This window comes from Styela clava, chromosome 14 (genome assembly GCF_964204865.1).
Source record: "Styela clava chromosome 14, kaStyClav1.hap1.2, whole genome shotgun sequence".
NCBI lineage: Eukaryota > Metazoa > Chordata > Ascidiacea > Stolidobranchia > Styelidae > Styela > Styela clava.
In genome coordinates, this window is record NC_135263.1 from 264,726 (window position 1) to 336,814 (window position 72,089).

Consider the following 72,089-nt stretch of genomic DNA (forward strand, 5'->3'; position numbering starts at 1 on the left):
TATATGTTTTCAGGGCCTACAGATGTACTGGTACTGTAATTTTGTATTCTTTCATTGTACTAATGGAAATGTGACAAATTAATCGATGTGCTTTAGAATTTCGAGAAATGCAGAAATATTGCAACTTTCATTTTTCTTCAAAAATGCCACCTTCTTCATGTACTTTGCGTTTCATTTAATCCCTGAAGTCTTTTTTTTTCAAGTATTCTCTTGCTAGCTTAGGTGTATCCATAATTGGGTCAAATTGAAAACAAAAATATTTCAATTTTTTAAAACTACTTTCAGTAAATCGTTGTTTTCTGTGTGAATATTCAATTTCACTTTGAAAGGTTTGAAAATGTATCACATTTAGATACAAAAAAAATTACAAATATTGTTAAGCGTTCGAGGGCCGCATTGGAAGTTCTCTGAGGCCGCCCAAGGGCCGTGAGTTTGACACCCCTGATCTAGGCCATAATTATTTTAAATAACAAAATCTGAAAATTTATATATACCTATTCTGCTATCATTGCATGGAACTGAGTCTCCGCTATAAACACCGATCTGTCAGTAGGCAGGTAAAACTGCAAATATAGATAAGAACATTAACCTGAGAAGTTAAACTTTGGAACTATATTATGATATCTTCTCAGATTAATGTAAGTTAATCTTAACATCGAGTACGAATAAACAATTTTTAGTACTGCTTCACTGGCAGGCTGGAGTCAGATTTGCAGATAGTGGAACATTTATGAAAGGAAGAGTGGCTGCGGATATGATGGGGATGGACCTGAATATACTGCTGAAGACCTCACAGAACTGGAAGTCAGTAGCCCTGAAAAAGAGCTGTACCATGAACGTCTCAGCAACACAGATTAATGAATTTACTCCAATTGATATCTACGGTACTATGATTAGTCTCCCGGTAATGGTCTGACAAAGTGCCTCCTATACAGCAGTTGAATACAACTTGAATAAAGTGTCTCAATAAAGCAGAATTCCATTTTTATCCTTACAATGTTAGTGCACTTGTTTTTCAGGTGTTCTTGTTCACACTGTTGTGAACAACCCAGCATCATGTATTTGGTGTCATTAAAAACCCCAGCAGTCAAAGGAGTTTCGGAACGTTTGTCTGTACCGCATGGATACAGGAGTTTGATAAATTGTTCATCATCCTGAATTTGAGCAAATATGCCTTAATGTTTTTGTCCTTGAAGCAACTTGCCAAAGATCTGAGGTAAAATCAGTACAGGTCCAAATGAGTAAGTTTACGTTACGGATTCGTTTATCTGTAAATTTTTTGGCTTATTTTAATGCGTTTTTCATACGTAACCGGTACACTTCTACGGATCATTTGTGGAGTTGTGCTGTGGCAGGGTGGCAGAAAAGATTTCAACTACCACCCTGTGTAGTTTCTAAGTTAAGAGAAAGTTTGAATCCCCTCATACATAAGATTTCAACCTCCACCACCTTAGAAAAAGTCCTCTTTTAGGGCCAACCCAGTATTCATAACAAGAGGTATCGAAAAATTGGAGATTTTAGATGAAAATTTATTGGCATGACTGAATTAACAGAAAATCGGTACTCACTTCTTGAAACATAGACCAAGGAGGGACAAACAGATGAATTGTATTTAATGAACTATGTCAGGTATAGTTGTTCTGGACTGTGGAGCCGGAATTTGACATATTTTTTGGTCTTTGAGACGGAATTTCACACTTCAAATTGCAGAGAAAAAAAGGTCTCGATTTCAACGTTTTAACAGTGATAAACCCCACATTTAAATTTCCTATAACTACAAATGAGTTTGCATATGCCAAATTTCGTTTACTGGAATGTCAAGTTTGACATTTTTCGCTCCACAGATCTAGTTGTCATGCCCAACTATGAAAACAAATCCTGCATGGCGAGCTTCTTACCTGGCTTTTCACACCCAGAGTTGGCGGCGGTGGTAGTAAAGACAGATCACTCTGTCAACCAAAAAATGCAATGACCTTCGATTGAAATCAATTAATAAAGATCGATCAGATGACAATCCGACTAGTTCTTCCTCTCCGCGTCCTGAAAAGACAGTTTTTGCAGCAAAAGGTCTTGATTCAAATCAACATTATCATTAGAAAATCTTCGTAAATTGTTTGTAAAGTAATTCCAAATGTTGTTGAATGCCAGAAAAGCCAATAACGTATTAATGAAGATTCTTGTAGCAATGTACTCGCATAGAACTGGAAACATCATTTATTCTAGTTTTCCATACGTCGAGTTTCTTTATGAAGGCTGTTATTTTGTTTTCAATACGTAAAATATTGGCGTCTCATCCCTGAAGTGACTACATCTTCTTTTACGCAATAAAAGTCTGAATCGATACTTATTACGTTAAATACTGGTAGTCTAACGGCAATTTGATCAAATCACGATCGGTGCAGTAATCACGGACCACAGTTTGGGAATATTCTATTCTGGAAAAAAACAAAATGGTTCAATAGGGAAAGAAACCTTTCCTATTAAAATGTTTGATACAATAATGGGAGATTACAAATGTCATTTTTAGACTTAAAGTTTTCGAAAACACTCTCCAATCCATCATACGCTCTTTGATATATATAAAAAAAAGTGACGTATAAAAAACATCCTAAATCACTGGAAGCATTACTAGCCTTTCTACAAGATTGCGATTCCTTAAAAAAAAACTCTCAATAATTTACTGCGTGAAAAAATAAATATCTTCCTTTTTGCTCATCGCTATCTGATAGAGCAGGGATGGCAAACCATTGACTCGCGGGTCACAAAGTGACCCACCGCGTTTTATTCGTGACCCGCCAAAGCACGAAAAATGTAACATATCAGTGATAAAAATTGATAAACCCGGCCTTAAATTAATTTAACAATAGCTAAACTATTATAATGTACCATCAGTTGGGCAGTCAGGACTGCAATCGCTCATATTCAAATTGTTGATTTTCGGGCCGGTACGGTGATTTTCAAAACCCCCAATCTGGGACTCATGTTGAAACCGCTGTGTATTGCTATACCTACCCCGAAAATAAGGTCTAGCCTAAATTTTAAAAATAATTTTAATATAAGCCCCCCCCCCCCCCCCCTTAAAATAAGACTTAGTCAATAACGCGAATGTTTTTTTACCTAGTCGATAACAAAAAATCTCTCCTACACGTTTTAAATGATTAATAATCTATGTTTTGCAGTTACTTTGAGAATAAAGTCCATGCTTCCGAAAACAAACAATACAGTAAAAACTAATCCCATACCCGACTTGGAATGGTAACCGGACGAGAGGCCGTGGTTCGCCATATGGATAAGCTGTCTTATCGGCTTTCCTCTCCCCCGGGATAAATATGTAAATCCTATCCTAAAAACGTGTTATTTATAAGTAAATGGATATCAGTTTTCTTATTTCCCATATTTGGAAATCTCGTAATTCTCTAATTTGTAATTTTGTTCTTGATAAATAAAAATATAAGACATCCCCCGAAAATAAGCCCCAGTGTCATTTTTTGGAAGAAAATTGAAATAAGACCCAGGCTTATTTTTGGGGAAACACGGTACTACGTTGACGAATTCTCAGTAGCCTTCTACGTCATCATACTAATCCACGTTTGATTTTTATCGAACTTTTGAAAATTCAAGTTAAGTTCATGTAAACAAAAAACCTCAAAAATTCGAGAACACTATGTGAAATCAAAATCTTTTGAATATTTGGACGGGATTCTCCGTTTTCTTTCTCTTGAGTGAATACGGAAAAATTACATTTTCCGATTATGTGAAAATATTGACTCCGTGCATCACTATCAATCTATCACTGTGTTCTTTCGACTTTGATGTTTTAGCGGTAACTTGATGGCATATAAGAGTAGGGATTAACTTTATTTAATTGTATTATTGAATTGGATTCATGGGTAAATGTATCTGGAATATTTAATATTTGTCATTATTTATCTTCATACTGATACACTTTATACCGGGAGCATGGTACCGGTACCGGGTCTCATGTAGTTTCGTACCGGTACCGGTACGGTACCTAACGTACTTCTAGTAAGCGTAGCATAACAATTTTTCACTTGTCAATCCTAACCCCCACCTGACCACACTATCCAAAAATTACGTCACAGTAACGTAATAGAGCCCTTCAAACTATACGAACTGTCATTCAAGACGCGCATACGAGAACCCGCAATAGAACAGCCATCTCTCTCGTTTTCTTGTCGTAACGATCCTGATAGGAGAAAGATCGCTGACGTTAGTCAGTTCTTTATCGTCGGCGCCGATGCCATTTTGGGCGATCGTACGAGTATTTGGCAAGCTCTATGACGTGATTGTGACGTCGAAGTGACGTAATTTTTGGATGGGGTAGTCAGGTGAGGGTTAGGATTGGCATGTAAAAAAATTGTTATGCTACGCCTACTAGAAGTACGTTAGGTACGAAACTACATGAGACCCCCGGTACCTACCTACCCTAAATTACCCGGAAAATTGGGATTCACCCAACAAATTGAGATAATTTAGACTAGTCTATTTGGATAAACCAAAAATATCATATGCATGAATCCGAATTGGCAATGGATTCAAATTTGGCAAAAAATAAGCGCTAACATAAAGTACTGAAAATTGCAATCTAATAACGTCATCATTGAGTTCCTCTGAAAAAAATATTCTAATTTACCAAAGAAAAATTTTTTTTTTTACCTTGGCATGCAATAAGCGCTAACATAAAGTACTGAAAATTGCAATCTAATAACGTCATCATTGAGTTCCTCTGAAAAAAATATTCTAATTTACCAAAGAAAAATTTTTTTTTTTACCTTGGCATGCGGGAGTATTTAGTAGAAAACGGCAATTTTGGTCACGTGACTGCCGTGATTAATTTAGATTATTATTGAGACAAGCATGGCGTGATAGGACGCATCTGACGTGGTGCCAGATGGCCCTCGTTTGTGAGTCACATGCCAGTCTGGATTTCATGGCCTTTTTGAACGAGAAATCGGGCGTGCAATCAGAAATTCCCGCGTGCAAATAAGAATCCCTGGCGTGCAATTATCAGAGCCATTATATAATGGCTCTGCAATTATAGCTCACGGCGTGCAAAACAACTGCGCCCGCGTGCAACTGACTTTGACATTAGATACCTCTCAATACATCATCGTCCGGTATTGGATTAAAAATACGTTGAATCAGATCAAAAATGGATGTTTGACCTTTAACCCCAAACATTTTTTCTACAGTTTGTCGCTAATTTTGAGAGCGTTTGTGCGATATTGGATACCGGTACTGTTCAGTACATCTGCGTAAAATTATTGAATAAAAAATACGTTGAACCAGAGAAAAATGGACATACTTTGTCATTAATTTTGGGAGTGTTTTTACGTAGAATTAAGAAAAATACATTAAATTAGAGCAAAATTGGACGTTTGACCATTGACCCCAAACAGTATTTTTATACTCCGTCACTAATTTTGAGAGTGTTTGTTTGACTTTAAATACCGGTACTGTTCAGTACATTCGTGTAAAATTATTGTATGAAAAATACGCTAAATCAGAGCCGTACCTGGCCAGCGTTGGTTCGGAGGCGATCTTTTCGTCCATAACTATTCTCACGGGATTCCTATCACGATATGGTCTTTTTTGCTTCGCATTTTTCGATCAGACCAAATTTTGCAAGCTAGTATTAGTCGACAATTGTGGAGTTATAATATTTTGGCATATTTATATTACTGGATTATTGATTTTAACACAATTTAAACCGATTTACATTGGTGAGCAATTGCAAATTTTCGGCGTGCAAAATTGAATTCGCTCGCGTGCATTTTTGCGCAGCGCTAGCGCCCTCGGGCGTGCACCCGCCATGGAATCCAGTCTGGGTCACATGGAGTGTTTGTTTTATTGAACCAAATGGAGGGAAATTCTTGGAATTTGGATAGTGTGCTGTACTGAGATATACCTACGATGAGTACCTGATCCCGGAATGGCATCAGCGCCGGCGATGAGAAACTGGACTAATGTCATCGATCTCTCTCATATTAAGATCGTCGCAGCGAAAAAATAGCTTTCCGATTTCGGATGCTTTCCTGCATGTCTTGGATGCCAGTTCGTATAGTTTGAAGGGCTCTATTACGTCACTGTGGTCTGTGACGCAATTTTTGGATGGCGTAGTCAGGTGGGGGTTAGGATAGACACATGGAAAATTTGTTATTCTATGCCCACTAGAGGTATGTTAGGTACGAAACTACATGCTGACATGAGACCCGTCAGGAAGTACCGTACCTTATTTCAGATAGCTATGCATTGCAGCATTGGCGTCTCGTGTAGTTTCATACCTGGAGTACTTCTAGTGGTCGTAGCATTACGATTTTTGTACAGGACAATCCTAATTCCACACGACTACTCCATCCAAAAATTAGAACGAGAGAAATAGCTTGCTCGAATTCGGGTGATCATCTTAAATGACAGTGGTATAGTATGAAGGGCCTTATTACGTCACTGTGACGCCTTAGTGGCATAATTTTTGGATGAAGCAATCAGGTGGGGGTTACTGGGTTAGGATTGACATATGCCAAATTGGTTTGCTCCGCCCACTAAAAGTACTTGAGGTAAGAAACTACACAAGACCCATGCATTGATTGGACCTTATTTGCTGTATGGTATTACCGTACCACCAGACTGGATTTCATGGCAGGTGCACGCCCGAGGACGCTAGCGCTCCGCAAGTATGCATGCGAGCGAATTCAATTATGCACGCCGAAAATTTGCAATTGCTCACCAATGTAAAATCGGTTTAAATGCTTTTCAAATAAATAATCCAGTAATATAAAGATGCCAAAAAGTTCCACTCCACAATTGTCGACTAATACTAGCTTGCAAGATTTGGCCTGATCGAAAAATGTGAAGCAAAAAAGACCATATCGTGTTGAGTGATAGGAATTCCGTGAGAATAGTTATGGGCGAAAAGATCGCATCCTTACTGACGCTGGCCAGTTACGGCTCTGACTCGGCGTGTTTTTTTATACAATAATTTTATACAGATGTACTGAAAAGTACCGGTGTCTAAAGTCGCACAAACACTCTCAAAATTAGTGACAAAATATAGAAATAATGTTTGGGGTCAAAGGTCAAACTTCCTTTTTTGCAATGATTTGATGTATTTTTTATCCATTAATACGTAAAAACACTCCTAAAATGAATGCCAAAGTATGTCCATTCTGTTCTGATTCATTGTATTTTTTATCCAATAATATTACGTGGATGTACTGAACAGCAGCGATATCCAAAGTCGCACAAATACTCTCAAAATTAGCGACTGTAGAAATAATGTATGGGGGTCAAAGGTCAAGCGTCTATTTTTGCTATGATTCAACGTATCGTATTTTTATCCGATACCATTAATTTTTCGCAGATACTAATGTCGAAGTCAGTTGCACGCGGCGCAGTTGTTTTGCACGCCGTGAGCTTAAATTGCACCCCAGGAATTCTCATTTGCACGCCGGAATTTCTGATTGCACGCCCGATTTCTAGTTCAAAAGGCCATGAAATCCAGACTGGTCCGTACCATATGATTTTTCTTATACTGATTATATTTTATATGAATAACTGATCTAGCTTCGTGAAGGTACCGGTACCAGATTATGAAGTGAATTTACTCGGCGGTGTGTTGCATCGCGCTAAGCATTGGGGATACGCTGGCCACCACATCTCCGATTACCTTGTGTGGGTTCGCAGGTTCGAATCGCATTCAGCGATGATTATGTCAGTATGTGTGAGAAGATTGCTGTACTCCTCGCTGCCATAGGGTGGTTCACATAACCGCTGGTCGGTCGAGTCTTCCCCGGGATAAATATGTACCGTATTTATTCGATTATAACGCGCAAAATTTTGAACCAAATTTTAGGCAAAAATCAATGCTGCGCGTTATACACGAGGTCTGAGAAATGCGGTATTGAAAATATGGTTTTGAACATCTGAAACGTGCGTGCGCTCGCGCATGCACATTCCAATGCAGGACGATTTCGTGCAAGCACACGCACATGCGATAGCTCAGCATGCGTTAGACATTCCCGCTGCCGACGACAAAGAAGTTGACTGCTGGAGGAAATCTTGAGAAGCCTGGTTTATGTCTTGTTACATCCTGGGTTAAGGCGTCATGGGAGGACATCCCAAAAGAAATGGTCATCAAAAGTTTTTTAAAGACGGGCATTAGCAATAGTATGGATGGTACGGAAGACGACTTGTTGTGGGATTCAAAATCAGGGTCAGAAGAAGAGGTTGAAAGTGATGTTCCCACCGATTGGGACACTGATTTAAACATAACCCAAACAGAAATCGAACAGTTGTTTGGTGAATCAGAGACTGAATCCGATTTTGAAGAGTTTTGAATTACTGTGTGCTTTTAATAAATTTTTGTTCATGCTGTGAGTTGTTACCTTATGTGCTTACCAGTAGTTAGTAGAGAAAAAATAAAAAAAAGAATTTTATACCAATTTTCATTCAAAATTTAAAGGTGCGCGTTATACACGAGTGCGCGTTATAATTGAATAAATACGGTAAATCCTGTTGGACATAACATAAAAACAAAACTTTAAAAACCAGGCTTTCAATGTTTCTGTTCGTACTTTATTATTTATATTTGTCCAATGTGAAATATGTACAATCGCTTCTGTTGGATGGTCGGACAGTCTCGTTCGAAACTCTTCTATTTATCCCTGTAAAATATTGTGTTATTAGTTATTCACATAAACTGCAATCTCCATAGACATTTGGATTGAAAAAGGTTCATCTTTGTCACAGGGCTAAATCTAGTTCTTAGTGTGCTATATATATTATTTCAGTTGAGAACTCGGGACCTTTATTTAAACAGATTTGTATAAAAAGTACAAAATACCAATTTATTAATGATTGCTATTATGTTGAAATACAGTTTGCATTCAAATATAAAGCAATGAAAACTATCCAATATGAAATGGCTGTCCGTGCTGTTATCTCCAAGACAATATTGAAAAGTGCAGAGCGGCATGATTGGTATTTTGATAGGACACATATTCACTCGTTTTACTCTGCCTCGTTAAAAGCAGCTAAAATGTAAGTGGCTACTGTTTTGAAATTTTCCTGTTAGTCGTTGCTCACCCAATTTATCATTTTCTAGGCAAGGGATTTGAATCCAAGAGATGTTACCTGCATTTTCAATTTCATGTTTGATGTAAAATTTGCGACATAGATTGTTTGATTAAAATTTAAAAGTGGATTTCTTACCATATGTATCTCATAATGTATTCCATCGTTCACTGTCATTTAAATTTTTGTATTCTCGTCTTTTCCTGATATACCATAGTATGCCACCTACTGGTAGCAAAAGCCCAATTGTCACCAGAATTCCTGTGGCCACCGATCCACCAGATGGAGTTGCATCACCGAAAATATCACTCACTGTAAAAGAGTGGAATTGTAGGTTATTTTTTCGTGGTTGTTATTAATTTTTACTTTTGCCATTTGAACTTGTGGTTGTGGGGAATGTGTTTAACATTAGGAAACTGTCAGATTAGAATACAAAAAATTGGGGCAATTCATACGGATTCCACACTGAAATCTCTATACAAAAATTCCATTTGGCATTGAAATTTATTTGGCAAAAAGAGTGTTTGTTGCAGAATCAATTTGTACAAGCAGGAAGTTTCCAATGCTCTATGTCAGTTTCTATGATTCCCATACTATGATTGGATAACATTTATAGTTTGTTGTCTATTTTTTATCGTTCTGACTTCTTATTGCCAGTTATTGAAGCATATACTGTCAGTCAGAATGCCCTTTTCCTCGTCGTTTGTTGGTTCTATAAGTGAAAAAGTGAGTCCTTGCATACATACATAGGGCTATCCCAGGTAGAGTAAAACAAGAGGTTTGTCATGCAAATAAGCTGTCTTCTTTTAGTTTGCTCTTTAGGTTGATCAAAATCCTTACTGTGATGTTACTGCCCCACCACTGATTTTCTGATAGATTTTGTTCGGTTCAGCGGTGTAGCGCATCATGCTAAGCATTAGGAATACGCTCGCCACCGCACCTCATGTTTGAATCCCATGCGCGTATAGTTATGTGCGGGATGATTGCTGGACTTATCGCCGCCTTAGGGTGGTTCACGTAATCACTGGTCGTTACGGCTTCCTCCACCATCAAGCCCAAATAAATAACTAGCTAATCCCATACCCGACATGGACTGATAAACGGACTAGAGGCCGTGGATCGCCACATGAACAAATGCAATTAAAGAAACTAGATCAGATTACTTATCGGGCTATATCACTTTCCACTTTTCCAACCTAACATAAACAGAAAATATTATTTGTCATAGTAATAAATGGATGAAACAAAGTATTGCAATTAGAAAAAGTTACAAATTCTATTGGAAAAAAGTATTGGTGTGACTCAACAGCTACAAATCGATTCTATTTATAGAACTGGCGTTTTTGCTGGCTCAAAATTTGCCTTTTTTCCCTCGTGTTCTCTCAAAAACGTCACCTTTAAATAATTGTTACCGATAACTTTTCATTTATGACTAGGGATGTCCGTATCCGAATACTAAACTATTCTAGAATGCTTCTGAAAAAACATTTCGAATATCGTTTAAACTAAATTACTAGAACCAAAATAATACTTCACAAGTGTTTCAGTAACTTTATTTCCCAACATAAGTGGGTGATATGAACATGTGACATAGTCTGTCAAACTAAACTGATGCGAATCACTGGAGCATTTTCTGAGAAAGTTATTTCTCTGAATTAAAGAAAACATACTGTTGCCATCACAAGCTTCTAATCAGGGCTGGGAAGCTGATTCTTAATCACAGTGGCTTTGGCTACAGCTCCAGGGACCACAGTTCCTTTTTAGAGCTCCTGAAGTATGTGCATGGCTCACAACCTGAACCCTAAACTGGTACACATAATAATGTTCATGTTGTGCGGCACAGTGCCGTATGACTGTACTAGTACCGTAGCCTACTGGCACAGATAAACTCCGATTCCATTAGGCTACCGGTACGGTACTGCTGCACTGCTATTCAAGCAAACGACACCGTACCCATCTTTACCTTTAAAACTTCCACCGTGCGTTATGCAGTTATGATAAACTCGCAATAGAAAACTAATCACTTCCATAACAGAGATACCGGTTGCCTGCACCGTCAACATCAGATTGTCGGCAATAATCGCACAAGTCTGGACATGCCCGTTTCGTCACGCTTGATAGAAAGCAGAGGTCACTATGGTTCACGCGACGGTCGATTCAGCACTTACTAACGTACTTTGAAAAAAAAATACCGAAAAAGATCGTGCGCGACGTCGCAAGTTTTATACATGTTAAATTACGATTAACCGAAATTGGAAAAAACTATTCGAATACAGCTCTAAACGAAAACGAAACGGAAACGATAAGGACATCCCTATTTATGACCATGCATGAAATGAATAATTACATGTCACCGGGCAATAGGAGAGACCTTTTTACAGCAAAGAAAGCCATAGAAACATGTTTTTGCTTGCCCGGTGAAAAACGCGGTGCAAAGGTGTTAGTAAGGCGCATTATGTAGCAAATTTTAGCGATTCATAAATTGGCCGAAAAACGCTTCGAATAATTTGCGATTGATTCGATTTCGAATATTCGGTTCGCTTGGACAGCCCTAATAATAATACTTTCAATATGCCTGAAACTATATCTCACATCCAGGATATGTCAGTGCGAATGTTTTCAGTGATTTTCCTTCCTTGTTTTCTGCCGTGCAACGAAACGTTCCGTAGTCTGAGTCCAGTGTTGAGTTGAAGAATAGTGAACCGTTCTGCAGCTGCCATATGTGGGGAGGGGGATCCACCTAAGCGAAATGTGAAGCATAATCGTACTTTGCAAATATGAGGCTTACTGTAGTTACTCAATTGAAAAGTATTGTGACATCTTTTAATTGCTGCGTCACATAATCTCCACATTCTGAAATAATATTTTAGAACAGTGGTCTTTAGGTTTTTATGTACTGTTGCCCTTAACAGCACGCTGTGCATCATTTTTGACATTTACAATTGCCACATGACGCTTATACAGACGGCCTCCTGGTTTTGACCCCCCTTCCTATAGAAGACAATTTGATCTGTTTGGGTGCATACGAATATCTGGACACCCCTGCCTGTTAGTGCCATTAACAGATCAAGATGGTGAAATGAATGCTAATTAGTGATTCTCCATCTAATTAACACCTTTTCATTTTATCAGCTCAACTACTATGGATAACTTCATAGTCTGACGCGTTTGTTCTTAGGAGAAGCCAAGCATATATTATATTTTGAATGTTTGAGATCAGAATCATTGTTTATGGAAAGTTGCAAATCAGAGTGATTGGTTTTTCAGACTTCAGAACTGAATTTTTGGTTCAGCTTAGGATACATTGTTAAATTGAACTTTTCTTACCGTATATCCTCGCATATGAGCTGACCCCCGAAAACGCTGAATTTATATAAAAAAAAAATATGCCAACCCTACAAATCAGACACTCTTATCATGAGAACTTAGCATGGCTTGAGTTGAAGCTGTTGGATTAAAGTTAGCATAATGTCATTTTGTGTGATCAGAGTTATGCGCGCTTTGAACTCAGCTTATTTGCAAGGATATACGGTAATCAAAGATTTGGATTATCGAAAAAAATTGATTATGAAATGACTAAAATATTCGATTTATTTTAGACATCCTCGGGTCATGTTTTTCTTACCTTGCCTATCTCATCATACTTTGTCAACATGGTCCCATGTCCGTCAGTCCAAGTGATTGTTGGATCTGGCGACCCTTGCCCAGGCTTGCAATCTAATGTCAAGTAATTACCAACAGATACTGATACAGTGACATTGTGCTCTTTGAACCTTTAGTGTTAGATAGATGGACTGTTATTCTTTTTTAAAGTTTTTATACTCATGTCCTCGCATTTTAGGATGAAACAATTTCTCAAATTGAGTTTGTGAATCGGGACTGTAAGACCGTGGAAATGCCTCGTATGTACACAAACAAGTATTCTATTATTCCGAATACATTCTGAAGCAATAGTTTGTAATATGGGATACCGAATAAAATCTAAATTCCGTCATGTTCAACAATTTTTTTTTAATTTTATAAAAAGAGATTTGTTATCAATCATATTTATTCATAAACAAACTAATCTTATACTCGACATGAACTGCTAATTGGACAAGAGGCCATGGTTTGGCATAGGTCCAAGCCGCCATTTCAGTCTTCCTCTCTCTTGTGATAAATCTATAGGTCCTATCCCTAGGGCAAAAACATTCGCCGCCGAACATTCCGTTTCCAAATATTGGTTTCATTTTGCCTAAACTTGTCATATTTGTGCAGAATCTCACTTTGATTCCTACTACAATCAAGAATTTGCAATATTGTATAAAACTATTTTTTAATTTATTTGCATACTCAATTTATTCTGTTCACCCCATAGAGATCAAATGTTGCACTAACCTTGGTGGTTTACACACAAAATATTTCTGTTCAATGGCTGATATCTGTATTCCTGCATGAGTGTGTGGTGAAGCGCATTCTCCAATGAGTTGGTGTTCTTTCATATTGACCAACTATTGTATGAGAAATATTTGATCCATTCAAAAACGACTGTGACCCCCGACGAAAATCTGGCACGCCAACTGCTACTTAAACTATATTGAATTATGGGTACTGCCGTAGTATGTGTACCAGGTTAGGGTTAGGTCATGATTTTATTCCGATTTCCCTTATTTTAGTTCTATTACTAACTAGTTCGTGGACTGTCTGTGTTAGGCAAATGGACATCCCCCCTGCCCATAGGTTTCCGTCCCTTTACACAACTTGATGTAAAGTAGGCGAACAAAATTGGTTAACCTCCATATTGGTACACATACTTCTGAAGCGCCGAATTATGTTCATCGAACATATTAAAAATTACCTGCCATAGCTTGAGCCAGGAGAGGTCGCAGTCACAAATCATTGAATTGTTGCTCACATCCACTAGATGGAGCTGTTGATTATTTTCGAACGTTATTGGCCCAAGCATTGTGAGATGATTGTGTGAAATGTTCAATGTCTCAAGTTCGAAAAGCTATAAAACAAAATGTAGTTAAACTAGGGCAGGGTTTGGCAGCATCTTCCCAACTAGACTTTCTTAATTAACCATAATTGTCTCATGAGGGAGAAAAGCCAACAAGACAGCTTAATCATATCCATCCAACTCATACCATATCCATCCAACTTTATGATTGCAGCAAATACAAGTATTCAATTCCGATAATTTGGCATTTTTGTCTGTATTGGTTGATTGAAGTTTTGATATTAATCCTCAGTTACGTATCAACTAAATACTTTTATGATTCAAATGAATAGTGTTTACTTAGGTTTACAGACTTATGTACCATGGACTTTTCTGATATCAAGGCGATTTCAGTTCTGATTTTGTTTTAGTTGTTTAAAAATAGTAACATGTATATACGTAAGATTTATAGTGTGATTTAGAGTTTTCAAAGTGAAAGTATTGTATGGTATAGAAACATCTGTGAACCTTTACTTACACTGAATACTGTATGCGCAGGAAAAGCTGAGAGTTCGTTTTGCGACAAATCGAGCGTATTCAGATGATCGTTGGAGTGAAATGGCGATTCTTGTAGATTATGAAGCCCGATATTAACGAGAGAGAGTTCCCGCAGGTTGGCGAGTCCGAAAAAATCATTTCGATGTAGTCTGAGTAAAAAATGAGAGTGATTTAATAATACTGTGTGACTAAGTAGGCCTACATAAAATAGATCATCTTTTTATGAGCAAACATTACTATGTAATGAGAAAAAAACCTTAGCTTATTTGCAAGCTCCTATTTTTTGACTCTTTTAGAGCGTGCGAGATTCGAGTAAAATAGGTTAAAAATGAAGCTTCGGACTGGAGCCACAGTTGAAATATGCTGTGGAACTGGAGCCATTGTGATTTCAAACCAGCTTTATCCCTTTTCAAAACTTCTCCATTGGCTTATATACCAACATTTTGATCCCGGTGTTGTCATCCATTGTAAGTTTCCTCAGTTTCCTCAACTGAGCCAAAGCACTGGACGGAATCTCTTGCAAACTGGTTGATTTGATCATCAGTTCTGTCAGGTTGGTCAAAGGCTTGAAAGTATCTGCAGCTGCGTATAAAGTGTGTGTTCATTAGTGCTTTCAGCATATCGTTATTATACACTGGTATCAGCCAAACCACGGGTGGCTCAGTAGTTGGTGCATAACGTTAGGAATACTCTTCAAATAATTAACATAGACTATTTTATAAAATAATATTTTCAAATATGAAACATTGGATATAATAGATTAACTGAAGAATCTCCACCTCCCCCCCTCCTCCGAACCCGTCTGGGGTGGAGATTCTTCAGTTGATCCCGTTTTCCAACTGAAGAATATCCCCCGACCCCAACCCACCTAGGCCGATAATACCTGTTGATCCTACATTTGACCTGGACTAAATATTTGGTAGGGGGGTGGAGATTCTACAGTTGGGTACCTTAGGGGGGGGGGATACTTCAGTTGATCTGATATAATCTCTAGTCTAGGTCATGCATGTCATGTTCTATATAGATATGAAGTTTTATAAAGCCTTGGGAACCTGTTGTTATGTCTTATGAGAAATATAGCCCTTGGTATTGGTGTTACAACCAAGACTGCAAAGTCTAGAAAATTTGCTCTTGGTCACATGGCTTAAAGCCATTAAAAATAAGAACTCCATGTCAAAGTGAATTAGCTCCGAACTCCAGGAAAGCGAAATTTTTACTTCAAAAACGTTGAAGTATGCAAGCTACTTTAATTATCTGTTAAGAAAGTTCAGTCAACCCAATACTTTATTTTCCGTTATTAATTCAGACTCTGAGTAGTATGACCCCAATATCAATGAAATCGTGCCAAACACTGATCCCGCAAACTTAGTTATAACCGTGAATCAGTCCTTACCAATTCTTTGTAGATTTTTCCACTTTTCAATGCAGAGTCGTTCAAGCGTGTCCAGCTTTGGAAACGAGGCTGGTGTAAGACTATTCAGCGATAAATCTTCCAATACCAAGTGATTGAGTGAGTGAAGCGTTGACATTGCTTTCCTTGGAATATAACGCAGTCGATCGCTTCCCCCTAAATCAAAAGCAAAATAACATTTTATCACCTGTAATAATTGCTTACCACAGTATTGGATATGTGCTTGAGGTAATGATTAAAAATTTTATTCGTTATTTCAAATTCTAGATTTGGAATGGTTTCATTTAATTTTTGAAAGTACGAAACCGATACTCCCGTAGTGCGTGTACCAGGTCAGGGCATAATTTTATTCCGATCTTTCTTACTTTAGTTCTATTACGAGTCGGGGACTGTCTGTGTTGACCAAGTGAATATACCCCCTGCCCATAGGTTTCAGTCCCTTTACACAATTTGATGTAAAGTAGGCGAACAAAGTTACCTCTTTATTGGTACACACACTTTTGGAGCACCACAAAACCAATGTATCATTGTCTATCTGTAACTTTTGTGCATTAACAAATCGTAGCCCATTGAATGTCGATTAATCCCTCGATGTGATGACTGTGACCTGCAACATTTTTGTTGCAATGCATTGTACAAGTTTTGAAAGTGGAAAAGGGAGTAAGTAGTTCCGAGCGACCATTAAGTTTGTCAGGAGATAGTGGTGAGAGCCTGAAAATATGAGTTTACCTAAAAATAATTCCTCCAAACTTTCCAATCCATTGAAAGCACTTGCTGATATTTGGGTCAGTTCCTTGTTTTCTTTTAAATTCAGCATCTTCAGTGAATTGAGATCCTGGAACGGCGATTCGAGAAGATTCTTGAGTTTCGTAGATGAAAGATCGAGATTCTGTAGGCTTTCGAGACCTGGATGGGAAACCAGCTGATTGTGGTTCTTGTGTAGTTTCATATCTAAAGTACTTCTAGTAGGCGTAGCATAACGATTTTTGCACATGTCAATCCTAACCTCCATATTTTACACCCTGACTACGCCATCCAAACATTACGTGACTACGACATCACAATCACGTCATGGAGCTTGTCAAAGTATACCTACGATCGCCTGAGATGGCATTTGCGCCGACTATAAAGAACTCTCTAACGGCAGCGATCTCTCCCTTATCGGGATTGTTACGACGAGAAAACGAGAGAAATAGCTTGCTCGATTTTGGGAGATTGTCTGCGCGTCTTGCATGACGGTTCGTATAGTTTAAAGGGCCTTATTATGTCACCGTGACATTGTAGTGCTGTAATTTTTGGATGACGCAGTCAGGTGGGGGTTGATAATAAGATTATGCAAAAATTGTTATGCCACGCTCACTACAAGTACTTGAGGTGCGAAACTACACTAGAACGCAGATTGTGTCAGTGGCTGAGATGTTTGAAATTATTGGCTTTTTCATTAAAACAAATTTTCGGACCAAAATCGGTTTTGTTCAGTTACTAGTGTTGGGTAGAAGGCAGTAGACTCAGAGTCAAGCCTAGTCAGAGGTCATTCAAGTGTACTCCTGTAGTATGTGAACCAAGATGGCGGACACTGGAACGTATTATGTATACCTGGTTAGGGTTAGGCCATAATTTTATTTCAACTTTCCTTAATTTAGTTTTATTACGAGTTCGGGCACTAGCCAAGCGACTCCCGTAGTATATATGTACCTGAAATTATGACCTAACCTGGTACACATACTACGTTCCTGTGTCCGCCATCTTGGTTCACACACTACGGGAGTACTCATTCAAGTGAGTCAGAGGTCAAGCGCTGAGTTGAGTCTGACTGGCGGTCAGTTGAGTACGAGTCCGACTCATTTCATATAGATGATTCAAATCACTCTGGGTTTTTATTAATGGTGACACACATTCAACCCAAGCCGATGTCTCCAGTCCAGTTATAACACTGGAAGTTACTTACCAGAAAATGCACCGTTATCTACTGATTTGAGATTAGTTTTTGACAAATCAAGCGTGACAAGGTTTTTCATATTGCTAAATGTTCCTGCAGCGATTTTCTCAAGTTCTCCCCCACTCAGATCCAGTTGTTGCAGGGATTCTGCCAGACCTTGGAAATCTTCCTGAGAAATTGTTTTAATTCTGTTCTGTGGAAGTGAGAGGAATGCAGTGGTGGTTGGCAGACCTGATTAAAATAATAATGCAGTAATTAAATTTCACTTTGAGAAAAATTGCCTAAAGCAAGGGCACAGGCACTCACTCTCAAGTAGAGGAAACTCATCTTCGGAATGAAGTTACGCAAGACCACAAAAATGCGAAGAGATTTGATCCTTATACATAACTTTAAAAATCAGTAACTTTGAGGGATAAACAAATTATAGAAGTTGTTATACATGAGAATGAAGAAATTAAAGGTTAAGTAAGAGTGAAATGTTTAGCACCAAACTCCTCAAATATCTATAACATGCTGCCCCTATGTCCCTCTCCCCCCATTCACACGCACCTATGTGTATGTCTAGTGCCGACATTGGCAAACTACAGCCTGCGGGCCAATCCGACTCGTTAGGTAATTCAATGTGGCCTACCTGATGCCGCGACAAACCAAACTAAAACCAATATTTGATGTTTTAGCTAAAAAATAGCTCAAGGAATTTGTTGAGATTGCGATTAAATTTAGTTCTGGCACGTGGCTATTGTTTTCCACTTTAGCTTTTGCAACACTGTAAATATTGTTTATGAAATGTAACTTTGTATGTTACACTCACATGGCCCGCCAGTCTAGATGTGCAAACCTTTTGCCCCTGGTCCAAATACCTCGCCCACCCCTGGTCTGGTGCATTGTTTCTCTGGTCTGGTGCATTGTTTAGAAAATAAATTTTGAATTAGAATCTGACATCTAGCAAGCTCACATGAAAAATTTAATCTCAGATGTTGTGTGGAATTTGACGTAAACCTTGTCAAATGAACTAAATCTGATAGATTGGTAAGAAATTTATTGATACTCACCCATTGGAATGAGATCCACATTCTCACAGATGACGAAACTTTCCTCACATGAACATACTGCTGGGCAACTCTCTGATGAAACAATACCTATTGTTTGAGTGATTATGACACAATAGATAAACAAGGGAAGCATGTCTTCTGCAGTGTTATTTGTCTCTGCGACTGCTTTATTAAATTGTTTATAAATTTTGATGTCTGTATTTTTATTGCATGTAAATGAAAGGCTGAATTAGGTGGCTTTCCTCGTTCACTTTTTACACAAGTGGCTCCTTGAAGGAAAAATCATTCTCAAATATCCAGAAATGAAATGAATCGAGTATAAATAATTAGGTACATCATACTTCCTAAATACTTTTTTTAAGAAGATTCATACTGTTTTTTTTTTTGGAAATTTATTATTTTGAATAATTGAAGTCTCGAAAATTATCCAAAAGCCCACATAAAATTTCTAAAAACTATAAAAAGCAGAAAACGTCTGTCCTACATCTCTAGATTTAAACTCATCCAATATACCTTAACTTTTATGATTTGAACTATTGCAAGGCAACCAGTTCGAATTCCGTTCTATGAATCTCACACCATCATTTACATTAGTCATCTGATCGATTTATTAAATTAATAAGTGTTGTCAAAATTATTTGAAGAGTGCTTGAAACTATGTAGTTGATATACAATGTAATTAGGTTTGTTTTGAAGTGGGCGGGATAAAGTGAGGATATGGTGACTGGTAAAATGATAATTTTTTCATGCTTTTGACTGAGATGTGTATCTTCGATGTCATCGTGGTTCTTGTCCAGCGCACCAACTACAAAGTCAAACATTTATGCCACAAGCAATGTTAGTATTTTGGCATTCGACCCTTCACCCTAGTATTTCATGTTAGATTTTTCACTTTTATATGACCTAATGATAGGACATTTCATAGGTCTCGCTGCTCGATAAGCAATACTGGTTTATCGCATCCCCTTTCACCTGGAATGCATCTTTTTTTTTGTTGTGTATGTAAAAATGTGTATTTTCAAGATAGTGGTAAAATGATTACTGATCAACGTCCCCCACCCTTAAGTTGAAGTGAATTAATAAATATTTATTCTGTGAAGAAAATGAATTACTATTTTGTTCTGTTAGTCATGTTGTCCATCTATTATAAAAACAGCATTTCCAGAAATTTTGCCAATGAATTTGCATTTAGATAACTTTTGCTGGTTCAATGCGTTCCTCATCAATCGGTCCTAGTCATAGACATTGTAAATTGATGAAATAAGCAATGCAGGATTTAGATTAGATGTTTGACGATGTTTGTTTTTCAAATTACAGGCACTTAGAAGTAAACTAGGTTAAGAATCATGTTGTAGGTGACCCACCAATGTGATGAATTCACCATGCCTTGCTGTGCCGAGACGTTTGCAAAGTTCATTCACTAAAGCACAGTTGAAGACGTACTGTGACAAACTCGGTGTCCCATTGCAGGCTTCTGAAGCGAAAATAAAACAAGCATATTATAAAAAAAGTTTATTGCATCATCCTGATCGTAACCAAGGCAACAAACAATCTGTGAAACTATTTGCTGAAATCAATGAAGCGTATCAAGCGTTGCTAAGTGATCGAAGAGATTCAAACGAATCGCAGGATTTTTCGAATCGTTGGAAATTTAAATCAAATACTGAGTTCCGGACATGGCAAGGTCGTAGAACTGAAACTAAAAGGTTTGTGCTGATAATAATTGCATGTCTTAAGCCTATGTTATATATGATACCCATTTACCTCATTTGCTCTGAAGAAGGCCCTGTACAAGCATTCACTGATGTCTAGCGATATGAATAAAGCTAATATTTTGAAAGGACCAGAATGGGATCTTTTTGATTCGCACCCTAGTTGGGGATTGGATGCCTGTAATGCTAGCATAGGTAAATCTGGGAATGGTGCCTCAAACTTCATTCCTGCCAAATAAATTTACAAAATTTTATATCACAAGTACTTTTTTCACTAGAAAATAAGAATATTTTTAAATTTACTGTTTCGCTTTTTGTGAGGGGTTTGGGCTCTCTGTCCCTTCAAAATAACAATGTTATACAAATTTGTCCAATATTTTGTAATTATCACAAGCATCTTGTCAGTGCAGAGTTTTAAATTCTCAATGATATGAGCAGAAATATTTTTCCACTCATAACTCATCTTTTTTTGGGGTCAAGGTTCATCATGGCAGAATGTTGTTGCTTGTCCATGCCTGAATCAATCAAACGATAGATTTCATAAACACTTTAGGTAGCAAGACTTCTGATTTGTTTCCATTATCACAAATGTGATATATAAGTACTTTTTCTACTAGAAGTTGAGAAAATTTTTAAGTTTAGTTTTTCGCTCTTTGCAAGCAGTTCGAGCTCTTTGTTGCGTCCAAATAACTTTCTGCTTTAAATATCTCAGAAAATTTTATACAATTGCTCTCGAATTTATTTAAAGTTATTATCACAGGACTTTTGGCAGTGCAGAGTTTTGAATTCTCGAAGATATCATCAGAAAGATTTTTCTTTTTTATTCTGGTAACTCTTTTTTGCAGGGGTCAAGGTTCGTCATGGCAGAATGTTCATCCAGACGACGATCAACAATCACGTGACAACTACATGGAAACGTCTAACGATACACGGTCTGGTTGGTACGGACGATTCTATGCACAAAGTGTTGCTCGAGACTTTGCAATTCACCGAGCAGAGAGAGCGAAAAGAACTAGCCAGCCGGAACCAAAACCAAATAATGAATCTTGTGTGGTCATGTAGCAGTGGTTGTTGGAATATTTCGAAAAATTATATTTATATATTTCAATATTTATCAAACCAGTTCGCGCCATCTTGATCAGTACCTGATCATTTCATGTTGTTTTTAAAATTTTAGTAAATTCTACTCTTCTTCTAAATAAGTACTTGTAAGATGATTCTTATATTATTTTTATTTCAATAAACCTCACGCAACACACTCGTCAATTCAAGTCAAAAGCAGGAATGTGGAGTAACAAAAATTGATACCCCACTCCAAGGCATATGGAAAGCAATCTTGGCTCATGGTTGACTAGAACAGGGGTGCACAACACAAATGAGGATACGTGCCAAATTTTTCAAAATAATCTTGTCGCTTGCCACACACAATTGTGGTATTGTAAATGAACTCCCGCAAAACAAACAAATTGCAATAACAATACATAATAACGGATATCTATTTATTGAAACAATTTAAAGTCCTGAAAAACTGCTGATTTTGATAAAAACGTGATATTTTAATGTATATCATAAATTATTTTTTAAACCGTTCGCGTGCCACGTTTGAGCATTTGGCGAGCCAAATTGGGCACGCGTGCCCCGTGTTGTGCACCCCTGGACTAGAATATTGGCTCCAATCCCAGCTGCTTTAAATTTGATGAATTTGTAGGTAATTTGACTTCATGTTGCAATTATTTAAGCTCTATCCCTTATTCTGAGAACCCTACATTCGCATATGATGAATCGTATCTGTGTGCCGGGTGAACCTGATATCAGTCTGATGAAAATTTGCTAAATTTAACGTGTTCAATGATATCTCCCATTTGCTCTTACTTTGTTCCTTCCCATATGAGAAATCACTGTGCATAATTTCAGTACGGAAGTCACTGGTATACATACTACGTTCCGGTGTCTGCCATCTTGGTTCACATACATCGGGAATGCGAAATTTGTAGAGAAGTTATTGATAGATAGATTTTAGAAATGTAAAACACCATTGAACTTTTTATTTTTTATTTAAAGCCGATACCAATTCTGCAGAATCACTTTAAATTCTTAAAAAGCAAAAAACAATAATATTGTATTTGATGGTTTTGAAAATTCCTGTCTTTTGCATGGCATTGTCAGCAGTTATATTATGAATTTGATTTCATATTAAATATTGCCATTTTTGTCCGAAAATATGTTTGATACTCTGATAAATTTCTCTGTTTGGTTATTCTGTTACTCATAACTAAACCACATCATCATTGCTAAGTGCCCAGATTTGAAATCTTTGAAAAAATTGTTTCTCTCAGTAGTGTAGTACTTTAATGGTGTAAGCATAACAATGAATTGAGATACTTTAACTGAATAATATCAGTTTGAACATTCATGTCCTATACCCCGAATTAGTTTCAATTCAAACCAAATGATTGACTGGATCTCAGTCTAGTTTTAGCCTTTCTTCAAAAAGCTGACTTGCCTTGACAGTGAAACACTCCATAAGGTGTTGTGAATTTTCTTCTATGAAATATATATTTATTCTACTTCCTCTGCCTTGTTTTATTTTAAATTTCTTTTGGAATAAAAGTATGTTTTTGAGTGAAATATGTTGAGTTACTTGCACGCACTTCTGTCCCAGGGCAAACTACAAAGCTGTCAATAAGCCAGTCAGGATTCTGCCACTCAAGTATTTAGATGAAGGTTCAGAAATTATTTGGGATCAACTTTTATAAATAGCGTGGTTATTTGCAACTACGTGTTCGACTAATTTTGAAAGATTTTTGACTAATCTGAAGAAAGGGATCCAGTGACAGGTCACAACCAGGCACCTTGCCATGAGCCATTACTATTAGTTTGAAAGTATAACGTTCTCTAAGTCTAGATAAACCTGTTTTTTACTTCAAATTAATCTATGTGAAAGACCGGGTGTATTGAGTATCAAGTGACTTTGGCAGTAATTTGTTGGCAAGTGTTTTCATTGACTTGGAGTCTATAGGAAAAGTGATTTGAACCGTGTCACCAGAATCCTCAATGCTACATAGCACCAAAACTAGTTAGTGATTTGTATTTTCGAGTTAATAAACCAGTTATTTCAATCAAATTTATTCTATGAATCTGCTAACAAATCAGACCAGTTAGTTGGAATGAAACATCCGCCTCCAAGCCTCTTAAAACATTTAAAAAAATCTGTCCCATCACTCGGGCCATTCACAATTTTTTCAGTTCAGATGATTTTAGAGGGAATCTATGAAAGGTACTGGTTGGGTCTTTGACTCAACTTGCGTCCTTTTTTTCAAAGACTGAGGTATCTTTGGATTATTGGAAAAAAAGTTAACACACCATTTCCCAGTAGGATTACCGGTAATGCTGTATTGAAACAAAATGTGAATCCACAATCTTGTTGCAGCACAAATGAGTAACTCGTGTTGATGTTAATTGCTGTTTTCCAGCAACTTTGCTGAGATTAGACTCAATACCCTGTTTGATGTCTGGAGACTTCTACCATTGATGTAGCCGTGACATACCTAGTAGCGGCCCTATCTTTTGGAGGAGGGTTGGTAGCATAAAAGTCATATTGGGGATGGCAAAATAGGGATGGCGAAATACGGTCGAAAGGTGGCAGATTAGGGATGGCGAAATAGGGACGAAAAGCCAAATTGGGGATGGCAAAATGCGGTCGAAGCGTGGCAGATTAGGGATGGCGAAATACGGTCGAATGGTGGCAGATTAGAGATGGCAAAATGCGGTCGAAGCGTGGTGGCAGATTAGGGATGGCAAAATGCGGTCAATGAGTGTCAGTTTTTGCCAAATCGACTGTCATAATGCGCTGTTTAGTATACAGATAACAATAAACAATTGCCTCAAAATTACAAAGAAATATGGCCAAAGTGTTTAGATTTGGGGCTGATGAAATGGATTAGTACCTGTCAAATTCGGGCTGGGAAAACACAGTCGATGAGTGTCAAAATGGGATGGCGAAATGGGGTCGAAGCGTGGCAGATTAGGGATGGCGAAATGCGGTCGAAGCGTGGCAGATTAGGGATGGCGAAATACGGTCGAAGCGTGGCAGATTAGGGATGGCAAAATGCGGTCGAAGCGTGGTGGTAGATTAGGGATGGCGAAATACGGTCGAAGCGTGGCAGGTTAGGGATGGCAAAATACGGTCGAAGCGTGGCAGATTAGGGATGGCGAAATGCGGACGAAGCGTGTCAAATTGGGGGTGGCGAAATAGAGTCGATTCCTGTCAGGTTAGAGATGATGAAATATGGTCGATGCGTGTCAGATTAAGGAGGGCGAAATAGGGCAGTGGGTTGACGGGTGTCATGTTAAGGATGGCGAAATGCGTGTCAGATTTGGAAACGAACATTGTCAAATTTAAGGAACTAATCTGATCAGTGTTTCACATTTTAAAATTCATTTAAAAGGTATTGTCCGATTTTACATCGTGTCTTTATTTTATGATTAATTTTAATGTTTTATATATTATTACATTTTTCTCATCAAGTTTTGAACATTTTTTTTATATTTTTCTGATTAATAATTTTAATACAATCTTTTAATGTTTAATATATTATTACGTTTCTCTCATCAAGTTTTGGGTACTCCTGAAGTATGCGCACCAAGATGTCGCACAACCTGAACCCTAACCTGGTACACAACCTGAGTTCAGGTTGTGCGCCAGCTTGTTGCGCATATTTCAAGAGGTCTGCATTGGCTGGCATAGCATTGTGGATCGTGCCATCATTTATGAGGTCATATGTTTTATCTCTTTCGTCATGGAAATTTCAATTTTTCCCTGGTATTATTGTCTCTACTCATTCTCCGTGTTTCGTTAATTTCCATTCTCAAAATTTCTTTCGAAGTTAATTGGTTTTATAATTTGAATATAACCTTTTGATGTAAAGATGTGTTCGATATATTATGCTATAAAATGATATTTATGATATTGGGTGAATTCCTATCTAGAGGAGAGTCTTTGAATAGGAATATACGTTGTAGTATTACTCACTTTTGTATAATATTATTCATGAAAACGCGACAAACTATTTGAACTGCGTAAAAATGAAAATGCGACTTTTGTATAACACTGGCAAAGAATCTACAAAAGGCAAGGTAATTAAACATAGGGATTTTGGTATAAACAGTTCAAAAACCAACTAATAGAAGATTTCAACACAAAATGTTGGAAACCACCAAATTCATCCATTTTATCGTTTTTCAGAAAGAAAATGTCGAAGACTAGTTTGACTTTTTAGGAATCTTCTTGCATGCTTTACTTCTTGAGGAACATAATTACCATTACTTGGTACAGAATCCAACCCATGTCTTACTGGATAGCGAATGAGCAACTTATAAATTAATGTGTTACGTGTAACGCAAGTCTTGTTCTCTGTTGCAATTGAATTCCAAGGAAAGACGCATTTGCGACGAATTTTTCGTGCTGTTTGGAATAGGGTGGGTTAGACCTTGGTGCTATATATATCCGCATTGTTTAATATTTAATGGTGCTTTTAACTGGCGTAGTTTCGTGCACCGTTATTTCGCGTTCAAATGCGTTTGATGAGGGATTAATTTTGAGCTAGTAATACGTTCAATATTCATATCTAATGGTTGTAATATTTGTTCTGGTGAGTATAAGATACAAAAAGCCTTTCTAGATTTTCAATTGAAATCAAATGAAATTATACTTTCAAAAACTTATAGGCGAAATGTTTTGAAAACATTCTGCGCTGAGCAGGGTCTCTATAATTGTACGGACATTTAGCGAAATAAAACCAGTGAAATACTTCCCTGAATATTCGACATTTACACTGGAGTCAAATTACTACTAATCTGCAACTGAAAATTTCCAACCTAATTGTTTTTGAACTTTACAAAACAATCTCAAACATTTGATGGTCAGAAAACGCTAATGTTTTATGTAGTAGTCAGGGAACACGCAATTTGATAGGTTAGTCTAGCAGGAATGACGAACCTTTTTAAAGAATTGGGTCGAAAATTATTGTTGTATTGTAGAAAAGAAGACTGTGGTTCGTAGACAGGGTTGTCCAAAACGAATCAAATATTCGAATACATTTTCGGCTGATTTTCGAATAATATATAGTCTCTTTTCATCGTAAACACGGTTTTTCGTTTTTGCGGGAATCTTCAAACGATTTTACACATTCATTTCCATTACGTCAAGAAATTGAAGATTATTCAATGTCGTAATTGTTATGATACCCAATAAATTGTCGCAAGTCGGAAAACAAGTCGATTTATTAGAGGAAATAATCAATACTTTTTCCCGCTTTATGGCAAATAATTTTGATAATGATATCTGAAAGTTTCGACTTTTTACTGGGATGATTTTCTGTTGTGCAAATTATTCATATCCATGACCGATACCAGCATATAAAATTATTATGCGTTATTAATTTAGTTTTGTTTAACGTAACTTATGGTTGCGACGACAATTTGTGAGCATAAAATGTGTAGTGAACTGCCCGATATTATTCATTTTTGATTCCTATTTTCGGATTTACTGAATAATAAAAGTAATATTACTCTGAAATCTACTGGAATTTGTGGACTTAAAATGTGTGGCAAGGTGCCCGAATATAATTAATTTCTGATTCGTATTCACAAAATAATATAACTCAAAAATACACTACACGGACTTAAAATGTGTGGTAAAGTGCCCGAATATAATTAATTTTTTATTCGTATTTACAAAATAATAAAAACATTATTACTCCAAAATACAAACGTAAATTCGTATTTTCAGACTCTTGGAAAAATTGTCCCAAGTCGGAAAAATAATTTATACTTTATCCCGCGTTTTGGCAAATAATTTGAATAATGGTTTGTATTTGAAAGTATGAACTTTTTACCAGGATGATTTTGTGTTATTCTAATTTTTATCATTTGCGTTAGCTTTCATATTACTTATCAACGTTTGTAAATTTACCGTCACAATATTAAGCGAACGGTGATATTATTATCGATACCGGGATGCAGATATTTATTAAGACAATACCGTAATCAACTTTGCTATGCTTTTCTATGGTGTCTATGTTACTTTACAGATAAACCTCGCAGAGCTGCGATTGCGTCAATCCCGAATGTTGATTTAAAATAGTGACTAAATAATTCGGCAATAAAGGCATTTCTGCGTGGCCATATGACGAGATGACGTTAATAAACAGCGCTTCTTGAATAATAATTTGCATATGCGACCTAATGCTGAAAAAATTGCGCTTTTGTACTTTTGTGCCTAATAGATGGCCAGGCGCTATTTATAACTAACTCTTCCAAGTTCCGACGTTTTCTTTCAACAAACCGCGCGGTCATTATAGTTAATATCGTTACCGAGTAATTCACAATTTTATTTACGGAATTTGCGAATTCACTTTTACTTCTCTTGACAATTTTGACAATGTCACGCCCTATTTATTAGTGCAAAAATGCTCAAAATATAACGAATGTAATCATTTCCGACGATACAACAATTCGTAAACGAGACAGTGCGTGTTGTTACATCGAAATTCACGATTGATTTTACGCCATACTCCTGTTCACGATTTCTACACTCCACCCGCCATGCATGCCCGAGTGAAATGTTTACACTTTCGAAACATTATTTGGTCAAGAATGAAAGGGATCACCAAAGAATTATTTGAAAGTACATTAAAAGAACTATGTCCTGCCATTTCTTTTCTGGTCATATCTTGTTCGTGTTATACTATGTATATATGGTTTCACGCAAAAGTTAATTCAACTTTTAATTTTCGTTAAACAAATTTATGTTTGGTTCATTCATGAAACGGCTAATCACGTGCCGCCAATCATACGGAGTTTAAAATCTGGAATATTTATTTTAAATACCTCATCTGATTTAACGTTTCTAAATGCAGGGAACGGTGTCGGTACCTCTTTGTGCAACATAGGGAATTGAAATGAACGATCAAAACGCAAAGAAAACAAATAACACCACAACGCAAAAACGATTTTTCAAATTTGTCTGTTAGCGAGCGAGCTTGTAGGTGAATTCTCGCGCAATTCACGATCGGTTCACAGACGTTCCGTGTCCAAGCGAAGCGACGCAGATCACGTGGTACCCGATATTCGAATAGTAAAATGCCATTCGAATAATTCAATATTCGATTCGCTATTCGAATATTTCGCCCAGCCCTAATTATAGATAAGCGTTTTTTGAACTTCAAATGTATTCGAAACAGTGAACTATTCGGTATTGGCCACTCGTAGGTATTTAATTGATGAGAAACCCGCTGCCGCAATTTTTCCGTGAGACTCATAATCTTTGAAGTTGAAGGACTAAGGTAATATCTTGTACTCGATTTTATGTAATCTGTGTAATACTAATTACCGAAATATGTTCCAACGCTACGGCAAATATTCCCGTGGTTTCAAAAAAGCTTTGAAACGGGATTTCACTGTATGAGAATTGCATTTTTAGATTGGCTTTCTGCCATGTTGAAGTCACTACCACTCTAATCACAACCCCCTAACGACTACGTGATTGAAGAGGCGTTAGAAACTCTTCATTTCTTCTTCAGTTTTCCACGATAAAAACAGTGAATGAGGAGGCCTCTTTATTTCATTTTATTCAGTTTTCCACGATAAAAACAAACTCAAAACTTTCCAAGACTAGACTAACATTGAAAACATATTGAACGGTATATATGTAGGGATGAATTAAATGTCCCTGAACTAAATGACCAGAGAGTTTGACAAGCCCGTGAATCGATGCTCTAAGAACGACCAGAGATCGTAGATTTTATGGTATTTTCAAATTTGAGGTAATGGCATTGGTTACTTAAGATATGTAAATGGTGAAGGACTCAAAGTAAGGTATAAGGCATTAAAAAGTGGTATAATGGTCTAGTTGTTGTCACTAAGTAGGTTTAAAAAAATCATCATCATCAATCATTTCAAAATTGAGCAACATTAAAGTTGGCTCATGTAATATGATATGATTTTGAAAGCTTTATATTATAGAAACGAAAGCGCACTGACATGAGAGTGAGAGTATATTCCTTCAAATGGCCAGAATGAATCATGTATACAGCACCTAATGAAAGTGATGAATTGAATATTCCCGTTTTTGAAGAAATACCGTTCACAAGCAACAAGAAATATATGACATTGGAAGGCATAGAGAGTGAGGGTTAAATGCTAATTGGAGTGCTTAGTATCAGCAATAGTGTCAGCATCAGCATTTCCCTGATCACAGGGAATTAATAAAAATAGAAGAAAGAACACCAATGTTAAATTATAAATTACAATAGTTTTTCATTCTGCTTTTAAGAAAATTACAAGCAGGACATTCATGAGAAAACATGCAAATGTTAGTGAACCATGCATGTTTATTCATACATGCGCGCAAGAAAGAAGTTGTAAACGGAAATAAAGGGTGACCGTACATTTGAACCCATGTACATTTGAACCCATGCGTATATCCACGGGTTCAATCTATATGCGGGTGCTAAAACCCATGGGTTAGGGTTAGTATGGGTTTAACTATCCGTGAAACAAAAAAAATTTTTATAGGTGCAATAGCATACAGGTGCAATTGTCATGGGTTCAAATGTACGTGGGTTCAAATGTAATGGAACCGAAATAAAGAGATGACATTTGAGATAACATGAAGCACATAATTTGAGATGACATGATGCTATAAAGATATCGGGTATTAATGCAAAATGGGAAATCCTACATCATTTACAGTAAGGTTCAAAATGTGAACACAAAAATTGGGATATCCAACCAATAAAAAATTATTACATTATTGAGAAATTAATTTACAATATTTTATAATAATGAAAGCATATAACACCAGTATATCATATTGATTCGAAATGTTGTCACACAATTACATGTGTTTCCATGCATAGTTTGGCATATTAAAACATGAACTTAACCAAAGGACTTAGTAAATGCTAGGACATTATCTGGGGGAAGACATATTTTCACTGCAAGATTTCAAGATTACACACTGAAAACTATTGCTACAGAAAGTAATCAGGAAGTTCATTATAGAATATATATAACAGCATATGCACCCACCCACATAAATAACAAAATAACACAGTATGGAGTAGTAGCAGAGAAATTGTTATTTTAGGATTGCAGACAATGCATGCATTAGTACAAAGTGGTTATGATTCATGAATGAAAATCAGATCTTATTGATTGACTTCAAAACAAACAAGGACTAGACAAAGTATATAATATCGTGTACACAAATGCTACAGTCCCCATAAATAGTGTTTAATAATTGGCAAAAAATACTGAAAGCAAATTAAAACATAATTCTGTATCTTGGAAAAATGTAATCTCAAACAAATACAATTTAGTATGTTGCACGTTATTAGAAGAAAAAAATAAATATTTGGAATTTGTGTACACAAGTTGAAGTCAGTGGCATTAATTTGAACAGTAGCACAAATAGAGCTATTAGGTTATTAAACGACGCTTCCGTAGTATGTGCACTGAGATGGCGTACAACCTGATAACCCTAACCTGGTACACATACTATGTTCAGGCTGTGTGCCATCTTGGTGCACATGCTGGGATGGGATGCACACACGGGAGCACCTATTAAACATATAAAGGTATTCAATCTCAGCGATTGTGTGATCTCAGTGATTTTAGGTAGGGTTAGGAACTGAATTTTATGAGAACGTCTTCAAGACACGAAAATGGAAATCACAAAAGTAAGTGAGATTGCATACTAGTAGCAAGTCGAAATGATAAAATATTTGTGGAAGTAAAGGATCAGACCAGGAGAATGCACTCTTTCAAATGTTTGTGTAAATAAAATGATAACTATAGGGCTGACTATGTGCTATTAGGTGAAATCTATGAAAAAGTTGATCTGTCATAAAAATGTTTAGATTAGCTGGATGGATAACCTTGGATGCAACAATGGGAATACAGTTTGCATAAAAAACAGTAGCAATAAATAAACTATAAAACAAGATTAAAAATGAGAGTGATTTTTATGATTGATCCAAGTTACATTAACAAAAATAGGAAAATTATTTTAATAGAAGCAATTATGGCAAATAAACAACTCTTACTAACATATGGATTAGCAAACATACTCTAAAGTTTAATGTTTTATATGCCCTTTACAAATAACAAGTATCTAATTTCTCATTTAACATTTGCCTTATAAGCTAAAATGCTGAATAAATATTAAATATTACTAGATTAGAATGGTTCCTTTATGAAATTTGAACATAATCATATTCCACGAACTTGTGAAATACTACACGAAGCTATTGTGTTAGAAAGTATCTTCAATACATTTTTGTACCAGGGTAAAGTTAACTATGACAAAATAGGAACCTCTGTCAGCTGAACGATTATTATCACTTTTTAATGAGTTGTCCGAAGCAATGATCAGCAATGATACCAAATCTGAACTGAAACGTAAGTTTCAGCACTTCAAATCCATAAACATTCTCAAGTTTCAGAATATTTGCAGATTGAACCAATACACAGTAGAGTATGTGAGCCGGTCATCAACTTCGAAACACAGTTTTGAAGTACAGAGATAGTTTTGGAGATAAAACTATATCAATTCCTATGTCACAATTCATTTGTGGGCATGTAGTGGACCTATGGATCGTTTTGTTATTATGTTGTTGTTCTTTGACACATATTGAAAAACTGCTTTTCTTGTTGATTACTGGACGAATTGCTTTGAAATTTTCAATGGTTTAAGATTGATTTGCCTGAAGGCTATTACTTTCATATATTTCCAATATTTCTGAGAGCTGCATGGAATTCATTTCTTTTGTGCTATGTCCTCATTAAAAATTGCCACCATGTGGCGGTTCATCGTGCGCAGCGAGTCACGAGGTCAGCGAACATTGGTGCTTCTAGTGTTTAGCGAACCGTCAAAGGTAAGCTGGACTACTGCTTCGCTCAGGCTGCGTGTCCATACATTTGAGCATCGCTCTCTTGTTGAAAGTGCAAACTATAAAGTTCTTGATCCCCTTTCTGGCACAAATAGACTCACTTCAGTCATTGCAGCAATATCCCTAAAGACTAGATAACCTTAATCTTCATATCTGAAATTATATCAAAATACTTGACAGAGTTTCAAGTAGTCATTATAGACTTATTGTCATTTACGATAAAATTTTATAATGGAATTGGAAGTTCGGGGCTTTTACTACAGTTAATTAACATGACATGTGTCTCGCTCGAATTAACGATAGGATCTACATATCTATCCCAGGAGAGAGATAATGGACCAGATGGTGGAGGAAGCTGTAACCCACCAGCGGTTATGTGAACTACCCAACTGCAACGAGGAGTCCAGTAATCCTCTCGCACATAACCATGGGGTGACGAGCGTATTCCTAACGATCTCCACATTTAAACCTGCGAACCTACACAGACTGACATAGTGTAATTAATAAGAGGTGCGATGCCAAGCTTATTCCGCTTACAGTCTTAGCACGATGAGCCACACCACTGCTAATTTGAAGTTAGACAATTCAGCAATTAAATGGTTCCATTACATTTGAACCCACGTACATTTGAACCCATGGCAATTGCACCTGTATGCTATGTACGGTCACCCCAAGCTTATTCCGCTTACAGGCTTAGCACGATGAGCCACACCACTGCTAATTTGAAGTTAGACAATTCAGCAATTAAATATATCAAATAGTTAGAATGCATATTAACTTTTTGCTTAGGTCTGCGGAGTTCACTCAAACAGTCAAATGGCTTTAGCAGTTTCACTTTTTAGTTTATTGCTTGCTCCACACAATGCTGCAATGTTACTGGTACCGTACCTACTGTCCTTGTAATTACCACCAAAACAACTGCCAGGGTAGCCTAATTTGGACCAGAAGAATGTTAAATCTCTTATTTTCTGTCTACTGCCATTCTCTACGCTGCCCATGCCGTCAGGGACTGCATTAGCCTTGGCAGATTAATGCTGTAATGGGCCACATACCGGTACCGTACCGGTACTCACTACGGTACGTACGGTACCGGTAGGTGGTACCTATTACCGTACCGTTTCCTGGCATATGCAGATACATTCAGGCTACATGCTGAACTTAAGAACCTTAAAATGTTCGTACGGTACCGGTACCGGTACGGTAACACTGACACCATGCCCTTCACTTTTTCAAAGTCGCCATCCCTAATCTGCCACCACAATTCGACCGCATTTTGCCATCCCTAATCTGCCACTACGCTTCGACCGCATTTTGCCATCCCTAATCTGCCACCACGCTTCGACCCCATTTTGCCATCCCTAATCTGCCACCATTCGACCGCATTTCGCCATCCCTAATCTGCCACGCTTCGACCGCATTTCGCCATCCCCAATTTGACTTTTCGACCCTATTTTGCCATCCCTAATCTGCCACCTTTCGACCGTATTTTGCCATCCCTATTCTGCCATCCCCAATATGACTTTTATGCTACCACCACTATAGATCTTTTGGGCTCCCCAGGGTCCAGTAAACTCTGTACTAAAAAATGCAAGAAACAAAAGGGTTTTCTAGCTAAGATGGCTGGGAGGTCTAGTTCTATGACTCTCTAATTATATTAAAGTCAGGAGAACACACTGCTAGTAGCTAGTAGTAGTAGCTCAAGTTTTTCAATACACCTTCATAGAGGTCTACCCAGATGAACAAGTTTAAAAGAGGGAGGGGGAATCACCTTTCTACTCTGCATTGTCAATCCCAAACATTTTACAACAAAGAAAAACAGTAAAAACTAAAACTTTATTTTCTTGCCACAGCAGCGAACATATTTGGCCGCTGAAAACTGACACAGTGGTAAATTATCACAATATTGTTCCAATGGCTGTGACAATATATCACAACTTGGTGGGGAGTTGAGAATTATTTCAAAATACAAAATGCCTCCATCAAGTGTTTGTTTGAATCTTAAATAGGATTTATCAAATCAATATTTCTTACTGTATTTCTCATTGCTGTTTGGTAATGGTTCACCCAAGTGAATAAAAACCAACCTGGGTCAGCAGTTCTCAAACAGTGGGATGTGCCCCACAACAGTGGCGTAGACAAATTCCGCCTTACTATCTGTTATTTGAGATTATTGTTGGCCAGTTATTTTTGAGGTGGACGCGAGACTAATTATAAAAATGGTGTTGCAGCCTAAAAAGTTTGAGAACCACTGCCATAGGTAATATTAAAGTGTCTGTTACATGGATTAGTTGTGCCAGCGTACGAAGCTTGAGTTTTTAAAATATATTGAATAAATTAAAGGTGCAAATTATATGAAATGTGCAGTCTACGTTCAGTTGAAGAAAGGAACATCTCGCAAAGGAAGCCAACGACAGCCTAAACAAAATTTTTAAAGCAAACACACTTTTTGCAATTCAATTTTCAAAATCACTGATTTTTTTTCAGTAAATTCTGCTATTTAAACTGTGAAATCTGCTGTAAATTGTAAAAATGGGAATCCGTTGTATGTCTGTTGTTCACAATATGAGGATATATTTATATTGAGATATGAATAGCAAACCATATAGACATCCAGAAGCAAAAAAAATGATCCAACTTAGATTTAAATTTTTTAAATTCTGTGACTTCACAAGACATGAAGCCAGCACACTTTGTGGGGAATAAAAAATAATTCAGAAAATTAATCGATAAAGACTGTCCAGAACAAATCAAACCTTTTCTAAAGTTAAATATATTGGATGGTTTCAATTCTTAATTTCAGGAATAATCTGAAAAAACATTGTTTTTGCAATTGCTGAAGTCACCACACAGTAATCGTTCAATTTCTGAAAACTATAAAAAAATATGGAACCAATAAAATCATTTTGTATCTTAACTTTTCCGCATTTCCAAATTCAGGATCAGTTAAAGCATTGACTTCTATGATGAGCATTGCCCGATTCAGAATGTATAAGAAATTTAAAAGATGTGATTCTGCGAGCAAGCGTTAGTAAAACAGATTACAAAATGTTAATCATACGCTGGTTTAATTTCAATCAACGAATAATTCTGATACTCTTCATTTATTAAATCAGATCAAGCTCTAAACTGCCCTATAGAGATTCGATTGAAATAATTTTAAATCAAATGCGTTTACAATAACAGGCTGATGAGTTATAGAAATCTGAACAAGAATATATACTTCATATGCTTTGAGATATCAAAAAATGAAAAAGCAAAGTATAAACTTTTATCAAATTATTTTTTATCTTAAAATCTTGGAGCAAATCTGTCTGAGGCTGAAATAGCAGGCAATAATTAACAAACAAAGCAGGAAAGGTTTCAGTAATTACCGAAAAAATTAGGAGGCCGAAAAAAAGTAGCTGGAACTCAGATGAGATTGGATCGGATTCACATATTTATCCCGGGGAGAGGAAAGTCGATAAGACGACTTAGTCATATGGCCAACCACGGCCTCTCGTCCGATTACCAGTCAATGTCGGGTATGGGATTAGATCAGGGGTGCAAAACTCAAATGAGGATACGTGCCAAATTTTTCAAAATAATCTTGTCGCTTGCCACACACAATTGTGGTATTGTAAATGAACTCCCGTAAAACAAACAAATTGCAATAACAATACATAATAACGGATATCTATTTATTGAAACAATTTAATGTCCTGTAAAATGCTGATTTTGATATAAACGTGATATTTTAATGTATATATATCATAAATATTTTTTTACAAAACCGTTCGCGTGCCACGTTTGAGCGTATGGCGTGCCAAATTTGGCACGCGTGCCTCGTATTGTGCACCCCTGGATTAGATAGCCAGTTACAGTATTTGTTTCCTGGAGCGTGTACTTGTGTTTGTTCACTTCAGTTTGAGCCTATAATGCTAAGAAATCTCGAATCAGTAAGAACTTCAGATGTCTTAATTGACCTTATGGGGAGAGGATACTCATGTTGATTTCTGAACAAAGGGAAAGCTGTCCAGACGGACCTAATGAGGTTGAATGAAAGTACTGGAACTCAGATGAGATTTGCTTTAACAGTTCAATTTTAAGATGGTTAGTTAAGCTAATTAAAATGAAAATATTTGTTATATTTGATCTTGCACGCCTTATTTTGGATATTTACATTTCTTTATTGTTTAGACATTGCGATTTCATCCACATATTTTTATCGTGTTCTCGAATAGAAACATACTTTTGCTTTATTTGTAGCTTATTGTTATAGAGGTTCTAAAATAGAAGCATGACTTAAAAAGTTTGAAAGCCACTGCATCAGGCAATTGCAAATTGTCCTGCAAACCTCTAGTTAACAAGGCCACACCTAACCAGATAGTCCCAAACTGAGTTTCAGTTATCTTTTCTGGCCTCCCATTATTTTCAGTAAAAATTGAAACCAAATAAATCAGCGAAGCAAAAAATAAATTTGGCAAACTTACTAGGAACAGACGTACTCACTATAATATATAACAAGCACACAGTGAAATGTTTCTGTACCATGGGGAAGCACCTTGAGGGGGAAAACAAACTTGGTAAAAATATTTAGGGGGTAGATTAATACATGGGATGTCCATATACAAATAGTTGGGTATTGCTAAATGATCAGGCCTTCTGAACATGAAGTATTCTTATGAGTTACAGTCAGTGGTGGGATCCAGCCGATTTGCAGCGGTTCTATAGAACCGTCTCACGGGATTTTATGAGGTCAGCGAACTGGTTAGCATTAATCATGACTAATATAATCATGCTAAAATAAGATGACTTTTTGTAACAGAACCGGCTAAAAAAATATGACTTTTGTGATGGAACTGGCTGACAAAAAATTTGAATCCACCACTGGTTACAGGTGACCATTGTAATGTCAAAAGTTGCTGAAACTATAAAGCAACAGTTCCCAACCTGGGGCCGTGACCCCCCAATGGGGCCACAGAGCAGTTGGAGAGGGGTCACACTGCTTCGCGCAAAACTGATTTTACTCTACAAGACATTTATCGATAGAAAAAAACTTCCCATTCTTTCTAGTTGCATTGCTTGATAAGGTTATTTCACAGAGTGTATTCGCTTTTTTGTGCATGGATTGTTTGAACACAATGGGATTTGGAATCAACCAATCAAAATAACACTATAAATATGACTAGAATGATGAACAGGATTTTTAGCAGTCGATAACACACCAGAATTTCGATTAAAATTTGATCGATATTTGTGTTACGTTTGTTAATTACCGGTACCACTCAAAATAAAATACTGCTCTCCGATACAAAAAGCGCATTTTTCAATTCAAATATCCAAAATTATCACTTTGTAGTTTTTCAAGTAACTAATAATTTATGTATCACAATTTCACAATGAAAATAAATCCAGTCAAAAGAATTGCAAGAAAGCTATACCAAACTATTCTTATATGGACATTCCCCTGACCCTGATATGAACAACAAACAGTTAAAACTCCTCTTTATAGGTTTCCTTGGACAAAGTCTGGGTATGACGACAATAGACAGGAGGGAGGGATGGGGTCTCTCTTTGGAACAGCACATTTTTCACAAGTTTTTTCAAAAGAACCGGATTGTTTGAAAACAATGATCATAACAGTCATATTGTCGCATCCTATTCCCCCAGCCGAACAATCATTAGCGAGACATCTAGTGAGCAAATGTTCACAAATCTGAAAAATATAAAAAAAAAGTATTAGGAATGCCGGAAAGGCAGCTGGTTCAATACACATCTTTTGTCGCTGCAGAAGTATGTGTACCAATATGGAGGTGACTAATTTTGTTCGTCTAATTTACATCAAGTTGTGTAAAGAGACGGAAACCTATGGGCAGGGGAGATATTCACTTGGCTAACACAGACAGTCCCCGAACTTGTAATAAAACGAAATAAATTTACAGCCTAACCCTAACCTGGTACACACACTACGGGAGTACCCATTTTTCAAGGTGCTCCCGAAGTATGTATACCAAGATGTCACACAACCTTAACATAGTATGTGTACCAGGTTAGGGTTATCAAGTTGTGCGCCATCTTGGTGTACATACTTTTGGAGCGCCTTTTTAATATGCCGTATGTATACTCGTTGTCTAACCCTTACATACTGGAAAAAGCAGTGGGCACATGATTTAACCTAAAATTGTAACCCTCCATGCGACTACAGTTACAAACTTACAACCACTGGTCATTTTGGACTTCAAATAAATCTATTTTAATATCAAGTATCTAAACATGCATAACAGCTTGTGTATGGTTGTTTCCCCGACCCTTGACCCCTGAAAGATTCCCTATACTTTATCATTGCAAAATTTGTAATGCTGATTTTGAGAGTGTTTTGGAAAGTTGGAAACATGACTATTCTATCCAATTAAAGAGTCCAGCTGCACACTAACACAAATGTATTTCTGTAACGTTTCGTCGGACCGGAGTCAGACTTCCTCAGACAAGCAGTTTACAACAATGGCAAGAAATAAATTTGGTAAATGAATTTGAAATATCAAATCAAGGATGACGTAACAATGCATAAACACTTATTTGCATTTAGCCGTAGAAGAAATGATGGGAAAATTAGAATCACAAACAAATATCAGTGGAGCTCATTTCAGATGTAATTAAAAAAAAAAATTATATTATTGCATTTATGAAATTAAGTGCACATAATCTTAATTTTAATTACATTTAGTTACCCATCATTTTCGTAAATGCAATAATATAAATTTTTTTTTTTAATTACATCTGAAATGAGCTCCACTGATATTTGTGGTTCTAATTTTCCCATCATTACTTCTACGGCTAAATGCAAATTAAATGTTTATGCATTGTTACGTCATACTTGATTTGATATTTCAAATTCATTTACCAAATTTATTTCTTGCCATTGTTGTAAACTGCTTGTCTGAGGAAGTCTGACTCCGATCGGACGAAACGTTACAGAAATACATTTGTGTTAGTGTGCCGCTGGACTCTTTAATTGGATAGAATTGTTATGTCATTGTTCACTTATTGCTGATTTGTATTTGTTGCGGCGGTAATAAACAATGAAATCGATGCCCAGGGAAACATCCATAGCCTTATTAGGTATCATTAAAATACTCACCATCTCAGGCTGCATCCTTGTTGCCAGTTTTTCTCGAACAAAATCAACGACGTCTTCGTTGGATAAAACATCCCAGATCCCATCACAGGCCAGAACCAGGAATTCATGGTCTGGTGTCAGATCTTTCACAATTACATCGGGATAAGCTGGAATGAATGAAACAATTTAGCAATGTAACCTGACACTAGCTAACTGAGGAGATGTGTTAAAATCAACACAAATTTTCTGGCTAACAAATCGGACATGTAATTAGCATTTTATTCCTAATTCCTCTGAAGAGCTAACAGAGATGCGTTGTAGACCAGCAGCAATAAATCAATGCAAATCCCCTATTGCTGCCCCTTGTTGTTTGGCTATCAAATTGGACATGTAATGAAAATTTTATTTAAAATAAGTTTGTATCAGTTTCTTCAATATTAATTCATAGAATAAAAGTAACACATCTCTGGAATATCAAGAACATTAATAAACAGAAGACTATATTATAATGGAAGTAATATTACAAGTTAAAAAAAAAAATTTGGGTAAAATTCCTCCCATTTTCACAATTTAAAAAAATTAATGTCATTTTTCTTTTGGAGTGTAACAAATTCGAAAATAATAATTGGAAGCCAAGAACAAAAATTAAGATACAGAGTGTTATAGCAGCATTGTAAAAAAACTAATATTGCAATATAATCGGGCAACAATATTGAGATTGGATTTTTCAGCTCAGTTCAAACCTCGCACTAGCCACAGGGAAAAAAAGGAAGGAACATTTTTTCTCGTTATTGCACAAAATGAAATTCCACCATCAAGTCCATTCATCTGAACTGGAACTGGTCGTAGTAAGCATTGATTATATACCATCTTATCAACTTCTCTCTCTCCCACGACAAATACAAATATTGTACTTTAACACGAGAAAGAGCACGGCTACTCTCACCTGTAACAACTTGTTCTTCAGGTTTTTTATCTAAATTTTTCTTGAATGAAAAATCCCCGAAAGCTCGAGACAGTGCAAGGTTCCCGTTTACTCTGTTGAACTCCACCCAACCCCCAGCTGCCGTTATCCTCTGTAGCTCCCTCGAGTGGTTGGGTTTGTGATCGAAACTCAATTGTTGAACGTGGCCTCGTACACTTGAAATTGCTCTCGAATCGCCGATGTTTCCCTGAAATGGAGATACATTTGATAAGAATGTGACAGACAGTCAGCAAATGGCCACTATAATACAGGGTAATCCTTTGAAAAGCAGAACCCATATTAAATTTTTCATTTACTCTACACCGGTGGGCAAAACTTTTCTACGTTTCTGAGCTGAAATTTTTTCATTAAAAATAGTAATTCCCCAATGATTGTCACCTAGAAATATAAGCCTACAATTACAGTATATCACTGCAGCGATACCAAGTTAGCTCGAGTCACATTTGATTTCCAAAAAATATCTTCCTCACAATGATTACTCTTACCCTTCATGGGAAAGGAATCAGATATTCTTACAAAACAAAATGACAGAAGATGTAAAATGTTCATTTTCGGAAAATGTGACATAAGCTGCAGTATATCCTCGCACATGAGCAAAGTTTAAAACTCATAAGGGGCAGCCTAAACGTGCATAACTTTGATAGCACATAAATATTAGCATATATGCGCATAACTCTGATTGCAATCAGATAAAATGACATTGTGCTCACTCAATTCCAACAGCTATAACTCAAACCATGCTAATTTCTCATGATAAGAGCGTACGAGTTGTAGGGTCGGCTTATATGCAAATTTTTATAAATTCACCTGTTTTAGTGGGTCGGTTTATATACAGGATCTGTTCAAATGCGGAGATATACGATACTTTGGATTTACTGCTGCGATATGCCTAACTTCATGTCTATGAAAGCCTTAATTTGGTTTTAATTGGGGTTCAAGTTTTGAAATATGAGTAGTCAACTACAGCCAATTGTTTTATTGAGACATCATAAGTTATCCAATAATAGTCATAGTAAAGTTTATTTTCTCCATGCATTAAAAAGAGCATTGAATGTATATTTATACCGGGGAATGGGAGCCGTCGGGAACCAAAATTCGTTATCAGGCAACGACACCAAAGGTTCTAATACCTAAAATTTGTAAGCCTGGGAATTCAGTTTTAAGAACACTGTCATCATTAGTGTGTATGGCTTTGGCAGCAGAGCCAACAACAACAGATATTCAAACTCTGAATCTCAAATCACATTGGCAACTTTTAATTTCACAGAATAACGATTCCATAATTCAAACCTAAACATTTGAAATGAGCGTATCAGACAAACAATAGAAGAATTATTTTGTAAACAAAGTCTCTCTCTGTCTTCCACGATGGCTCGACAAAGAATGACATTTCTGTAACATGAGTAACGTCCAAGACAAGAGTCTCAGGTACTGGCTGGTATTGAGCAATTCGAAATTAGCCGTATAGTATGAATCAGCATCGTAGGTGTCGCTGCTCGAAGACCTTTCGTGGTCCCTCGCGACTCCTGTCACACATATGAAGTTCTTTTTTTTACTTATTGTATATCTTGCCATATTTCCGTGATATATTTATATTGATTGTGTTGACGAATAAATGATGATTGATTGATTGATTGAGTATGACTCATGGCTTTTGACTGTCAAGTATCCCTCTGCATTAACGATACGGGAACTTGTGTAGTGTGTGTGACAGGTTAGGGTTAAACCGCAATTTTATTTCGATTTCCCTTATTTTATTTCTATTACGAGTTCGGGGACTGTCTGTGTTAGCCAAGTGAATATACCCCTGCCCATAGGTTTCAGTCCCTTTACACAACTTGATGAAGAGTAGGCGAACAATATTATTTACCTCCATATTGGTACACATGCATCTGGAGCGCAATGATATGCATGCTTGAATAGTGCGGCTTTTCTAATTCAACTCAAAATTGAGTCAAATTTCAAATATCTTTTGATAAATTATAACCCAGAATAATGTGCAAGCAGACATGTAAATTAGGACTAGCATATTTCTGCTTGGCCTTGCAAACTCAGGGATATGCTCAGGGCATACTAAGCTGACAATGCCAACAAAATTGTGTTGAATATGTAAGCAATCTTCCATTTTGAATAATATACATGAACTTATTGTTGTGCAATTAAAGGTTTATCCATTTTACTTTGTTAGATTTCCGTGCAATGGAGACGAATCTCATTCAAACAGTCATTTTCATTATTTAAACCACATTTCTTAACCTAGGGTAAATTTCTTCATACGTGGAGGTAAATTTCGTTATTGTGAAAAAGACTTTGAATAAACACCACAATTTGCTTGTATTGTTACAAGAAATCAGCATCAGCCTATTATTATCAGTAGGCCTATATTTCAAACGAAATTGAAAACCAACACCAAGTCGTGTTCTTTAATATTTTACTCATTACATTAAATTTAGTCACAAAAATAGCACACTAGAATTTATTGAAACAAAATGGCACAAAAAAAAATCTTTTATCAACCCTCCCTACTCTTTCCCTTTTACTCTCCCCCCCCCCCACTTATTCAGCTGTTAACTCTTTTCGCCACTCCACCACTCCCCCCACACACACACCTTTTTCTCTCCCCCTCCACTCTTTTCTCACCATATCTCACTCTTCCATTTTCCATGCCGGAGAATGAGGAGAAGATGGGGTAAGAGGAGAAAGGGGGGAGGGGGACGAGCGAGAGACTTCGCCTCTGAAGTTAGAGCTCATAATACTTTGCTCGTAAATTTTTAATGAATGATCCAGAATAGATGTAATGAGGTTAAATCTTGTAATCTTGTTTAATAAAGAGGTAAAATATAAGAAAAAGGTTGAAGAACCACTGATTTGAATTCTCATAGAAGCAGTTTTTGCCAATTGTAACGTTTAAATATCACTTCGCCCCAATAGCGTCCGCTGGCCACATATTTGAGTTAGGTCAATTATTAACTCATAATGAAATGGATTGACAAGTTAAGTCAATAACCTCAGCATTGATAATTTATAGTTAATCATGTATGAAAAGGGGATAAACTAAATAGTAGTCATGTGGTCATGCTTGAACTAAGTATAATTAACCGCTACATATCTCTATTTACCAAAGTATGTTAACACCACTACCAGAAACGTTTTGGTCAGAAGTGCCAACTTTATTTCAAATTAGTTGAGGTTACGCATTTCTTTTCTACAATTCCTCAAAGATAGCACAATCTCTTTCCACTTAATAGTCAGTATATTTGTAAGCTTTCGTTAGATTATAGTCTTAACCCTTTTCAGACAAAACAAGATATCAGCTACAAGATAATTATTCGCTTGTTTTGTCTGAAGAAGTTAACTATGATCTAACGAATATACCAGCTATTTTGTGGAAAGAGATTAGGCTATTTTAAAGGGTGACCGTACATTTCAACCCATGTACATTTGAACCCATGCGTATATCCACAGGTTCAATCTATATGCGGGTGCTAAAACCCATGGGTTAGGGTTAGTATGGGTTTAACTATCCGTGAAACAAAAAAAATTCCATAGGTGCAATAGCATACAGGTGCAATTGTCATGGGTTCAAATGTACGTGGGTTCAAATGTAATGGAACCATTTTAAAGACATACACACACAAAACAAACGCTTCCAACCTCCGACATTAAAAAAATAGAGAATTTACGTATTAATCATCTCAAGTATTCTGCATTACTGATTCAATCGCTATCAATTTCTTCACTGAGCATAAGCTATCAGACATTACACATTCTAAAATATCACACCTGCATTACTATCAATTCAATCATCATTAATTCCGTATGACTTCAATCAAATTCACTGATAAACATATAGAACACACAAAGTCTGTAGTAGGAGTTGTTCATTGCAGTTGTATGCCACCCCTAACAATATCCAATGGGTGAATACTGAAACTGCAAATGTTGGTGTGCATAATTGATTTGCACCGATAGTTGTATTTATATAGCATTGAAGTGAAAATTCACTCAATTTAGAATATATTCGAAAATATCATTCCAGGTTGCATTCATAATTGAATTAAGCCCCTATTTTGGTCACCTCTGATTCTCTCCTCTTATCCAATTATATAGCAATCCCTGGCTCTGGCCTAATATTGAAATTTCCAACAAAAAGCGACGACTCACACAATAGATTTTTCCACCCTTGATGAGAATAGACACCGCAGTACATCCTGACATGTCGTCCTTTATCGCTGGGTCTCTCATCATTTCGTCATCTAGTTGCAGAAATCCCTCACGCAAAGCAACAGCTATGTCACCTTTTTCTGGAATAGGATATTTTAAAAGAAAATCAGCTTAAGGCAAGATAACCTAAATTCACTCAGAAGTAAGTCAGATCTCTGAGCAAAGTTACAGGCAAACAACAAAATGACGAGTGCTACAGAAACTATATAGAATTTTGGAAGTGCATTAATGGCACTTTCTTAGAATTAAAGAAAACTCATCTCTGAGCAAAGTTACATGCACTCACACAGAAGTAAAGAAAACTGATCTCTGAGCTAAGTTACATGCACTCACACAGAAGTAAAGGAGACTCATTCATCTCTGAACAAAGTTACTGGCACTCACTCTGAATTAAAGGAAACTCATCTCTGAGCTAAGTTACAGGAACTCACGCAAAAGTAAAGGAAACTCATCTTTGAGCAAAGTTACGGGCACTCACTCAGAAGTAAAGAAAACTGATCTCTGAGCTAAGTTACGGGCACTCACTCAGAAGTAATGGAGACTCATCTCTGAGCAAAGTTACATGCACTCACTCGGAAGTAAAGGTGACTCATCTCTGAGCAAAGTTACGGGCACTCACTCAGAAGTTAAAGACACTCATCTATGCCAATATTGCGCTTTACTTACGATAAGCGTGATGCGATACAACGGCATTACATATTTTCTTGCTTGCAAATTGTGCGGCTGCCTGACCGCCATGCCCATCAAACACAGCAAACATGTGAGATTCTTTCTCATCGTTCAAACATAGGGAGTGAGTGTGTTCATCCTCCATGTCTTGAGAGAATCATTCGGTCAAGGAATATTTAGGATAAAATTTTCATATATATCCAAAGGAACGTCGATAAGATAGCTTAATTATATGGCGTGGAATGCCCAATCATTAAGTCCATGTTGAGTACGGGATTAGTTGACCAGTTATTTGTCCCAAATGCATAGACTTGATAAATGAAATTTGAGTCAAATATAGACCATGCAAGGATAAAAAAAATATTAAGTTGGTCCTACACAGAAGACTGTTCCTTTAGAGCAGCAGTTTTCAAAATTTCATGATTCTTGACCTACTTTCAAAGACTCCCAACACTCGTGGCATTTATCAAAATATATAGTTCTTGTTTATGTATCCTCATAACATGACAAAAAGAATTGTTTATTTAGAAAGAAATTTTATCCACTCATTTTTCTAACAAGAGAAATGCCAGAGCAATATATGACGTGTCTTATTGTGAACTCAAATTATTCTTGAAAAGCTTTTGACAATTTTTCATCACTTTCTATCAAAATTGGATCGACTCGAGTGAAAATTATTTGACAAATTCGATATTCAGGAAGCTAAGTATGGCCTATTTCAAAAGATACTGATTCTCCATCCCTGCATACATGACGCTCCGATTTTCAATGTATGATTTTCATCACTAGATGTCTCTTTCCTCGTCACTGGTTCTGATAAAGTTTGTCCCATGTTGCCGTTGTTCCAGCGTTTATGTGCAGTTTAGCACAATGAACTATAAATCCGAGTATAGCATTATATTCAATATCTGTTAGAACAATAAAGGAAGGTTACAATATATACGACAACAAATATATATACAATTTACAATATATAAACAACAATATACGAAAACATAATTTAAAATATTAAAAGAAAAAACCAAATTATTTGGGCATTGTATCGTGAAACGTGTATCACAGTTAAGATATGTTTCACAAAGTCTGAGTGTTGATCACTACTTATATAGCTACCGTACCACTATCCGACTATGGTAAAGTACCCGTAATACATGATGTTCAAGATTATATTCTTGAAAAAGAAAGTCATCTCTGAATTTTCTGGTTTTGTAATAGCCTAGACTAATTTGTTTCATGAACACTGATTTCCCAACTAACAGACTAATGATCCAGCACTAAGTTCCTCAATCGACAGTCTGGCAGTTGGTTCATTCAGGCAGTCAGATAACAACCAGCCAATAGTCTGGAATCACTAGGAAGACGTTTGTTATCGCGCCTCTACTAACCTGTGGTGCTGATGCCTGTACCGGTATTGTTTCCCTGCCCTCAATCTCACAAAATCTTAATACAGTACTAACGTTAATAAGTCAGGAAGTGGGCACAACTACAGAACTAGGCTACCAGCAGAACGCAACTTTTTATTCCTTGATTTGTACACTTTGCTATTTGAATAAGATAAAAAAAAAAAACTCTACATACAGACACAGCCTATTCCGACCTCTGTGAAGCTAGCAGCAAAACACGAAATTGTGACTGACAGAATCGCAGAAAATACCCACGCGTACAATTAAATGTTCCCAATGATTTTTAAAGAAGAAAGTGTATATTTTGATTAGTTTCACAATAGCAATTAAAGCAAAACAATCATTAACTACACTCCTCGTATTGTTAATATATAGTAAACAAGCTAAAGCGACTGTTACAGTGCACAAATTTTTTTTATAATTCTTTGAGAGATGTTTAAAAATGACTGAATTTTCGTCGTGTAACATGGTCGTTTCATGAAAACCTCCAATAAAGGCGGCATTGCAACACCATTGGTGAAAAGTAGAAACCTCAAAGATTCGATTTCATTATGTCAGAACAGTCTCAGCACGTTTTGACTTGACCATATATAATACTAAACATAGCGTATATTCTTCAATTTTTAAAACAATGTATATACAACAAATTTGAAACTGATTTTGTATTTCAACTAAATTTACTGGATAGTTCATCAAAGAAGATATTTTTCTCTTTGTCACACAACAATAATGCATTTCATTAAAAGTAGAATAAGTTGAGGAAAGTCTGAAATACCGAAAAAAAATTTACGCCCTCTTGTCGATTCTTTGATAAATTTCACAAAATTATCGTTTTTGAAAGGGCGATTTCTCAAAAACCGCCAATAAAGGCAGCACTACGACACATTCGAAAAAAAGCAGATACCCTATAGATTCGATTTTAATATGTCAGAACAGTAGCAGCACGTTTTAACTGGCAATACATGATACCAAACATAGCATATAATTTTCAATTTTATTAACTATGTAGATGTAAAATAATTAAAAACGGTTTGGTATTTCAACTAAATTTACTGGATAATTCATCAAATACTTTTCTCTCTTGGCCATATATCACAACTGTACGTTCATTAAACTTGGAATAAGTGGCAAATCTAAAAATAACAAAAAATGATTTTACGCCCTCTTGTTGATTTTTTTCGGGATTTCAAAAAAATATCGTTTTTGAAAGGGCGATTTCTCAAAAACCGCCAATAAAGGCAGCACTACGACACATTCGGAGAAAAGCAGATACCTTATAGATTTGATTCCATTATGTCAGAACAGTAGCAGCATGTTTTGACTTGGCCATATATAATACCAAACATAGCGTGTATTCAAAAAGTTATAAACAATGCAGAAGTAACATATTCAAAAAACGTTTGGTATTTCAACTAAATTTACTAGACAAATTATCAAACATCTTCTTTGGCCATACATATATACTGTACGTTCATTAAACTTGGAATAAGTTGCGGAAAGTATGAAATACGAAAAAGCATTTTTTGTCCTCTTGCGGATTATTTTCAAAATTTCAAAAAATTATCGTAATTGAGATAGCGATTTCTCGAAAACCGCCAATAAAGGCAGCACTACGACACATTTGGAGAGAAGCAGATACCTTATAGATTCGATTTTAATAAGTCCGAACAGTAGCAGCACGTTTTGACTTGGCCATATATAATTCCAAACATAGCGTATATTTTCAATTTTATTAAAAAATGTAGATGTGACATATTTAAAAACGGTTAGGTATTTCAACTTAATTTACTGGATAATTCATCAAACACTTTTCTCTCTTGGTCATACATCAAAACTGTATGTTCATTAAACTTGGAATAAGACGGCGAATCCTAAAATAACAAAAAATGATTTGACGCCCTCTTGTGGATTTTTTTCCAATTTTTATAAAAAAAATATCGTTTTTGATAGGGCGATTTCTCAAAAACCGCCAATAAAGGCAGCACTACGACACATTCGGAGTAAAGCAGATACCTTATAGATTTGATTTCATTATGTCAGAACTGTAGCAGCACGTTTTGACTTGGCCATATATAATACCAAACATAGCGTGTATTCAAACTTTTATAAACAATGCAGACGTAACATATTTAAAAACGGTTTGGTATTTCAAATAAATTTCCTAGATAATTTATCAAACATCTTTTCTCTTGAACATACATATATACTATACGTTCATTAAACTTGGAATAAGTTGCGGAAAGTATAAAATACCAAAAAGAATTTTACGTCCTATTGTGGATTATTTTCAAAATTTCAAAAAATTATCGTTATTGAAATAGCGATTTCTCGAAAACCGCCAATAAAGGCAGCATTACGACACATTTGGAGAGAAGCAGATACCTTATAGATTCGATTTTAGTAAGTCAGAACAGTAGCAGCACGTTTTGACTTGGCCATATATAATTCCAAACATAGCGTATATTTTCAATTTTATTAAAAAATGTAGATGTGACATATTTAAAAACGGTTTGGTATTTTAACTAAATTTACTGGAAAATTCATCAAATACTTTCTTCTCTTGGGTATACAACAAAACTGTACGTTCATTAAACTTGGAATTAGTGTGCAAATCTTAAAATGCCAAAAAATGATTTGACGCTCTCTTGTGGATCCTTTTCGGAATTTCGAAAAATTATCGTTTTTGAAAGGGCGATTTCTCGAAAACCGCCAATAAAGGCAGCATTACGACACATTTGGAGAGAAGCAGATACCTTATAGATTCGATTTTAATAAGTCAGAACAGTAGCAGCACGTTTTGACTTGGTCATATATGATACCAAACATAGCGTGAATTTAAACTTTTATAAACAATGCAGACGTAACATATTTAAAAACAGTTTGGTATTTCAACTAAATTTACTGGATAATTCATCAAACATCTTTTTTTTTGGACGTACATCAATAATGAACGTTCATTAAACTTGGAATAAGTTGCAAATTGTATAAAACAACAAAAAAATGACTTACGCCCCATAGTAATTTTTTTTTAATATCTCGAACATACCGTTTTTGGAGTGGCGATTTCCCCAAAACCGCCAATAAAGGCAGCACTACGACACATTCGAAGAAAAGCAGATACTCCATAGATTCAATTTTTATATGTCAGAACAGTAGCAGTATATTTTGACTTGGCCATATATAATACACAATATAGCGTGTATTCACAATTTTATAAACAGTGTAGACGTAACATATTTTAAAAAGATTTTGTATTTTAACTAAATTTACTGGATAATTCATCAAATATATATATTTTTTAGACATACATCAATACTGTACGCTCATCAAACTTGGAATAAGTTGCAAATCGTATAAAACAACAAAAAATGTCTTACCCCCTATATTCATTTTTTTTTTAATTTATCAAACATACCGTTTTTGGTAACGAGTTTCCAAAAACCGCCAAAAAAGGCAGCAGTACGACACATTCGGAGAAAAGCAGATACCTCATATATTCAATTCTATTATATCATAACAGTAGCAGCACGTTTTGACGAGACCATATATAATACCCAATATAGCGTATATTCTCCAGTTTTAAGAACAATGTGGACGAAACAAATTTAAAAAGGGTTTGTGTTTCAACTTAAGTTGCTGGATTAGTGATCAAATATATTTTTCTCTTTGTCGCACATCGATATTGTACGTCTATTGGACTCAGACTAAGTTGCGGAATGTATAAAATAATAAAAATCATTTTACGCTCTCTTGTGGATTCTTTTCATAATTTCAAAGAAATATGGTTTTTAAAAGGCGATTTCTCGAAAACCGCCAATAAAGGCAGCATTACAACACATTCGGAGAAAAGCAGATACCTTATAGATATGATTTTATTATGTCAGAACAGTAGCAGCTCGTTTTGACATGGCCATATATGATACCAAATATATCGTATATATTTTCAATTATTTAAATTGCGTAGATGTTCACATATTTTAGAAGGCTTCATTATTCACTATTCAATTTCATTATTCATCAAAATTCTTGTTTATAACAGATTTAAGGAAAGGTTTTAAGTCAATTATTCAAGTTTCAAGGTTACCGAATATTTAAGCTATTAGCTTCAAAAAGAGTTATTCCATGCACAATACATTTAAATGAGTTGAGGATTTTATAAAATACCTCAACGACATCTGTCTTTTTTTTTCTTTTCTGCCTATTTAATTTACTTATCAGTAATTTCTCCAAATCTACCAATATAGGCAGAATTACTCCTTATTCAGAAAAAAAGAAGAACACTTAGAAATTTGATTTTATTGTGGCAGAACCAGTAGCAACACTTTTCGATTTGGCTATAGCATATATTCTATGATTGTCAAACAATGTAGATGTAACATATTCCAAAGACCAACTGCATTTCAAATATTTCTAACAGACAATTACGCAATTATCTTTACTTAGTTTGTCTTAATTCATAAAATTTGTAAGTAGTCTCGAGTATTATATCCAAAATTTTAAAAATGTTCGATATTTTTCTAAGTGTAATTTCTCAAATAAAAAAATTGGTCAATAAAGGATGCTTTAGGAGTCAATGACGTAGAGGGAAAAAAACGCCATAACATAACAAGCACGTTTTGGCATAGCTATTAAGGATGAAATTCCTCTGAAAGAGTTAAATAAATGAGAAATCACTTTGAAATTCCTCATTTAATAGGTACATTTCACAGCATTTCCATAAGCATGATTAGTGAATTCTATGTTATACCAGCTTGTTGCAGATCATTTTGAAAAGGAATCCTCTTTTAGACAACGATCATCAGACATTGGGGTGATAAAATAACCATGTTACTATAGAACAGAAAAATAACAACATGCTCTAACATGTCCACACGTAATGTCTATTTTTTTCAAGGTAATTTCAATTCAATTTCAAGATAAAAACTAATCTAGAGTATATTTTTAAAGTTTTGAACAGTAATGCTGAAAGATATTTTGAAGATATCGTGAATTATATCTATAGCTGATTTAACCAGCAGGGAATTCGCAATATTTGCATGTTGAAAATTAAACTTTTAGTATTTTACAGCGTCGTAAAATGAAAAACAATCTCATTTAAAATAGTACATATAAGAAAACACATACAAGAAACAGCCTAAAAATAATAAAATACAGAAATTTTGAGCAAAATTTTTGAGAAATCGCTATTTCAAAAACGATCATTTTTCGAAAATTTGAAAATAATCAACAAGAAGGCGAAACATGATTTTCCGTTATTTCATACTTTCCGCAACTCATTCGAAGTTCAATGGACGTACAGTATATATGTATGTCCAAGAGAAAAAGATGTTTAATAAATTATCTAGGAAATTTAGTTGAAATACCAAACCGGTTTTAAATATGTTACGTCTGCATTGTTTATAAAAGTTTGAATACACGCTATGTTTGGTATTATATATGGCCAAGTCAAAACGTGCTGCTACTGTTTTGACATAATGAAATCAAATCTATGAGGTATCTGCTTTTCTCCGAATGTGTCGTAGTGCTACCTTTATTGGCGGTTTTTGAGAAATCGCCCTTTCAAAAACGATATTTTTTTGAAATTCCGGAAAAAATCCACAAGAGGGAGTAAAATCATTTTTTGTTATTTTTAGATTTGCCACTTATTTCAAGTTTAATGAACGTACAGTTGTGATATATGGCCAAGAGAGAAAAGCTTTTGGCTTTTCAAGATTTGCACACTAATTCCAAGTTTAATGAACGTACAGTTTTGTTGTATACCCAAGAGAGGAAAGTATTTGATGAATTATCCAGTAAATTCAGTTGAAATACCAAACCGTTTTTAAATATGTCATATCTACATAGTTAATAAAATTGAAAATATACGCTATGTTTGGAATTATATATGGCCAAGTCAAAACGTGCTGCTACTGTTCTGACATATTAAAATCGAATCTATAAGGTATCTGCTTTTTTCCAAATGTGTCGTAATGCTGCCTTTATTGGCGGTTTTCGAGAAATCGCTATTTCAATAACGATAATTTTTTGAAATTTTGAAAATAATCCACAAACGGACGTAAAATGCTTTTTGGTATTTTATACTTTCCGCAACTTATTCCAAGTTTAATGAACGTATAGTATATATGTATGTCCAAGAAAAGAAGATGTTTGATAATTTGTCTAGTAAATTTAGTTGAAATACCAAACGTTTTTTGAATATGTTACGTCTGCATTGTTTATAACTTTTTGAATACACACTATGTTTGGTATTATATATGGCCAAGTCAAAACGTGCTGCTACTGTTCTGACATAATGAAATCAAATATATAAGGTATCTACTTTTCTCCGAATGTGTCGTAGTGCTGCCTTTATTGGCGATTTTTGAGAAATCGCCCTTTCAAAAACGATATTATTTTGAAATTCCGAAAAATATCCTCAAGAGGGCGTAAAATGATTTTTTCGGTATTTCCTACTTTCCGCAACTCATTCCAAGTTTATTGGACGTACAGTATGTATGTATGCCAAAAGAAAATGATTTTTGATAAATTATCTAGTAAATTTAGTTGAAATACCAAACGGTTTTTCAATATGTTACGTCTGCATTGTTTATAACATTTTCAATACACACTATGTTTGGTATCATATATGACCAAGTCAAAACGTGCTGCTACTGTTCTGACATAATGGAATCAAATCTATAAGGTATCTGCTTTTCTCCGAATGTGTCGTAGTGCTGCCTTTATTGGAGGTTTTTGAGAAATCGCCCTTTCAAAAACGATATTTTTTCAAAAACTTCGAAAAAAATCCACAAGAGGGCGTCAAATCATTTTTTGGCATTTTAAGATTTGCACACTAATTCCAAGTTTAATGAACGTACAGTTTTGATGTATGACCAAGAGAGAAAAGTGTTTGATGAATTATCCAGTAAATTTAGTTGAAATACTTGACCGTTTTTAAATATGTTACATCTACATAGTTGATAAAATTGAAAATTATATGCTATGTTTAGTATTAAATATGGCCAAATCAAAACGTGCTGCTACTGTTCTGGTTTGGTGAAATCGAATCTTTAACGTATCTGCTATTCTCCAAAAGTGTCGTATTGCTGCCTTTATTGGCCATTTTCCGAGAAATCGTCACTCCAAAAACGGCATGTTTGGGAAATCAAAAAATTATATATAGGTTGTAAGACATTTTTCATTGTTTTATACAATTTGCATCTTATTCCAAGTTTAATCAACACACAGTATCGGTGTTTGAAAAAGTAAGAAAACGGAATATTACGATATTAGGGGAGTTTATTTGAAATACCAAACATTTTTAAAATATGTGAACATCTACGCTATTCAAATAATTGAGATATACGCTATGTTTGGTGTTATAAATGGCCAAGTCAAAACGTGCTGCTACTGTTATGGTATAGTGAAGTAGAATCTAAAAGGTATTTGCTTTTTTCTGAATGTGTCGTAATGCTGCCTTTATTGGCTGTTTTCGAGAAATCGCCCTTTCAAAAACGATTATTTTTTGGAATTCAGAAAAGAACCCATTATAGAAAGCGTAAAATGTTTTTTTTTTATATTTTAAACTTTCCCAATTAATTCTTAGTTTAATAAACGTACAGTATTCATTTGTGACAAAGAGGAAAATATATTTGATCAATTTTCCAGCAGCATCAGTTGAAATACAAATCCATCTTAAATTTGTTACGTCGACATTGTTTATAAAACTGAGAATACACGCTATTTTGGTATTATATATAGCCAAGTCAAAACATGCTGCCACTGTTTTGTTATAGTGAAATCAAATCTATAGGGTATATACTTTTCTCCGAATGTGTCGTAGTGCTGCCTTTATTGGCAGTTTTCGAGAAATTGCCCTTCCAAAATTTTTTTTGGTATTTTATACCTTTCTTCTGTAACTCATTCTAAGTTTAATAGACGTACAGTATTAATGTGTTCCAAAGAGAAAAATATATATTTTATCAATTGTTCAGCAAATTTAGTTGACATTCAATTCCTTTTTAATTTTGTTTCGTCCACATTGTTCATAAAATTGAAGAGTATACGCTATGTTTGGTATTATATATGGCAAAGTCAAAACATGCTGCTACCGTTCTGACATAATAAAATTGAATCTATAAGGTATGTGCTTTTCTCTGAATGTGTCGTGATGCTGCCTTTATTGGCGGTTTTTGAGAAATCACCAATCCAAAAACGATAATTTTCGAAATTCTCAAACTAATTCAAGGGGGTGCGCAAAATTTTTTTTAATATTACTTTATACTTTCTGAAACTTATTCTAACTTTAATAGACGTACAGTATTGATGTGCGACAAAGAGAAAAAGATATCTAATCAATTATCCTGCAACTTTAGTTGAAATACAAACCTTTTTTAATATGTTACGTACCTTTGTTTTAAAAATCGAGGAATATACGCTATGTTTGGTATTATAAATGGCCAAGTCAAAACGTGCTGCTACTGTTATGGTATAGTGAAGTCGAATCTAAAAGGTATTTGCTTTTATCCGAATATGTCGTAGTGCTGCCTTTATTGGCGGTTTCCGAAAAATCGCCATTTTAAAAACGATAATTTTTTGTAATCCAGGACAGAATCCACTAGGAGTCGCAAATGTTTTTTTGCTGTTTTATACTTCCCGCAACGTATTCCAAGTTTAAAAGCTGTACAGTATTAATGTGTGACAAAGAGAAAATGATATTTTATCCATTATCTAGCAAATTTAGTTGAAATACAAAATCAATTTTAAATTTGTTACGTCCATGCCGTTATTAAAATTTAGATTACACGATATGTTTGGTAATATATATGGTCAAGCCAAAACGTACTGCTTCTGTTCTGTTATAGAAAAATCGAATTTATAGGGTATCTGCTTTTCTACAAATGTGTCGTGGTGCTGCCTTTATTGGCGGTTTTCGAGGAATCGAGGTTCCGAAAAGGATCATTTTCCGAAACTTTGTATTTGCGGAATACCTGAAAATTCATTTTTCGCTTAGTTAGACTTTTTTTAAACACTATTTTCTTGTTAAATTTATTGTATTCATTCAGTTTAAAGATTTTTCATCTATTTTCGTGCCAATATTATATTTTGATCAGCATTTTCAATTTTCATATTTACCTATAAGTGAACATTATATGCGCGTGGAACCTATATTCAATGTGTAAAAATATTCTGGCTGAAAGTGCTGCTAGCTTCACAGTGGTCCTATTCCGGTATTCATAAAACCAGATTACTCATTGTCATTACCCAAAATCCCAAGCCCCTTCTACTGTTTGATGAATGACCTGACATCCGAGTTCAAAATTCATCAGTTCCCTTATTCGGATTTCATGTTCGACTCCACAATGGGAAGTCACATCATTGTTGAGATTATTTTCAAGAATGGCTTCATGAATCGATGATAAATTATTTTATGGATTGACAAGTGGACTAAATATAATAATTTAATCAAATGATTTTCAAAACTCCTTGACATAACATTCGGTTCGGTGGTGTGGCGCATCGTGGTAACCGTTGGGAATACGCAGCCGTAGGGTGGTTCACGTAACCGCTGGTCGGTTACGGCTTCCTTCACCACCAAGTCCATGCATCAGCGATAAGTAACTGGCTAACTAATCTCATACCCGACTTGGACTGGTAACCGGACTAGAGGCCGTGATTCGCAATATCATTGAGCCTATTGTTGTCTTTCTTCTCTCCCGAGATAAATATGTGAATCCTAATCCATTCTACACAACAACGACTCCACGACCGGCGCATCTTGCTAGGGGTGCCACTGATCAGTAATCAGAGTTTATTATTTCACAATATAAGCACTTTGTAAGCACAATACACTTTGTGAATAAAGAAGTAAAAATGGGATTTCAAGATGAAGGGAGGCGCAGGAAACCAGTACTGGTTATTGAGCAGCGGCACCCCCGATTGAGCCTTACAGTAATAATTTATAGCATATCAAAATAAAACTGATCAAAATCACTGATTTCTCATAGGTTCTAATCCTGTGGAGATAATTACACGAGAGTATATGCAAGATGAGTGCCAGTTGACTTATCGTTTCAAAGCGACAAGTAATCATTGGTCTTTCACGTCTTCTCTCACAATTTTATGCATATTGCATATGGACCGAAAAACGGTGGTTAACTATCGCCACATCCGATGTGGGCTGGTAATCGGACGAATCACCACAAGACTGGGCTATTTTATTGACTTTCCTATTCTCCGGACGTTAATTGCTATTTCCACGCGATCGAGCAATTTTATAGTCTATTCTCTCCCCAAAATAAAAAATCCTATACTATGTTACCTTCAGCAAACGAATGCAAATCTATAAAATTACAAATCAAGATTCGGACTACAATTACAAGACTCAAAATATATATATACTTGGTATATTATCGATACAAAACTGCCAGAACGAAATTCCGCAAACTCATTCTACCTTTCAGGAATTGTATCGCGTATTTTTTTATTACGACAATTTCTGCCGAAAGAACAAAATACAACCAACATATCCGCCAAAGCTTTCGCACAGACATAAGCGGAAATCCCAAGTCAATGAAGCAGTGTGCAATCGATTCATGTCAAAAATTTCATTAAGCCTGATGCTTAGCTTATTTTCCCAACGAAATCTTATCGACCTTGTTTCAATCAATCTGTTTTAATCATCAATAAATTGCGGATGATAATGATAGGATTTAGCAGGTTCGTGCGAACCCGTCCTGAAATGACGTGAGAATTGGCGAACCCGTTCTTGTTTTTTTATTTTGGATGTTAGACAACCGCAGCCAAGGCCGGATTATGTCTTTGAAGGCCCTAGCTCTTTTATAAAGAAATGGATGATTTTCTAGCTGGTTTTCTAATCAAAGTGTACAGCGATATTACCCAAAGTATTTAAAAAATTAGAAGTTCAAAAATAAATGTTTTCCTTATTTTACCAAAACTATTTTTTTCAATTCTTTTGGGTGGGTTGAAGTCCCCGGTATGCGACCAGGAATCGAGCGAGCAAATTGTTGCCGAGCGTTTCTGCGGTATATGATTTCGACATCTCATTGGTTTTTCCCACTTCGGGACGAATAAAAAAAACAATCAGAATATCGTACCCCAAAACAAATCTGATTAGTTGAAATCATTCATTCTGCCGCCCATGATGACTAGGAGGTCAGCAAGTCTATTGCATTTGGCAATCTGATTCGTTGTCCTTTGAGAATTATCAGACGAGTGAGTTATTCCGACATCTTATCGATTTTCCTCTTCTCGGGACAGGTAAAAAAATCTTATATATTGAACCCCAACGACCGTGTTCCAAATATGATGGTGATGGGCTGAAGATCGGAGGGATGCCATAGGTCAGCGAATACGTGAACAACCGTACCTGACTACATATTTGCCAATCCTTAACTTCGACAGCCCGACATGGAATAGTAGATGGACTATAGATAGTTTACTTGAGAACTCCATAATACACACAAATTAAAAACGGATAATATTGAAGAGACTGTGGTTCGCCATGCGATTAAGTGAACCCATTGGATTTTGTCACCCCTGGTATACATATGTTATGATAGATATTCTATAACTGTCTACACCCGACATGTGCAAACCACCACCCGCGGGTCAAATCCGGCCCGTTGATTGATTCAATCTGACCCGCCAAAACCAAATTTTGATGTTTTAGCTAAAAAAATACCTCATTGAATTTCTTGATACTGCAATCAAATTTAGTTTTGGCACGAGACTTATTGTTCTACACTTTTGTTTTTGTAACACTGTAAAAACTGCTCATAAAATGTAACTTTTTAGGTCACACTCACATGGCCCGCCAGTCCAGGTGGGCCAATACTTGCCCACCTATGGTCTACATCAGGGGTCGGCAACCTTTTGTCGCTCGCGGGACAAAATAAAGGTTGCAAGTCATTGGCGGGCCGCACATATTTTTAGAAAGTTAAAAATCGAAAGGATGACCGATGAATCACATTTTATCACACAGATCAGAAGTTTCTGATCAAACTTTTCTGCGTTTTGTTGCCATTTGTCTAAATTATAGGCTCATTAAACGAGTAATTGTGAATTATATACTTGTTACGTTATAATATAATTTAGTCTACAGATAAATTCTTTTGCGTAATGAATATAATCGACAAAACAGCTATAATTTGTTACTATAATTCAGTGAAGCGTCGCGGGCCGGATCCGGTCTTCATGCACAAGAAAAATACGCAGATGCTTTTTAATTTATTCAACATAATAATGACGTCACCTAGCATTCGTCCATACTTACAGTCGCATCAAGCATGGACCATCTTCGGCTGATGGTAAAGCAGTTTACATATATACAAATAACAGTCAGTTTATCTACAGGACATGCTTGGGAATGAGATAATCTATCCAATTGCAAACTTTACCAAGCATGGTCTTATCAACACCTTCAATGGGATGCCAGTATTAGAAAAACAACAATTCACTAAATATTCAAATAAACAAACTAAATTACAAATGCCTGGGTCATTGGTAAGGCTGAAAGGGTATACAGACTATCATCCCACAGACTTGATGGCTTGAGTTATATAATGTTGTTTTACATTCGCCTTGGGAGATGTTTAAAAATAAGAATAAATATTCGGGTTTATAAGACATTTGTGCACAGTTAGGGGATTCACAAGGTTTGGGTTGTACACAATCCGCAGGTTATCGGTATATGTCGCTGCTGTGGTGAATATAAATATCCGCAAATAAATCTATAATTATTTGAATAGTTATTTATTATTATTCTTAAACAACCTCCACGGCGAATAAAAGTCAAAGTCATAACTCAAACTGTCGCATGCCAAATTCTGTGGAGCGAAAAGTCTGTAAACAATTGGGAAACATTCATGTTCGGGAACTCAAACTCTGTTCATGGGGTGAAATATGGCAACAGGTTAAATACTAAATTCAACAGATATAGAGAGGAACAAAATATAATACAATTTTTCTACAACACAATTGTCTGTCTTATCAGAGATGCAGGCTGTATATAAACTAAAATTACTGAAGCAAGCAATTCAACAACCTCGATAGCACAAGTTAACACAGCAAGACTCTTGAGCAGTTATCTTTACTCTTGCTACAGCATCCTTGCATTATATGCATACGGATTCACCGGCACAAAAAATATGAGAATGAGTAGTTAGTCCCACAGAAAACGATCAATAGCACTGATGCAGGTAGTTGCCAAAAACAAGACAGGGAAGATGAAATCCGCCAGATAACTGGCAATGGATGGGTCGTGGCAGTCGGTTTGTGCAGCTTTGTGTAGGGCAGTCAGTCTTGTGTAGGGAGTTCAGGCAGTGAAACAAATTCATCGATAAATGGTGTGGACAGAATATCAGCAGTATTGAAAAAAAAAAATCACACACGACAAAAAGCACAGAAATATGTACAACAATATACATATGAACATCAAGAAAACATGACAAATAAACATGGATAATTATGACACCTTGCACACCAGTCAATAAAGGCCCAGATTTAAAAGGAATTAGGTTGCAGTCTTCAGTGAGATTCTTGGAGAAAAAAACAAACAAGGTTTGCCAGGTTGGAATGACCAAACAGTTTAGTTTGTAATTGAAAAAGGCTCGCTGCATTCCAGTGGGATCATCGTAACAAGATACAGGAGGTATCATAGTATGGCCATCCCTTTCATATTTAATAATATATTACAATTCAGTTAGGCGGTAAAAATGGTCTCGGGTCTAGGTTCATGGATATGGTGTCGTTGAACGTTCTGAACAAAAAACTGAAACCATGAGCCAGCAATTTTATATACAAATCCGATTATGCCCAAATGCAAAAATAAAAGGATTCACACAAATAATTTATCCTTCTATCCTTCAATTTCAGCTTTGGCAGAATTTTAAAGCTATTCCCAATGCAACTCAAGTATAAGATTGAAACAAAATTGTCGTAAATGAAATAAATGTCCTCTCAATGTCTAAACACATTGAAAGCTTCAATAATAAGCAAGATTTTTTTAAATGTGGGCAATGCACTACTGAATGCACATTTTAAACATGTGATCATATTCAGACATTTCTGAAAAAAAAAAATAAAAAGAACAAAAAAGAAAAAAACATTAATACAATTGGAACTCATAGTGAATACAAATCATGATTTTAAGAAACTTTTTAATTCGAAGGCAGAAACATTGCGACTAGGGGATGACCAAGGGAGTTTGATATTCAAATCTATTCGAATTTCTTTATTATGAGACAATTTAGATTTTTTTTTCTAAAGATGATCTAACTGAGCAATCGATGTCTCTTCTTATGACCAAAGAAGTCTGAATTAAATTTCTAACAAATAAAACAAAAAGGGAGAGCCAATCAAATTACTGTTAATTTATGAATTCTGTATTTTTGAAATTCTAACTCATTAAATTGCATCAATTCCTATATATTCGGAAACTTTAAAATAAATCTGAATAGTGAATTGTAGGATTTCGCCCATCCCCGTACATTGATAGTAGGGACAATTCATACCAGATCAAATTTCAATATTCTGCAGAAATCAATATTCAACCCATAATTAATTTTACATTTTTGAATTTGAAAAAGCCCAGAATTGTTGTCAATACAAGCAAAAGCTTGAGCTAAGCAGCAGATTCAGCGTGGAACGTATAGAGGAAGGAGGGGGATTTATTTAAAGACATATCTCCGATAAAGCTGAAGCATACCACAAACCTAAAAATATCATGAACAAGAAATATCAAGATTGGCCAAACTCTTATTAAATGATATAAAATCAGATATCCTTTGCAAATTATTGGCCAAATATAGGCAAGTTTATCTACGGCCCATACTAAGATGTGATTGCGGGCAGCAGAGGTCAGGAGAGTTCAAATAATCTGCTAATAGAAATTCTTTGTGTTGGACGCATCTCCGCCTCCACCGAACCACATCCCTCCGTAACCTTTTCCCTTTTGACCTCTAGTTTGATATCCGTGACCTCCAAAATCCCCTCCTGCCCAATTTCCGACGGTGTATCCTGCGACTTTGAGTTGAGCAAATGACGTCGGTGGATGTTGGTACATCATTGAGGGTGGTCGATTAGCATTATGATCCCACTGTGGACTGAAATTTCCTCCGTATGAGGGGGGTTTCGGGGGATTCATGTTGGAGTATCCCCCCATGAAAGCAAATCCAGATGACATTTCAGGCGGGGGAGGAGGGAACGGGGTCTTGGCAACGTTGTAATTACACCCTTCCATTATCGCTTGGCGCATACGCTCGACTTTTGCAACCTGATCGACTCGCCCTTCACATAACTGAACCAAATTCGAGCCATCTCTCGTCGCAATTGCAAGTTTGATCTGAAATAATTTTCCATCGAAATAATGCCAAGGAGCTGCGACCATCGCTGGCACAGGTTCCCCACAGGCGTCGTTTGCCATCATTGCGGTTTCGACTCCACGCATGAATAGAGATGCAAGCAGCAGTCCTCGTTGCGTCAGTGTCGGAGTTTCAACATCCTGAATAAGATACGGGTTGTGCAGCATAGGTGAAACCGCTGTAGCGAGGAACGCATCGACCTCATATCGTCGTAGCAACGGAGTGGGAAACTGCATCAAATATCGCAAAATGCAGCACATGAACAATGCATGTCGGGGAACAAAATTCTGGTTCAGCATACTCGGAGTATCGCATCGAACGCAAGATAGAAACGCTCTCATTCTTCGATTCTTATCCTCTGGTTCACGGCCGAGCCATAATTGTTGCAAAGGTGGAACTTGCCAATCATTGAATGAAAAGGCTTCGGCGATCTCAGGAGTGAAAAGTAGTTTTCCTTTCGAAGCCCACCACTCTTTGATTAATATACGACGTTTCTGATTCGTGTTAGCAACGGAGAATAGAATTCCGTAAATGTTTTGTCGAAGTTGTTGATAGATCCCAGGTACTGGTGGCAGTTGATGATCATCTTCTATAGAGATTGGGATCTGAATTTCTCCGTGCGTTAATATCTGTAGGATACTTGGGTGCAGCAAACCCATCATGTGACGATGGTGAGCGATACGCATGACATCAGCACCAACTGTCGGAATTGGAGGTGTCGCAATATCTGAATGACGAATAGTAGTTTGCATCAAAGGTGGGATTCCGTTTTTCTTTTCTTCAATTTTCAGATTTTTTATTCCGTCGACCAAGTCTGCATCAGAGTCTTTGTTTTCATCCTCGGATGTCAGACTAGTGTCGTCACCGGAACTTTCCTCTTCTTTAACGTTAGTTTCATCCTTAGCCTGAGAATCCTCGTCACCTTTTGTTTCATCGTCTGTTTTAGCCTCCTCTTGTTGAGTCTTTTTCTGTGCTCGCTGATGCATGACGCCACGCCCCCCATTTCGACTTGCGGAACGAAAATATGTGACCGAGTCTTTGAGTCGTTGTTTCAGTTCAGCAGGATCACCTCGAGCACTTCGAAATACAAACTTTGCAATTTCATCTAAATCTTCAGGGTCGACAAGTTCGCGGACATATTTCGCAATAGCTGGGATAATAGTGCCACCTGGTGGAAGGTGTACACGACTGATTTTAAACTCAGAATCGCTTTGATCGGGTTCAAGTAATCGCCACTGGAATGTAGAAACATCTTCTTCCGTGAGAATATGATTTCCAAGCAACGTTGCCACTAGGGGGAGTGAAGATTGCGATATTTCCAAATGTTTTGCAACTTCGTCAAGAAGAAACTGGGTGGTTGTAATGACTCTACCATCTCGCGATAATTTCAAAGTGTGCGAGGAAAAGTAACGCGGAGGATCAAACACGATATAGTCAGCTGAATGACCTATGATACCGTGGAAAACGTTGCCACGGCAATATGACATCACTTCTCTGTGATGGTCCTTTATGGTCTGTTGAACACGAATACCGCAGTCTTGAAGTGCAAGTCGTAAGCATTGCTCTACACCTACAGGAGGTGTGAACCAAGCTTTGGGAGGGGGAACCCCCTTTCTTTGAATATGTCCAAGTATATTGCGAACATTTCCTTTGCAAATCATCTGATCTTGACTCCACGACTGCATTCTATCTTTCTCGAGACTTCCGTTGAAAAAAACAACAAGTTCGATATTCAAACAACGAGCAGCGTTGCTCAAAGCAGCCACAAATTGATACGCTTGATTCCACTGCCCTCCGCAAACCCAGTCAGTAAATGACCCCCCATAAAGACGATGCAAACAGCTTTCCGCGTCCAGGACCACAAAGAGAGGAACAATTTGCCCGGTAGGCATTCGGTTTTTACCGCCGCCTCGTTTTCTCCAGGCAACTTTATCTAAATCAACATTTATCGCAGCCTTTGGGCAGCTGGTTTCTATAAATTCTTGTAAGTCCTGAAGACCCATTATGACTAAATAACCCCAAAATTACCCCCGAGACCAAAATATATCTGAAAAGTGGGTAAATGAGGTAATTCATTAGAAAGGGAAACAAAAAATATACAATTTGAGAACATGTATGTATGTTTATTTGCCTCAAAAATGTAACAGTATCTGCATAATAGGTAAACGGTATAAAAGGTACATGTGCAAGACCTTACTGGCCTAAGACACAGATGTGCGACTTGCACCCCAACAAGTATAACTGCAGTTTAGGACTGCTGCGTTATAGTAGGACAACAGACATGAAATATACAAATAAAACTCTAGTACAATACACAAGACAAAGAGGTACGGGACCACGATGATATGTACAATAGGCAGTTTATGGCACGTATTTGATTTTGGTAGCGATGCAATAGCCTTAAAGGTGTAGGGTCATATCCTATGTTCACCTCACCCAGGGTGTAATATGTTGGGTTGGCAATGCGGAATCGCAAAAATTCCAGTTTTACAAATAACAGTATCTCCATACATATCGTTAGATATAAGTGGCTGATTGTATAGGGCCTTGTTTATATAGCAAATACAGTATTCTAGGAACAATAAACAATGCATAAGTTTAGCTGAGAAGCTAGTTTAACCTAAATGAATCTAATATTTTAAAAAACTTATGGCAAATCTCTCTATATAACATGTTTTCATCAGACTGAGATCATAAAAGACATTTTTCCTGTGTTGTGCTGTTTGGTCTACAGTGGAGAAATCAATTAATTGATTTTCTAAAAGTCCAGTCGCACTAAATTTTTCCAGGAATGTGGAGCTGAAGTCGGAGCCCGAAATATAATAATAAACCATAGTGTTATTCTTCAAAAGAAAATAAATCTAAATCCTGTCTAAATTTCAGGGAAACACGGTAAGAAGTGCTTGCTGTACAGTGTACAAAACTGCTATGCGTAAAAAAGCCACATAGTCATTCTTTGTGTAGCAAATTTTTGTTCCTTTGAGAAGGTTGTAAAAAGGAAACTTTCACAGATTAAAATTCAAATTCAATTTATTTTCTTTTGTTTTTTTGAAGATTTACGTAATCGAGTCGCCACCGATCCTAATAACCAGTATAATTGAGCCGAGCTTTCTACATCTTTTCACGACCCACTAAGATTCCTTTTGCGACCCGTAGTTTGGGAACCGCTGGCAGACTGGGCTAGATAAGAATCAGCAGTTGAAGGTCAGAGCAAAACAAGCAATAAATATGAAAAAGAACATTATTCAGTAATTCCTCTACACAGCCAGGCTAACATTTGAACGTTCATATCAGGGATATAATGACAAGCGTATTCCCAACGCAGAAATGTCAAGCATGATGTACGCCGCCATGGAATAATCTATCAACACACTTAAAATATGTACAGGCGTATACATAGCTATCTCTGACTAAATATATATTGTGTATAGAAGCTGCTGGAGAACAAATTTGGGATACCAGCACACACATTTGAATAACAAAGGTAAAAACGGATCGATAAAATGGAAAATAAATTATTACTGAGCTCAATATTTGGGTAACATATCTAAAACAAACATGCTACAGTAAGGAATCGCCCAGACCAAATAATATCATTACAGATTCAATCATGAAAGTGAAGACTTTTGAAAATTCATTCTGCGATAGATTGTCACCCAAATACAAGGAATTAAGTATATTTTTTCACAATAAAATTCAGAATAGTCCTAACAAGTTAAGATTATTTGAAACAGTAAAAAAACAATGCGATATTCTTCAGTCAGCATTGTGATAATGAAAGCAGGGTTAAAATAAATTATTTTATCAAACTATCTTTTCAGTTTTTGTTAGCGTGTGACATCTCAAGTATAGTTCATTTTTTCAACTAGTAAAATTCAATTGTACATAAATTCTGTGAAAATATTATTAATTACACTGGGTAAAGGAAGTCATGATGGATCAATATTGGTCAACACCCAAATTTCTAATATTGACTGAAATAAAAGAATATATATTGATATATCTGCCTTAAAATATTCAATTAAGATAGCCGTAATCATGACTTCTCCATACTGCCACACTACCATGACCACATTAGGATCAGAGAATCGTGACCTATTCCAGTCTTTGATGTAGCCATTATATCAGAATATAGATTTATATCCATTTATTTTTTGTGCATACAAATTATGCTCTTATGTGTGAATGCTTTGCTGCAATATTACTGGTACTGCATTACTGTACAAGGTATGATAAAAATTCGATACGTAATCTCAATTTTACTACGGTCACACGGTAATGTAGGGGGTCTCATGTAGTTTCGAAAAATAAAGCCCTTCAAACTATACGAACTGTCATCCAAGACGCGCAAACGAGCACCCGAAATCGAACAGCTATTTCCTTCCTTTTCCCATCGTGACGATCCCAATATGAGAGAGATCGATGGCGTTAGTCAGTTCTTTATCGTCGGCGCCGATGCCATTTCGGGCAATCGTACGCATGTTTGGCGAGCTCTATGACGTGATTGTGATGTTGTAATTTTTGGACGGCGTAGTCAGATGGGGGTTAGGATAGACATATCAAAAAATTGTTACTCTACGCCCACTAGAAGTACGTTTGGTACGAAACTACATGAAACCAGGGTTTCCGTACTGCAGAATCCCTTGGATTTTGACAAAAATAACACAGTTTAGGGGAAGAACACCGGATAAGGTGCTAGATTAACGTGGTAAAAGAATTTTCCATTAGATTCTAATAAAAAATTTGGATAACTGGCATAACCAACCACAAAAAAATGATTAGATTATGATGCCAGAATAGAAAAATAATGACAACATAGATAAGATCAAAATATGCATGTAACTGCTTTTCGTGTTATAGTTGAACTATGTATGTCTGAAGAAGTCTGACCTTGGTCAGACTAAACGTTACAGAAATATATTTGTGTTTGTGTGCAGCAAGACTCTTCAATCACTATAGATAAGATAAGTTTATTTCGACTCCATAATCAGCAAAAAGGCGATAAAATGGTTAGTAAAAACAAATAAATAAAAACTGATTATAAAATCAGGAGAGTAAACAAAACCTTGGATAAGGTTTAAAACGTACAGAATATAAGATGGAGGGTATTGCCAAAAAGAAGTGGTACGTGTTCACTCACCTATAACTATTGAATCAAATCATTCACACTCGCGCACACACAACCATAGGGCATTAATGAAATTTAAAATGGATGGATTAACATGGATTTGTAACTTATTTCAACAGCTTACCACGTATTTGAAATGAATTTAACTTCTCATTTTTAGCATTCTAAGAAACAAAATTAATATGATCTAATACGACGTTCTAGCATAATAACGTAGGTCCAGCATACAGGTACATAAGTCACCGGTACGTCCACAACTATCGAGTCAGGCTGCAATACGCCATGATTGCCGACGTTGCCTATGCACGCATTGCAACTACCGTTGCCAGTTTTTCCGCTAACACATCGATCACTGATATCAAGTATGAGCACAAAATTAAATATTTTTCATGCATATATCTACATATTTTAACCAAGTCATTTGTTGTCAGTAAATTTACAGCCCTCGTTGATAAAGAGACGCGGTCCATCCCCAACGGAGAACCAATGGATGACACACTGGAATAAAAGCACCACTGAAATATTTCACATATGCTGCGTTGTTCACTCATACGACCGTGGGTTCTGTTGGTGGCTCTCAATTTTGTATTTTTTTTTCCCTTGACGGAAAAAGTGAACCTGACTATAACTTTTTCACAAAAAAACAAGAGTGTTTCCTTTCGAGTACTTTGGCTAATCAGCAAGATGCCAACGGCGACGTAAGAGTTGGAGTTTTATCAAACGCTCACACAGTTTTTTCACCCTGTTTGGAAGTCGAGGGTCAAGAAACAGTTACTGTCAACGTGTAAATAGGATAGGATTTACATATTTTTCCCGGAGGAGGGGAAAGTCGATTAAACGGCTTAATAATATAGCGAACTACGGCCTCTCGTTCGGTTACCAGTTCATCTCGGGTATGGGATTAGTCAGCCATTTTTTTTTCGGAAGCATAGATTTGATTGCTGACACTTAAGCCCTGTTGTTCTGGCGGTGGACACAAAAGTACCCTGAATGTAAAAAAAAAATAAGGCCAATCACGTCTCGTGGCATCATGAATTCTCAGATTCTGTGACAACATTTTTTTTTCCATTTTGAAAATGCAAATTTTACTGAAACCTACTGAAGGTTGAAAAATTGGTGATGATTGGTGAACAATACTTTCCAATAAAACAGTTATGAATCGCAGCTATGAGATTACTGCATTAAGCCAGTTAATCAGCAGTTTATTTTTTTCGCCATACCGATAATACACTTTGTACGGAATGTATACAGAAAAAATATGAAAATGGTATTTCAGGGCGGTTATGAAATATTGGTTTATCGTTCAACATTGGTGGACTTATAGCCTGGCTACCATCTGTGCCTGGCTGTTACTCGCGAATCGTGAGAGCATTGGATATGGTACCTGTAAACCCGACCGTGCTCTTTGTTTATTTTGTATGCCAATCCGAAATGTTTAATTCAGTAAGTGAATAAATGTTTACTCTGACAAATATGATTTGCGGTAGTATTCAGAATCAATTCAGTACAGGCGCGAGATGACTTCTGCGCATGAGAGCATCATTCCCTTCAGCGATTGCACGGTCCAACCACGATCCAGTGATCAAACTTGAGTTGCATTTTTGCAATATGACGATGAATCGCTCCTAACAAGGACAGGTTAAAGCTGTCACTGATCTCTATTGATATATTAAAGAAGCTTTTCATAGACTTACTCCGCTGTCGAAGTTGTCCAAGCTACGGTTTCCTCTATCTCGGTTGCTTTGTTTCAAAGAAAGATTGATTGTAAGCAAAAAAAAATGTCGTGTAATCAGTAAATCGCTCACAAACAGAGCAAAATAACGAAACGGCCGAGTTTGTGTCTCACTGCAAATGCCGCAAAATAGATCTTCAAAAAATATACGTCGACGCTTATGGCGCCCATGTTACAAACGAAAGGATGTTTGCTTTGTGCAAGACCATTCATTATGGAAGGTTAGAATCGATAATAGATGGATATTTTGAGTTCGGTCATGGTATAAAAATAATAACAACAAACACCAGGCAGGAAAGCAGAATCAAATAGTTCGAATGAGTTCCAACTATATTTCTATTAGTGTGCAGCAATACTCTTAGGAGATATATTCCAATCGGCCTTTAAGCTTAATTTGAACAAGTTCGACTTTCAGCTACCAAGACTAATGGTTTACTTGTGCAAGCGACGTTTACGCTAAAATATAGATCTACAGCGTGACGTAAACTAATTACTTCCGGAAAGGCGGATGCGTGCCTAACTCGATGCTCAACGATCTGAAGCTTTGTGTCTGAGCTGCCTGTATTGATTGCGAAACATCGGGTAATCAGCGCCATAACCGCTATTGACGGTAGATAACTATCATAGCCTATCCGTCTGCTTGGTTCTCAGGCCATATTTGTAGCGTAAGCATAACACGTTAGTCAAAGCAGCTTTTCCAAGTTATAGCCGCAGCGTTATGCTTGCTCAATAAGAATTTTTGCGCTGCGTGCAGACTGGAATTATGTGCGCGCTTAGCTTTCGCAAGTGTTATAACTACTGGTGAAATTCAAAATTGGTACGGGTTCGCGCGAACTTGTCCCTGAGTGTCGTGATTATCAGTGAACTCGTTCTGGTTGTTCGTATATGTTATGCATTGTATTCACCTTGCGTAGTGACATACGTCCATTTTCTGAAACGAGGGAACCTGTTGTTAGTGAGTACGATACAAAAAAGAACCCGTTTTTTGAATCCCACCACTGGTTGTGAGGTTTGAAAGATTTTTTTTCACGGCTTGAAATAAGCTTCATTGATAGTTTCCCATGGCTGTAACTTCAACATGAACGTTCATAAATCTCTTGACGTTTTGAACACAGTGTGTAATTAAGTGTATAAGTGGTAATTCGATACTTCCGTAGTATGTGTACCAGGTCAGAATTAGACCATAATTTTATTTCAATTTTTCTTATTTTAGTTCTATTACGAATTCGGGGACTGTCTGTGTCAGCCAATTGAATATACCATAGGTTTCAGTTCCTTTACCCAATTTCATGTAAAGAAGGCGAACAAAATTACCTCGTTATTGGTACACACACTCCCGGAGCGCCGAAATTTCTGCAGGGAAGGTATATAACAGGGTGGTTCAAGCCCGCGGGCCACATGTGGCCCGCCGCTTTATTATCTGTGGCCCGCGTCACATTCGGAGAGTAATCAAAAAATCGCATTTCGTGTTGTTTCGTAATAAAATTAATCAGTAAATCTTTTGACATATTATTACATCAATAATGTCACTAAATTGACTAGTCTTATGGCTAGCTGAGGCAACTAGCGAAGTTGAATGATGTGCTTGGCAGTCTAAATTATTATCTGGCTTTCTATCTTTTTGGTCGGGAATATATGCTAACAATATAGGCATCATAGAAAACGAAAAATCGAATGCTGATTCTATTAGCCTGGGATGGATATGTCTGATAACTATGTGTTTGCATAATAAAAGTGTTTGTTTTGTATTGCACTGTTTACCTATTCTTGGCAATATTGTGGCCCGCGAACAATGCAAACATAATTTTGTGGCCCGCGAAGCCGACAACCTTGGACCACCCTGGTATATAATTTTTTTTTTTTTTTTAATGTTTCCACAATGTGGATTAATCAATAATTGAAGAATAAATAAAATAATATATGAATATCAATAAACAAGTGTATACAAGTGACAAAACAAATACATTATCAGCACAGCAGAATAGTTGTTCCATAATAGTTCATTTTTCCATATAATAGTCCATTGGTATATAACTTAAAATCATAAATCTTTACAGAGGCCCCACACCCCTCATATGTCAATAGAGTACAATCATTTGTTGATACGCGCTATTGAGCATCCATGATAGTTTCGGTAATGAGGACGATTTGATTGAAACGCTTATACTGATATCAACTTAACAATTGCAGAGGTAATTAGTTAATTAATCGGGGAAATAACAACCGATCCCCGCTGGTCGTAAACGTCTTTAAAAAAACAAAGTAAACGTCTCTTATGGTTTACTGTTGTTTACCATCGTATTTACTACGCTATATACCAGGGATGGCGAACCTTTTTTGATGAATGGATCAAAAAATATAGTTTTATCGCGGAACAGGAAACAGTGAGTCACAAATATTTAATCAATGTTGGTATCTATAAGAAACGTCTGAAACATTTTTTAAGCTTCTGTTGGTGTTGTTCTCGTATAACCCCTTAAACAGTCTGCAGATGCACTTTTGAAAGAGACAATACGTTGCGAGAAATGAACAGATCAATTGCATTGTTATGACATGCTGTATAACGGTACACGGCCGTGCAGACATGCGTCCTGGATTATGGGTTTTGAAAATTACCTTTCCAGCCCGGAAATTAGCAATTTGAATATGAGCTGTCGCAGCCCTGACTGCCCAACTGACGGTACATTTTAATGGTTTAGTTATTGTTAGATTACTTTAAGGCCGGTTTTTTCAATTTTTTATCACTGATATGTTACTTTTTATTTTATTAGTGCCTTGACACGAATAAAACGCGGTGGGTCTCTTTGTGACCCGCGGGTCAGTGGTTCGCCATCCCTGCTATATACAATGGTG

The 72,089-nt window shown here is 36.4% G+C and overlaps 4 protein-coding genes across 4 annotated transcripts; 1 reads left to right on the forward strand and 3 right to left on the reverse strand.

Moving 5' to 3' along the window:
* Nucleotides 1-8,573: 8,573 nt before the first annotated feature.
* On the reverse strand, nucleotides 8,574-19,293 carry LOC120341647 (uncharacterized). Its single transcript, XM_039410202.2, has 12 exons — nucleotides 18,972-19,293; nucleotides 17,929-18,150; nucleotides 16,710-16,886; nucleotides 15,963-16,136; nucleotides 15,010-15,151; nucleotides 14,550-14,718; nucleotides 13,931-14,083; nucleotides 13,471-13,583; nucleotides 12,719-12,866; nucleotides 11,686-11,833; nucleotides 9,232-9,405; nucleotides 8,574-8,684 (listed from the first exon to the last, which is right to left on the reverse strand). Exons 1-11 carry the CDS (start codon nucleotides 19,102-19,104, stop codon nucleotides 9,242-9,244), a joined length of 1,743 nt encoding a protein of 580 aa, XP_039266136.2. The 5' UTR covers nucleotides 19,105-19,293; the 3' UTR covers nucleotides 8,574-8,684; nucleotides 9,232-9,241.
* Nucleotides 19,294-20,274: 981 nt separating this feature from the next.
* LOC120340688 (uncharacterized) lies at nucleotides 20,275-23,311 on the forward strand. Its single transcript, XM_039409026.2, has 2 exons — nucleotides 20,275-20,677; nucleotides 21,529-23,311. Exons 1-2 carry the CDS (start codon nucleotides 20,343-20,345, stop codon nucleotides 21,743-21,745), a joined length of 552 nt encoding a protein of 183 aa, XP_039264960.2. The 5' UTR covers nucleotides 20,275-20,342; the 3' UTR covers nucleotides 21,746-23,311.
* An 11,140-nt stretch (nucleotides 23,312-34,451) lies between these two features.
* Nucleotides 34,452-46,515, reverse strand: LOC120340646 (putative protein phosphatase 2C T23F11.1). Its single transcript, XM_039408958.2, has 6 exons — nucleotides 46,341-46,515; nucleotides 45,609-45,758; nucleotides 44,883-45,022; nucleotides 40,680-40,905; nucleotides 39,755-39,900; nucleotides 34,452-38,332 (listed from the first exon to the last, which is right to left on the reverse strand). The coding sequence occupies exons 1-6, from the start codon at nucleotides 46,441-46,443 to the stop codon at nucleotides 38,123-38,125; spliced, it is 975 nt and encodes a 324-aa protein (XP_039264892.2). The 5' UTR covers nucleotides 46,444-46,515; the 3' UTR covers nucleotides 34,452-38,122.
* A 12,708-nt stretch (nucleotides 46,516-59,223) lies between these two features.
* LOC120340480 (constitutive coactivator of PPAR-gamma-like protein 1 homolog) lies at nucleotides 59,224-64,422 on the reverse strand. The gene has a single exon (XM_039408751.2). It carries the CDS (start codon nucleotides 64,377-64,379, stop codon nucleotides 61,896-61,898), a length of 2,484 nt encoding a protein of 827 aa, XP_039264685.2. The 5' UTR covers nucleotides 64,380-64,422; the 3' UTR covers nucleotides 59,224-61,895.
* Between the last annotated feature and the right edge of the window lie 7,667 nt (nucleotides 64,423-72,089).

Excerpts from the sequence above, each read along its gene's own strand:
- LOC120340688 (XM_039409026.2), top strand. The coding sequence starts at position 20,343 with ATGAATTCACCATGCCTTGCTGTGCCGAGACGTTTGCAAAGTTCATTC. Across the intron at positions 20,678-21,528 it reads CGTAGAACTGAAACTAAAAG|GGGTCAAGGTTCGTCATGGC; the intron begins GTTTGTGCTGAT and ends TCTTTTTTGCAG.
- LOC120340646 (XM_039408958.2), bottom strand. The coding sequence starts at position 46,443 with ATGGGACAAACTTTATCAGAACCAGTGACGAGGAAAGAGACATCTAGT. Across the intron at positions 45,023-45,608 it reads TGTATCGCATCACGCTTATC|AAAAAGGTGACATAGCTGTT; the intron begins GTAAGTAAAGCG and ends ATCCTATTCCAG. Across the intron at positions 40,906-44,882 it reads AGGGTGGAAAAATCTATTGT|GGAAACATCGGCGATTCGAG; the intron begins GTGAGTCGTCGC and ends TCTCCATTTCAG.
- LOC120341647 (XM_039410202.2), bottom strand. The coding sequence starts at position 19,104 with ATGCTTCCCTTGTTTATCTATTGTGTCATAATCACTCAAACAATAGGT. Across the intron at positions 12,867-13,470 it reads TTTGTGTGTAAACCACCAAG|GTTCAAAGAGCACAATGTCA; the intron begins GTTAGTGCAACA and ends CTAACACTAAAG. Across the intron at positions 11,834-12,718 it reads AGTATGATGAGATAGGCAAG|GTGGATCCCCCTCCCCACAT; the intron begins GTAAGAAAAACA and ends CATTTCGCTTAG.
- LOC120340480 (XM_039408751.2), bottom strand. The coding sequence starts at position 64,379 with ATGGGTCTTCAGGACTTACAAGAATTTATAGAAACCAGCTGCCCAAAG.